The following is a 71261-nucleotide window of genomic DNA, read 5'->3' as shown; positions in this document are numbered from 1 at the left end:
GCGTACGAAGCGTTGGCTCCTCTGCATTGGGATGCAGAGGAGTTCGACTTCGGGGTCGTCTCAGAGGAGGACGAGCCCAAGACCGAGGGGGAAGACCTCCAACTACTGTTCCAGGAGGAGTTGGAGAGCAGCGATGAAGAAGAATCCTCCTCGGATGGAGCCGATTCCTCCTCGGAAGAGGATATCGGCTCCTCCTCCTGCGACAAACCGATGGGCGGAAAGTCCTTCCGCTTCCTCGGGTCCTCCGAGGAGGACAGCGAGGAACAGAGCAGTGGCGGCGACGGTCGGAGCAGCGACTTCGGGTCCGAGGGCGGCAGCAGTGCCTTCGACAGCGACGACGACGACGATAGTGACGACGGCGGAGATGCGCCGGCCCGGAGCCCCAAATGCCGTAGGTACTAGATACCTACGAGCAGTAGAAGTAGTACTGTAGGAGTAGGATTGTAAAGCCGAAGGATTAATTCCTTTGTAAAAATCGGCTTTTTTCTTGTAAAAACCTTTCCTTTTAATGAAGTTAATTTCCTTCAACTGCTGTGCGTCTGATTTGTTTTCCAAAAAGCCGATGGCAACGCATCAGGCTTCTATAAATATCTAAGAGCCGACAAAATTCAAACTAGAAGCAACCCGCACAAGAGTAGAGTATCACTTCCACCTTGAACCGAACTCGAAACAAACTCTCAAATCCGAGTGTAATTCGAAAAACCCAGCTCTACAAATTCGAGCAAGAACTTCTCCAAGCATCCAGAATTCGATTCAGGATCCATAACAATCAAACCCTAAACCAACAGATCTGAAACACGGCAGACTCTGTAGCTCAGATACAAATTATGCAATCGATGATGCGGCAATCTGCGGCCTGAAGGTAACATCCAGCCTAATCCTTTTAACTTTCTTCAGCTTATTAAGCCTCTGAACAAATTAAACTCTGAAACATGACACCACATGTGAATTTCTGAATCTCTGAACTTCAGGTGTCAGACATCCTTCTGCTGCATCCTTCCAATCCAAAATCTTTCTGTCTTGGCCCACGAGCTTACGAAAATCCCATAGATTTGATCTCTTGTGAAGCAAATAGGATCCCTTTCGTAAGTCAAAACATTGATTTGAACCTCTAGGCCGACTGCTTAAGAGCCTGGCCTAACCCCCCTGAGAGCTGGACTACATGGTACAGCAGAGTAGCAAAAGCTTTTATGCCTTTGTGGCAGGAATTGAACATAGCCGATGCACTTAGCTTGTCATTATCACCCCTTGACAAAGATGAGAATCTTCTGAAAACTATCGGCTATTTTTGGTCTGATGCCCTGAATTATTTTCTCTTTGGCCATAGTCCCATGACCCCTACTCTGCTAGATGTCACCATGATCACTGGACTAGACATTGGATCCCCTAATCCTGCTGCCCACAAAATGGCAGAAGTTCCCTTTAAACTTTCATCCAAGGTTAACTGCACAAACTGGGGCACTTACATGAACCAGCACATGAAAACAAAAGGTCCAGTGACTGAAAAGGAACACATAGCCTTCTTAAATCTTTGGTTAGAACATTTCATCTTCTGTGGTCCTTCCTTAGCTCCAACTAAGAATTATCTTCCTTTGGCCTATCACCTGGCCCATGGTAACCGCACTGGCCTAGGTAAACTTTTCCTAGGAGAAACCTACAGATATCTCCATTTGATGACATCCAACTTGCTTAACCAAAAGAAACTGAGAACTGGAGGCCCTTGGTGGTTTATTCAGTTATGGGCACAACTGTACTTTCAGCACCAGATCCCAAATTTCCAAGGCCTGACCAAGAATTCCTTTCCTGATGAGAGTGGCAAACCAATTAGATGTACTAGTTATGGCCAAGCTTTATTTAGTCTTCCTGGCAGCAGACTGAATCCGACAGATGCAGCAAAATGGTTCAAAGTCTTTTACAAAGGTCTAGACAACCCTCTCTTTTTCCCATTCACTGAATCTGAAGCCTTTGAGAACCCAACTGCCTTTAGACTAGATAGTTTTGCCGATGACGATAGCACTCGGCATCTATACTCCTTGATGATTCGACCTGGCTTTCTCCCTATTGGCATGAGTACTTCCAATAAAATTATCAAACCAGGCTATGAAACCTATCAACCAGTCATAGCAGCTCGGCAATTTGGCTTAGGACAAGTCCCTCCCCACTTACATATTCACCACTTGGTGGGGTGTAGAGCCGATCTGTCTGATGGTCTCACCAGCTCAAGATGCTACAACATGTTCGATGATCTCCACATTCCAATACCAGCCGATATGTCCTTTATTTCCTCATCAATCGGCTTTAACACTTGGTGGGACATGTGGAAAACTCACATTTTCAGAAGAGCTCTAGGTCCTCGACTGCAGCAAATTGACCCTGAATACGTAATCCCCGAAGAAGAGGTACTGAATTTATGCATTCATTCTTTCTAAGTCCTCTATTTCTTCTCTTAACTAATCCTGCTCACCCTGTTTGCAGCAACAAGATGGTCCAGAACCTATGACCAGCAACGGGGAGTCATTCCACTTTCTTACAACTGCCCCTGATGTACTCTTCTGCAAGGGATCACCATCAATGAAGAAAGTGATAATGACTATTCAGCCAGACTTACTTCAGTCGGCTTCCAAATGAAGACAAGCTTCTGCAATTGTTGCCCCCCGAGTTCCAACCAAAAAGAGGAAGATGATTACAAAAAGGATCATTAAGAAAATTGTCCAATCTTCCCCAAGTCCATCAGATACTAACTCCAACGAGGTAATTCATCTTTTCTGAAACTTCTTCCTTATGCACATATATTCTGGTTGACCGTAATTTTATTTTCAGGACATGGCTGTAGACATCCCCAATGCAGAAAGCCCAGTACAACATGAGATGACTGCAAATCCTAATGTACTGATAGAGGCAAGTGAGGGGCAAGCCGACACAGTCAATGTTCTTGATGTCGACACAAGCTCTATTAGGACGATCGCTCTTGAATCGCTCAACGTTTCTTCTTCAGAATAGGTAACATTATAAGAACCAATTCTGAACCAGCCGATAGCTTCATAAATGCACCTTGCTCTAACTTCGTATATGTCCATAGGGATTTGACATTTCAGGTTTGCTTTCCTTTGACCCGGCATCAATGGGTCTGACTGCCCCTGGAGCAAAAGCACCATCTTTGCAGCAATCGGCTAACTTGGCAAATCAGCTTCAACTCATCAAGGATCTACTATCTGCTCCGGTCATTACTATGGTTGATGATTCCAGCAAGATAAAAGAAATTCTTGAGCAGATAGAATCCCAGCTTCCAGAATCACTTCGAGTCAAACTTTGGCCGGCCGGCCATCTTTCTTTCTTTCGGGCAGAGGTGAAGGCAGCACAACAGAGAATAGAACTGCGTCATTCTCAAATCCCTCTAAAAGCCGACATCACTCAGAAGTGCAAACTACTCAACCAAAAGAAGGCAACTCTGGATGCTAAAACTGATATCTCCAAAAGCACAAGACGACTCAACCTCTTGGAAAAGGAACTGATGGAACTTGAAGAATAGGTCCGCACTACCCAAAGACTAATCCAAGAGGAGAAAGCTTCGATCGCAAACTCCAAGCAAGAAGCCCAAGAAATGACTGAACAAATACAGACAGAGTTTGCAGAGATAAGCACCTTGAGTCGACAGATAATATCAGGCGATGACAAGGACGACGAAGAAATCATTGCAAGAGCTGACGTTGTACGTGCAAAAGCCATCCATGCCATAGAAGGATTCCTGAACTAGTAGAACTATTCAGAAAACATTTGATGTCGCCTGTTAAACCTGAAACTTGTACTCATTTAAAACAACTCAAGTCGATGGTCACACATCGGCTGTCTCGCATGATTATCTTTTTTTACTAGCCAACTCAACGTGTTGGCCTCTCATGATTTTTTTTCTACTGGCCAACTCAATGTGTTGGCTTATTTCTCTTATTTTCTATTGGCCAACTCAACGTGTTGTCCTATTACACTGCAGCCAGATGGATCTCATCGGCTCTTGTTAGTCGCCCTCCCACATGCTCGGAAAATATTTCTTGAGGTGTTGGCCATTAACCGCCACAGGAAACTTGACACCATCCAACTCCTCAAGCATGTAGGCATTTCCAAGTAAAACTTGATCAACCTTGTACGGCCCGTGCCAAGTTGGAGACCATTTGTCATATTTTCTATCTTTGGTTCCCAATGGTAACACTGCTTCCCAAACTAAGTCTCCAACCTGCAATTCTTTCGGCCTGACCTTTTTATTATATGCATGAGCAACTTTAGCCTTATTTTCCTTAATCTTCTCCAGTGACCAAAGTCTTAGCTCTGTAAGATCCTCCACATTATCGCTCATCAAGGCTGCATACTGTTCAGCCGATAGATCATTCTGAAACTCAACACGCCTTGATCTGGCCGTGATCTCCCATGGTAACACAGCATCTTGACCGTAGACCAGATGGTATGGTGACATCTTGATGGATCCGTGACATGAAATACGATATGCCCACAAAGCCTCTGACAACACCTCATGCCAGCGCCTAGGATATTCATCGATCTTCCTCTTGATCAGCTTGATCAGGCTCTGGTTGGATGCTTCAGCTTGTCCATTAGCCTGGGCATAATATGGAGATGATCTAATCAGCTTGAACCCCGTGTCATCAGTGAACTTTCTGAATTCTTCCGATATAAAGACCGATCCTCCATCGGTCGTAATGGTCTGAGGGATCCCAAACCTATGGATGATGTGTTCTTTAACAAAACTGATCACATCTTTCGATGCCACCGACCTCATGGGTACTGCTTCCACCCATTTTGTGAAATAATCCGTGACAGCTAGCACCCATTGGTGACCTTTGCTAGATGGTGGGTTAATCTGGCCAATCATATCCATGGCCCAACCCCTAAACGGCCATGGCTTAATAATAGGATTCATTACTGAAGCCGGCACCATCTGAATCTTGCCAAATTTCTGACATGCCTGACATCCCTTGTAATATTTGAAGCAATCTTCAAGCATGGTAGGCCAGTAATATCTCGATTGCCTAATCAGCCACTTCATCTTATGAGCTGATTGATGAGTACCGTAGGCTCCTTCATGAACCTCATGCAAGAGCCGATTCGACTCCGAAGGCCCCAAACATTTAAGCAGCAATCCTTCCAAAGTTCTGTAGAACATGTCGTCCCCTATTAGAACATACTTCATAGCTTTGAGTCTTGTCCTTCTGGGTGCCCCCCGAGCCGAATCATTCAAATAATTGAAGATATCGGCTCTCCAGTCTCCGGGTTCCATAAGCTGAACTTCTACGTCGACTCCATCAGCTGTTTCCTTGTATCCAGAAGCCATCTGTGCCAAATCATTGGCTTCACTGTTCAAAGTCCTCCGTATCCAGTGGAAATTAATGTACCTGAATTGTGACATCAACTCACGGCATTGCATCCATATCGGAAAAAGAGCCTCGCTCTCACATTTATATTCTTCCGTGAGCTGAGAAATCACAAGCTTCGAATCCCCAAATATTTCCACTGCTTCTGCACCAGCTTCCAAGAGTAATTCCATTCCCTTGCGAATGGCCTCATATTCTACTAAATTATTGGTGCAGGGAGTAGCCATTCTGATGGAAAAAGAATATGTCGCCCCACGAGGTGATACCAACAGAATTCCCACGCCGCACCCATCATCACAAGCCGATCCGTCAAAGAACATGGCCCAGGCACATACCAAAAGTGCAGATACGTCAGTGTTGACTCTGTCTGCAATGAGATCCGCCAGTGCCTGCCCCTTGACTGCCTTTGCAGGTTGATATCGGATATCGAATTCTAACAATGCAAACATCCATTTTCCAAGTCGGCCTTTCAGAATAGGAGCCGACAACATATGCTTGATGACATCCGATTTACATATGACAATTGTTTCCACCGAGAGCAAAATATGTCGAAGCTTTGTACATGTAAAGAACAAACAAAGACAAAGCTTTTCGATCTCAGGATACCTGGTCTCGGCGTCCAACATGCGCCTGCTGAGGTAGAAGACAACCCTCTCCTGGTCGTCATGCTTCTATATCAGAAACGAGGCGATGGAAGTGTCGCCCACGGACAAGTACACGTAGAAAGGATTGTCTTGCCGTGGAGGAACTAAAACCGGAGGCTTCGACAAATATTCCTTGATTTCGTCGAAAGCTTGCTGCTGCTCTGCCCCCCAGTGAAATTCATCATCGGATTTGATCTTCACCAGTCCCATGAACGGCTCGATATGCCCAGACAGATTGGATATAAATCGTCTGACAAAGTTGATTTTGCCGATGAATTTCTGTAGTTCCTTCTTCGTAGTTGGCGGTTTCATTATTTTTACCGCTTCCTGACTCTTCATGCCGATCTCGATTCCCCGCTCATGCACCAGGAATCCTAAGAACTGACCGGCTAACACGCCAAAGGCACATTTCTTTGGGTTCATTTTGAGCCCAAACTTTCGAGTTCGCTCCAAAACCTTATGCAGATCTTCCAGATGCCCCCCAGTTGACATGGATTTGACCACGACATCATCAATGTAGATTTCTACCAGCTTGCCGATGAGATCATGAAAAATGTAATTCATGGCTCACTGATACGTTGCACCGGCATTTTTCAATCCAAAGGTCATAACCAAGTACTCGAACAAGCCGACGGCACCTGGTACTCTGAACGCAGTCTTGCTTATGTCTTCTAGGGCCATGAAGATCTAGTTGTAGACAGCATTACCATCCATGAAGCTGAGCATTTTGTGACCAGCAGCGGCGTTGATCAATGTTTCTGCTACGGGCATCGGATATTCGTCCTTTGGCGTTGCTCTGTTGAGGTCTCTGAAATCCACGCAGACTCTCCATCGGCCATCCTTCTTCTGTACAAGGGACCACACTAGAGATCCATTCTGCATATCTGCATGGCCTGAAGAACCCTGCATCCAACATCTTTTGCACCTCTTTCTTGACCTCCTCTAGGACTTCAGCCTTCATCTGCCTTGCTCGTTGTTGAAACGGCCAAAATCCTTTCTTAAGCGGGAGCCGATGCTCGACGATGCTTCTGTCCAGACCGGGCATCTCAGTATAGTCCCATGCGAAACAATCCTGGTATTCCCTCAAGAGTGCAATCATCGGCTCACGCAGACTCGGGTCTAGCTTCTTGCTGATAAATATTGGTCGCGGCTTATCCCCAGGGCCAATATCGACTTCCTCTAAATCATCAGCTGATGTAAACCCGTACCCCAAATTGTCGTCGCCTGTTAAGTCGACTGTGGACGCAGGCGACTCGTCATCATCTGCCACGTCGACAGCGAACACGGGGAGATGACAAAAGAAAATTTTCGGCCGACCGCACGGGTCGGCCGTTTCTAGATTAATCTTTGGTACTGAATGCACATTAACTAGCCAGCTAACGGAACAGGCCATTGTTTGTACATGTAACAAATTTAACTCCAAACATATAGTACTCATCATTTTTTGGGGCCGGTCGCTGGGATTTCGTAGCTTGCCAGGATGTTTTTACTCTGTGAGGCCAGTGGATAAGACCAGCCTCAGCCCGTTTTTTGTCGCTTCGATCCGATCACAATCTTCCAGCGCGATACCTGAGATCGGCTCTTGCCCTTCCGCATCCCAGGCGTTCTTGTCCGCAAGCGAAACCTCACTGGAGTCATCTGCACGGACCACCTCCACTTCATCGCCATCCCACTGGACTAAACACTGGTGCATCGTGGAAGGGACACAACAATTGGTGTGAATCCAATCCCTCCCAAGCAGCACTGTGTATGTACTCTTGCTGTTGACGATGAAGAACGAGGTTAGGATGGTCTTGCGGCCAACTGTCAACTCTACGTTGAGGACACCCTGTGCCTCCGACGGCTGAACGTTGAAATCATTGAGCATAACGTTGGTCTTGATGAGATCAGCAGTAGAACGACCCAATCGGCGCAGCACTGAGTACGGCATCAGGTTGACTGCGGCGCCAGTGTCGACCAACATCCTGTTCACAGGCTTGCCATCGATGAAGCCCTTGAGATATAATCCCTTCAGGTGCTTGTAGCTTTTCTCCTTGGGCTTCTCAAAGATGATCGACTGCGGGCCGAGATCCAGCTGCGCGATGGCCAATTCCTCGGGTTGGGGTGCCTGAAACTCTGACGGGAGCACGAACACCATGTTCACATCAGCCGATGGCTTCTCATCGGCTCTTGGCTACTTGGGGCGCCACTCTCTCCTTGGAGGACGCCTCTCCACCCTTTGCGGGCGCCTGACTTGCTCTGCGAGATCCGAACGTGCTTTCCTCAGCACGTCCAGGTACTTTGCTTCCGCCTCTTCGAGATTGCGTAGGCGCTGCACTCTGTGCTTCTGTGATCGGCTGAGCCCATCAGGACACCACCGTGGACGATGATACTTGTCTTCCTCTTCTGGCTTGAGATCATCCCTGAATGGCCGCCTCACACGAACATCGTGACGTGTTTTGGGCCCTAAGCGCTGGAACACTGATGTCTCGTCTTGCTGGCGTCCCCGAGGCCTACACTCCAAGCAATCATCTATAGTAGGCAATCGGCTCATGCCGGATTTCCAACAGTACCTGAAGAATGGGCAATGCCAGTGGTCTCGTATAGCTTGGCGTCTCCCCAGCATCCTCCCTGTGCGGTGCTCATACTCATCCTCTTCCGATTCATATTGGCAGCGCAACTTGTACTGGTACTGGTACTTTTCCAGAAGCCGATTAGAAGCTGGGAGCTGATTGCGGATGTGACGCACTTGCTCCTCAGTCACATGTTGTTGTTCCAGCTCGTCTTCATCCTGGGGCCGTTTGCCAGAAGTGGCCTCTTTCTTCTGCTCGTCACGGCGGCGCACGGGTCCCGCCATGTTGATCTGAAACGCCAAATTCTGGTCCTCAGGTCCAAGATTCGATAGCTCCACCACGTTAGCTTGTGGGAACGGTTGACTGTCCACTTTCATCGTGTGTTGGGCCAGAATTAATCGGCCCTGCTCGATAGCCGATTGGATCTGCCGACGCAGCTCCTTGCAGTCATTCGTGGCATGGGTGAATGAGTAGTGCCACTTGCAGTACAGCCTTCCCTGCAGCTCTTGTGCCGTCGGCAGCTTGTGATTCTCTGGGAGCTTCAACTGCTTTTCCTTGAGCAGTAGATCGAATATCTGCTCTGCCTTGGCCACATAAAAGTCAAAGCCCTTCACAAGCCCCTGCCGTCTGACCCACTTGCACGGGACGGGGTTTGCCCCCCTGGGTCCAATCTGCCACAGCCACTTCTTGTTCCCCGCCAGAATCATCGGAATCCTCTGCTTGGGCCATGTTTTCATGGCGCTTGAATTTTTACTGGTACAGGTCCGGATCATAGTGTTCATATGCCGTAAGCTTCTGCACCATGTGTGCCAGCAAGGAAAATTCCAACTGAAAAGTCAGATCCTTGATCGGCTTAGTGAGCCCTAGAACAGTCAAGTCAACTGCCTCCTTTTCTATGATGCGTGATGAGTAGCATCAGTTCTTGACCTCTCTGAAGCGCTGTACATACTCTGAGACAGTTTCCCCTCGCTTCTGCCTGACTTGGGCGAGGTCAGCAATCCCGACATCGGCAGCCTCTGAATGATACTGGGTGTGAAACTGATCTTCCAGCTGCCTCCAAGTCCGGATCGAATCTGGAGGTAGTGATGTGTACCATCCAAAAGCTGAACCTGTGAGAGACTGGGAAAAGAAACGGACCCTCAGAGGATCCGACACTGTGATCATCCCAAGTTGCGTCAGGAATCGGCTCACATGTTCTATGGAGCTGGCTCCTTCTGATCCGCTGAATTTGGTGAACTCTGGAAGCCAATACTTGGGTGGCAATGGGATTAAATCGTAGTCACTTGGATACGGCTTGGAATAGCCGATCGCCTTTCTCTTGGGCAGGATGCCAAATTGATACCTCAGTATTGCACTGACCTGCTCCACACTAATAACTCCTGGGGCCGAGGGTTCAGCACTCGGCCCGGTAGTGTACTTTGCCAGCCATGCCTGCTTCTCTGCGTCTGCTCCTGAAGCTGTTGTACCCACCAGCTGCCCCATGTGTGTCGGGTTGATATTGTCAGGTATGTACGCGCACGTGTGGCCATGCGGGATCTCATTAGGTGGCTCGTTTAGGAACTGGCCTTCTCCAGGGTCACCGCCGATCTTGTAGACGACATAGATCGGCGAGATTTGCTGTCCTGATGCTGCGAGTGAATATGGCAATGGCGGCCTAGACTGGAGCGAGGCCTCTACCCTATGACTCCCCAAGATTGGTCCTGACGGGGAGTACTGGTTCTTGATCACCTCCTGGACAACGCGATGTGCCACGCACTCAAGCTCGTTCACCAGGCTCTCTGAGTGCCGATGAAGCGCGTGAGCCATCATGTAGTTCATCTCCTGGCGTAAGGCTCTGGTGCGCTCCTCTGACGGCACGGACAGATCAACGTTGTCAAGAGCGCCCTCTGGTGAGAACCCCTTCCACCTGATGCCGTGGTTGCGGGTCCTCTCGAAAGAGCCGATGAGATCGGCTTCAAACTGAGCTTTGACCTCATCATATTTTTGCATGTGTTCTGGAGTCAGCTCTTCATATGTGACAGGTTTGGTGACCTGCGGAACCGGTGCTTGGTCCTGAGCTCTTGTCATCTCTGCGACGGGTGTTGTTGTTGATGAAGGCCCCACTGGGCGTGCCAAAATGTGTTGTCTGTCAAAACCCACCGGCGAGTAACGACAGGCAACACGAAGAGCCGGGAGGTCGCCGGGGCGCTGGCAGGCACTGCTCCCTCGTCAACGGCCCGCATTTCCAGCACATGCCGCTGCTTATGAAGACGCAGGGCGTGCCACCTGACCTATACCCGATCAGAAAGGTGCGAATGTTCTTGCAACGATTTGCCTGCATACACAAACACGTGGAAACATAAGTCCGAGCTGTGGTCGGCTCCCCGGGACGACTCTTGCATCGGCTTTAAAGAGCCGATCGAGTCCCGGTGTCAGATTGGATCTGCTTGCATCCGGATATTGATAAATAAAGCAAATAACTGTAAAGCTGCTTCAATTAAATCTAGTTAATCTAACCCACAACGGTAAAAGTTTCACTGCTAGATCGGAACATCCTACACGTGATTGTGCCTAACGAACGTAACAGATAACTAAACCATAACCCAAAACAGAGGCCTAAGAACTAGCAAGAGCCGATTCCCGGAACAATCCCTATCAAGGCTAAAATAAAGCATCTACTACATCACCGGATCATCCAACCCGTTTGCAAGGCCTAACCTAGCAGATATTACACCAATTTTTAAGTATAAGAACAAACCGTAACAGATTAGATCTACTAGATGGAAAAGAAGCAGGGTGTTGTTTCCGTGCAACTAATTCTATGCAACAAGAATTAGCATAAGATTGAAACGTGACTGCACAGAAACAACATGATATTCATAGATGGCATGCAATGAAAGCACGAAAGATCTACTAAGAGCCATGCTAGGAACATCAGGATAACTAGTACTACTCGCCATCAAAAACGCTTCAGTATGAGTAATACCAAGGTAAAAGCAAGAACAACGCTGCCCTAATCGCAAGAAGCGATCAGGGCAGCATGGCGCTTACTTGGATGAAACCCTAGAATTAGGGGTGGCGGTGCGCCGAGAATTGTTGTTTGCGAGACGTGATGACGTTCTCTTTTTTCTTTACGAATATCATAGGTTACATATTTATAGTCCGGAGACTTGGGAAACAATCTAATCCTATCTTGTCCCGATCAGACTCTATCTCTAATCTTGAACTAAATCTAAAGATACATGGCCCATGTGGCCCAAATGCTCACGCAGGAGCCGATTCGTAAGCCTCCTTCAATTTCTTCATTAAGCCTAACTCACTCTCGGCCCATTAATTAACCCTGTTAATTTATGGCGATAACAACATCACAGATCACACATTACAAGCACAAACAGCATGCACACTTGCACAGTCTTTGGCGCTTCAACATCACTTGTCATTGGCAGGGGTAGGCCTAGGAAAGCATATTCAAAAAAAGATAAGTTAGTAATAGCAGGAATAAAAGCTTGTGATTGAAATCTGATCCATGTACTTACTCTTTTTGAGTAGCTTGCCCTTCATCTGCATCCATGTTGTCGAATGATTGCTCCAGTTCAAGGATCTCCTTCTCAACATCATGTTGTGCCCTGGCATTCCCCAGCTCCCAGTCCTTAATGCAGCTCAACATCTCCACTGTCGTCGGCAACAATAGCTAGACAGAATGTGATATGTTAGTTTGTGCTCATGCCACCATGATAGTATGTTGAAGTCATCATCAATGCAGGTGACAGTGTCGCTGTCCAAGTAAGCAGACAATTCAGAAACAACAGGTATAGCAGGAGGTGGTGCAGATGCAAGAACAAGTGAAGAGCAAGAACCAGAACTGGTGGGAGCACCATAGATCTTACCCCATGTTGTTTTTTCTTACCAGTAATGCCCGCTGGATGTGAGGATCTTTGCCACCTAGCTACACCAAACTTGTTTTCATACTTGTTATACAGTTTATATAATTCAATTATTACCAAAGTGAAATAAGAAGAGTAGTCAACACCAATAGCTTGAGAAAGAAGTTGAAGAACATTATTAAAACTCTCATCTTAGCTCTGGATCCAAAATAAAAGCAAAGGCATACAACAGTGGGATTTTCTGCCAATACTTCAGAAACTTTAGTCTCATAGGAATTCTGCTAATACTTCAGAAACTTTAGTCTCATAGGAAAAAGAATAGGTATGAGCAATGGATCAGTATAATTGGAATGCAAATGACCAGCAATCTCAAGAATATGTTGCAACATCAGAGGACTTGTTGGATAGTAAACACCAGATAAAACCACAGTTGAATCATAAAATAGCTCAAGGAACTCAAAAAATTTCTCAGCAACAGCCCAATGGCCATCACTCAGTAATGGATCACTATCAACCAAACCATAATGAGCTGTAATAAAGACTGAAAAGGTGCTCTTATATGGTATGAGATGCTTGAGCATGATATAGGTAGAGTTTCAGCGCACATCCATATCCAAATTAAATTTATGAGGGTTAACCCCCTTAGCAATGCAAAAGTTATGGTAAACTTTGATCCTAAAAGCATCAAGATAAACTTTGATCCTCTTCAAACCAGACTTGACAATGAGATTTATAATATGACAAGCACACCGGCTATGTAATAGACCACATAGTGCTCTGCCAATGTCTCTATCGGGAGCATTGTCAAGTGGTTCAGGGTCAGGACCAAGGTAACCAGCAAATTTTGGAATGAGATTTGACATGGCACTAGTGTTAGAAGAAGCATTATCAAGTGTGACAAAAAAGATCTTGTCCTTCAAACCAAATTTAGAAACAATAGATTCAATGCATTCAGCAATATTAATACCAGAATGAGAAACATCAATAAGTCTTAGCCCAATGACTCTCTTTTCTAATTCCCAATCAGCAGAAACATAATGAGCAATAACAGAAAGATAGTCTTCCTTAGCATTGCCAGACCAAATATCAGAAGTAATCAAGTAAGGCAAAATGAAGAAATAGATTTCAAACTTTCAATCAGAGCAGACGACGCTCCAAGAAGTACTTTTGCAGATCTCTAGTGTTGGTTTGCCTAGAGACTCTACTAAACCGAGGATTGTGAGCACACTGAATGTACTCCTCAAATGCCTCAGACTCACCAATGCCAAGAGGTAGATCAAGTTTAGCACTTAAACGACACAATTCAATACGAGCAACATCAGGTTTATACTCCCAGTTATGGATAGAGCCATCATGATTTAATGCAAGTCAGGACTGAACTAGATTAGCATGATTAACTTTACCCAAGCAAACCTTTTGATGCCGGAGCAAATGCCCAGTGCCATGGGAGGAGAGACTAGTAAGAACATGAGAGTAGTGAACACACTTAGCTGAGACTCTCACCTTCTTACCGTTAGGGCCATCCTCAAAGATCTCCTCGAAGTCATTCCAGACAGCAGATCTGCGCTTTGTCACGTGGGAGCTGGTGCAAGTAGAGGGACTCGGCATCGAGGATGGCGTCGAGCTTGGAGTCGTAATAGCAGAGGCGGCGACTCTAGGAATAGCAGCAGCACCGGCATCGACATCAACGATGATCGGAGCAATACATCATCAATGCCGGCAGCCAGGTTGTCCTCGTCATCACCATGCAGCCTATAGGCCTTGAGGTTGTCGTTGATGGTGTAGTTCTCGTCCATCAAGACGACGACCTCCCGCCTCTTCGGCTCCGTCCCTCAACAGCGCGCGGCCCCGCGCCGCACCAGCGTTCAGCGGCACATGCACCAGACCTCCAAGAAAAGAAGAAGAAGGAGATCAGGACCTCACATGTCAGATCTACAAGAACTTAAACCCTAGTAGCTAGATCTAGACCTAGGGTTAGGGTTATGGTTTACCTGCGTGGCTGGAGCCCGGAGCCGGAGAAGACGACTTCCAACAGCCCGAGAGGAGGACAGCCAATGGTGGCGAGAGGGCGAGCCATAGGCTCGCAGTGCGGAGGTCGGACCATCTGAGCCTCAGAGGAGGAGAGGAGGACTGGAGGTCATGGCGGAGAAGAGGACCAGGGAGAAGTCAGGGTGCAGAGGAGTCAAGAGCAGCAGCGCCGGCATCGGAGAGTGGGGGGAGCCGGTCAGGGTCACGCTCGCCGTTCGTCGTGGGGAGGCGACGAATTGAAGAGGAGTTGAGGCGGGAGCAGGGCTGCGAGCGGAGGGGAAATGAGCTAGGGTTTAGGGGGTAGGGGGCGAGCCGGCCGCGGTTATATGGGGCCACCGGGGTAACGGGCTGGACCGGGCCGACCGTTGATTCATGGGTCGGGACGTGCCGCCCGACGTGCCGGGGTAGCAGCCCAAGCCCAACACGGGTTATTGGGCCGTGCCGGCCCGAGCACGATGAGCCACGGGCCGGGCTGGATTTGGACCGGGCCATAAAACCGGGCTCCATGCCGGGCTTGCGGGCTGCGGGCCAATTGGAAATCTATAGCCCCAGACCGCCATCCGAGCAAGTCGCCATCAGGCCTCCTGCAAACTCCTGGCTGCCTCACCGCAGAGGTCGCCATGCAGTTCAGGCTGCGCATAGAGCCCGCATTAGCTCTCAGGCGGAGCTTCATCGGGTGGCGCACCCCAGACCACCATCCGAGCAAGTCGCCATCGGGCCTCCTGCAAACTCCCGGCTGCCTCGCCGCATAGCTCGCCAGCCTGCCTCGCCGCATAGTTCGCCATGCAGTTCAGGCTGCACGTAGATCCCGCAGCAGCTCCCAGGTGGAGCTTCACCGGGTGGGCAAGCCGCCATCAGGGGCGCCCGCCCCTTCGCTGGATCTGAGGACAAAGGAATCGAGTTGAGCAAAGAGAAAAGAGAATGGGGAGAGAAACTGAGAGAGAGAGAGCAGTGATTTAGTGAACCGTGAAAAGAAGTGCGGGCGACCGTAGAAACAACATTGGGCTTCATGTCATCAGAGAGCACGAGGGTGAAGACTACAGCCATATTTTTTAGGGCAAAACTGTGGCGGTGTTCCCCACAGCACAAGCAAAAACTATATTAAAGAAAGAGCAGGGAGTTCAAAACTTACAGAAATGAGAGAGAGAGAGAGAGAGAGAGAGAGAGAGAGAGAGAGAGAGAGAGAGAGAGAGAGAGAGAGAGAGAGAGCCAAAACACTCGCAACTGGGATTACAAAATGAAGTCAAGCCATTGGCTAAGATTCAATCTGTGGTCTTTGAAGCGAATAAGCTGGAGGAGAAGCCATTGGACTACAGCCATATTGTGCGCAGTCTTTCAGAAGAGGAGGATATGGATCTGTGCACTGAAGGGGAGATGAATGATGTTCATACGGTGACAACTACTGGCAGGACTACTGCTCGCCCCCATCGTCCCCTGATGAGTCCTCCCGCCCTGATTTGAGCAAAGTGACCTCTGTGATTTCCATGACTACTATTCTCTGTGATCATCTCGATCAGTGCCTTGTTTGGACCATCATGCTGTGTGTTTTGAACTGTGTCATGGACTCATGGTGTGTTCTTTAAGTTTAAGTAGCTGGCTCTTTGGAAAGTTGGATTCTTCATCAGTTTCCTTTGGAAAATTGAACTGATTCATGTTTAACTTAATTAAGCAGGAGTACTATGTATGTGCACAGGTGACTAGCTTGTGTCACTTGATGGCCTATTAACATTCTGTTTTGGTCGTTTGGGCCTTTGTGGCCATTCATGGAGGAATATAAGCAATGGTTGCTACATTTTCCTTTGATCGGCATGGCCTTCAAAAATCAATAATACATAGTTTTTTTGGGAAGAGCTTAGTGACATGACATGTTTTTTCTTTGGATTCCGACATGACTTGTTGCTAATATTCAATGATTCTCCATTTGAAAATTCAAACAGCATTCTGGCCAGCCTTTGTAGAGTTTTAGCGTTTAAAAACATTAAAACTGGCAACAATATGTTTGACCTTTTGGACCTCCTGTGCAATTTCACGGATACCATGTTATGTTTGAACAATATTTCTGGTATGATAAAATTTAAAATAAGCAATGAATATCGAGTCAAGAAATATACTTATGTGGTATTGCGATACAAGACTATATTTTTAAGTTCAGCATTCCGTAATTAAGTTTGCCTTTATTTGTATTATAGCAAATATGCCCGTGTTGCACTGTGTTTGGGATTTGGGAAAACACAGTGAAATCCCAAATTGCGGTTGATTTTTTCTTTCTGCTACGGATGAGCTTATGCTAGAGACAGTTCAGATCAACCCTAGATTGAAATATCAAAGCCACCCTTGAGAGCACTATGTTGACAACGAAAATTAGCAAATACCGAGGCCGACCGGTCTGACCGATTGGGCTGACCGGTCAGACCGGTCTGCTCCTGTGTAACCCGAATCAGGATAGATTTTTACTTTAGAGTCTTTTTGTAACCCGATTTAGAAAAAAGTACATCCTCCCCGGCCTATAAATATAAAGGCCACGGCCAATTGAGGTCCATCTACCCAATCGAACAAATCAATCTACTATATTCTTCAAACTCTAGTTTTTTCAACCTCGTGATGTCTTTGTTTGTCCCTACGGCGTTCAAGGGCGCGTCTTGGGTGGCCTGCCGACTCCAAGACAATTCTAGATCTGCCGACTCCAAGACAACTCCAAGATTCCCTCCTGAGCTCGCGGTTTTCGGTCTTCGCGAAGCTCTCTGCATCCGACCGGTCTGACCGGTTGGTGTGACCGGTCTGACCGTTCGCCGGGGTTCTTTGCTAGTGATGTGATCGTTGCGATCCGCGCGTTCTAGCGCTTGTTTGTTGGTCAATTCTGCGTCAACACACTATGTTTGCAATAATCTATCATAGTAGATTGGTCCGTCCAACATATATTTTTAGACAAAGGATGAGTTTCTGCCTTTAAAATCACAAGTGATGCATACGAACACATATATGCCCTTTTTCATTTTTGAACACAAGATCGGAAAACTTACTCAGAAAAAACTAGGAGGACATAGAATAATGTATGATGTATGATCTGCAGGAGGACTTTTGGTGTACTACTGGCAAGCCAGTGTAGCTTAATGTGGCTTCTGTTATGATGTTTTGGCCTTGTGGTTTGTACTGGTCCTACTGGCGTACTGTATTATAATTTAATAGGTTACTGCATGTACATCAGTGCATCTGCTGGTGGAAACATGTATGGAACTGTAGCGGCATGTACTATACTCTGGTAATGAAAAAGTGTTAGTTTGGATATCGGCATTGCCTCCATGATGTAGTTTTGATGTGCAATTCGGTATTTTAATATGGTTTTAAAAGTAATAAGACTGTGGTACTGTGAAAGTATTTTTTTTTGTTTGAGAAAGAACACTAAACATATGGATAACACAATTTACGTTGATGGAGGAAATAGTGTGCTCATATAATTGCAATGCTCATAAATCCATGCCTGATTTGAAAACCGTTTGCCAGGAATTAGTATGCATTGCAGTTAACTGAATAAGCTAAGATAATATCTATAAATATTGAACCTTTTAGTCCATATTCGTTTCAGTTGCGTGTCGATTCAGAAAAGCTATATGCTAGCATTTTCTTAAAAAAAAAGATAAGAACTTGTGTGTATGGCTTCACATAGCTAGAACAATCAGAAAAAGGCAATTATTTGAATGCATCATAAAATATAAAAGAAAAGGAGCGGTCAACCGAGGAGCCGTTGTTCCTAGCATCGGCTAGATCACGCAGCCTCTCTACGTAGTTGTTCTCAAGTAAAGCATATCTGTCACATTTACCAGACAGTGTTATCTACATCTTCCATCACAGCAGTCAGAAAATGTTTTTCTTTCCTGGCACACTTGTTAGAAGGCTTCTGCATTTTACTCGGTGAGTGATGAGTGGTCCTCGACGTCCCACCAAACTTACCTACAAATCTCTAGTGCAAATTTATCCTATGATCCTTGATTTCCTTAGCATGATTTTGAAATGTGAAAAAAAACTTGGAAATCTTTAGTGCAAATTCCCTTGGGATATGATGCCCTCGTTCTTAGGTACTACTTTGCACAGTGGATGTTTACAGCAATTGGTCTGAAACTACCACTTGACGCTTTCTCTTGGCGATCTTCATGAAGAAAAGGATCATCGTGGACATGGACCAAGGAGAAGCTGTAAAGCGGTTTTTTCTTTTTTATATTTAAAAAAAAATAAAATTTCAAAAATATATGTCCGTTTTGTAAAAATTTCAAAAATATACCCCGGTCGCCCTATGGGGGGCGACAGGGCTCAAATGTAATTTTTTTCTTCAAATTTGCAACGAAGTCCCTGGAGAAAAAAAAAGAGGGGGCCTGTCGCCCCCCCCCCCCCCACGGGCGACAGGCCCCTGTCGCCCACCACAGGGGCGACAGGGGCCTGTCGCCCGTTGGGGGGGCGACAGGGTCCCTTCCCCCTATTTTAAACCCTGGCCACCATTCCCTTTGTCATTTGAGCCTAAAAATTCAGGAAAAAAGATAGGGGTGAGGAGAAGAAAAGCGGCGAAGCTCTGCCGAATTGCGTACTCCTGATCTACAAATAACTTCCGTATGAATCCATTGATATTGTATAACAATTTAATTTAACTAGTGGATTAGCTGTATTAGATTTGGTGCTTTAGAACACTCGTTTAGTGTTACAATTTCAGTACTATTACAGACTTTTTAAAAAAATTAATTATGAATTAGAATAGAATTATGAAAGTGCCTTATTGATATTGCAGCATAAGGCAATGGCTGCCTCAAATTGTGGAGGATTTTCATGGACCGAAGAAAAATCTAGTATAATACTTGATATCATGACTCATCTTGTAATCAGTAAGAAGTTGAATCCGTTAGCGGATGGTACGATAGAGATGGTGTTGTCCAAAGTAGTAGAGTTTAAAGATTTCACATTATTTCGAGATATTACGACGCAAGATGTAAAGGGACACCTGATAGAACGTCGGAAGATATACATGAGAGTATGTGAACTAGCGAATCATCCTAATATCATTGGATTCTTACAAAGTTCTTGTAAGATATGGATGCGGCCAGAGGTGTATGAGATGCACATTAAGGTAACTCTCATTCAGTTGTAATACCGTCCGTCATTTCGAATCCTTATTTATGAAACAGTAACATTGTTTTTTAATTATATGCTAGGATTACCCCGAGGACACGGAGTTGATTAACAAAACGATACCAAATTTCCGTAAATTGGTATGTATCTTCGGTGGTGGACTTATGCCGCAAACTAGACGAAGGAGGCGGATAAGATCTTCGGGTGATAGTACTTGGCCTGCGCAAGAACAGATGCCCGGAAGTTCGTCAAGTCATGTTGCACCACCTGCAGCACAAACTTGTGTTAACTGGGATGATGACATGGATGACTTCATGCCCCCCAAACCATGGCCTCCAACACATGATGTTCATCCCCCTGTACATGAACCTAGAATCAGAAAAGAGAGAAAGGGAAAGCCAAGAGATTCGTCAAGTCATGTTGCACCACCTGTAGCACAAACTTGTGTTAACTGGGATGATGACATGGATGACTTCATGCCCCCCAAACCATGGCCTCCAACACATGATGTTCCTCCCCTGTACATGAACCTAGAATCAGAAAGGAGACAAAGGGAAAGGCAAGAGATTCGTCAAGTCATGTTGCACCACCTGCAGCACAAACTTGTGTTAACTGGGATGATGACATGGATGACTTCATGCCCCCCAAACCATGGCCTCCAACACATGATGTTCATCCCGCTGTACATGAACCTAGAATCAGAAAAGAGAGAAAGGGAAAGCCAAGAGGTTCGTCGAGCCATACTACACCATCTGCAGCACCACCATCTGTCAACTGGGATGACGACCTAAATGATTTCATGCCATGAACTATAACATATGATGTTCATCGGTTTAAGATGTATTCGCATTTAGTATTGTTAATGTTGTATTATGCTTGTATGTATGTCTCATACCAAACTTGCATTCACTTGACATGTACATAATGTCGAGTTTGAATCGTACTTAGTCGTAATAGAGCATCGAAGTATAAACATACCATCTATTGATTGTAATGGAAAATACGAGAGTGATCAGAGGCGAACGTTGAAGTGTATAAATAAGCGGTCCACAGCTATCTCATTACAAATAAACATCAGAGATACAAACATCAGATATATCTAACCACCCCTATGGCGTCGGACCCTCTTAGCCCTCTGCTGGGCACGGACATGGCCCTCGGAGCTTTTAATGTCACTAGAATATTAAAAAGCACACATGTAATTAATATAACGATAAGAAATAAGAACTGAGAAATGCATTACGTAATGTGAACCACCAAATTTTACATCATAATACAACGATAATGAAACACACATCACACATGCAGTGGCATGTCAGAACCTGTTGCAAACTACGGTAAACAGATTCCGGACTAACCTAACATGCCTTAGGTAATTTAAAAAAAACAGAACAAACACAATGATGCAGCATGTCACTAGCACTAGGGTAGTCCTAGTAGCCGTACCCCCACGTAGCAAACTGCGTTGAGCCTTCTCCGCAGTATCCACCCATTGCAGGTGGTGCAGGCGGTGGTGCTGGAGGCGCATGGCCCTTCTTCTTGTGACAAGGGCAGTTGCAGTAAAGAATAGTGCATGGTTCATCCTGTGAACCGGCTGCATTGCTGGTATCATCAACTTCGTCGTCTTTGTTACCCTCGCTCACTTCCTCATAATGGTTCACCTTGCATTACAGATCAAAGATCTTTATCTGGAGGTACTCGATGAACTCCTGAACAGAATCAATTGGTGCAGGATCTACCCACCTAGTAAAACCACAGTTTTCTGGAGCATCGGAAGACTGCAAAACAAATTTCATGTAAGGTGTCTTATTGAAGATAAAGAAATGAAGCAATCGAGTATTACCCATGCGTGTGGACATTTAAAGAAACGCCGACCGCCATCCATCCCGTCGGTGCACATCTGCACAAAGCAGTCCTCACCATGTCTGCATTTTGGCCACGGTTCTCTACGGTTATCGTATTGTCGAAGAGGAGTTTCATTGGTAAATTCACTCTTGTGATGTGGCAGAAACTCAAACACTGGTTCCGAAAAGGAATCAGGTCCAAGAGGCCCCTCCCATATTATGGGGTCTCCCTTTCTTCCCCCTTTTCCTTTCCCAAAACCATAGTAATTCTTCCCGCTAAACCCACCTCCAGACATTGGGTATACAATGAGGTTTGATGTTTGAGTTGTGCTGGGAGTTCACAAACTTGGGAGTATTTATAGGCGCACAAAGGTCTGATACCCGGAGTGTGGAGTGTAAATGCAACTAAAAAACCTACATGACAACACAGTGAAGAGGCTAGCTGACCTAACACTGAAAAGGCTAGATTCGATTCTCGAAATGACTACTCGATGCATCTCTGTGCATGCAGACTCACAGCACTACATTACTGCCGCTCGGTCGATCGCGCCTAGATGCCGCCTTCCCCACTACACGCCACAGACCTTCGCTGTAGAATGACAGGTCCGTCGTACTCGCCAGAGAGACTGCTTTGAATGTGAGCTGGTGTGGTTGCCGTGTTGTCACATCTTTTTGAAATGTTGGAAGAGCACTGCTATTGCGTTGTCGTCTTTTGTCACGTATGTCTGGGCAAAGAATGCAACATTTGGGAAACCCGTGATCGCCGTGCTGAGCAGTGGCAACCTGTGATCTCGTACTCGCAGCTAGAAACACTACGGTTCCTATTTTGAGCTATTCGAGCTTTTTAGCAGCAGACCCTGATGTATTTCTTAGTTCTTAATTCTTATCGTTATATTAATAAAATGTGTGCTTTTATATTAATAAAAAGCTCCGAAAATGTTAAGGAAAAGTTCAAAGATTTCATAGACTCTCGGCTACAACTGCAAATTAATGGTAAAGGCTACAACACACAGAGTTAAGCTCTCAACTTAAAACATAAACAACTAATTGCAGTGACATGTGCACGCGACAAGATAATTTCTTGTTGCATCTAAACCTACCATGCCTTAAGGAATGTAAAATGCCGGGATTACATGGTACTACTCTACTGAGTGCACCTAGGATATTTGCCCTTCCTAATTGCTTCAGGCCCGGCTTCCTTCGCACGGCGTGCCCTCTCTCGCTTTCTCTCCCTGTCAGCTTCACGTTCGGCCGCCGCCTTACGATCCACCTCCTCCATCCTCTTGCGGATCTCTTCTTGCTCTTTGTTGCGCTTCTCCTCTTGCTGTTCCTCGTGCTTCATTCGGCGCCAACGTTCTACAGCCCATCTTGCTTTTTGTTCCACAATGTCCTTTGCCTGCTGCGACTGCACGGTGTCGAACCACTGCATAAAATCACAAAGAGGCGGAGGAGACTTTGTCCAACACAAGTTAGAATCATAACTCAATGTTAGGTCATAGAGAAAAATAGCGTATGTTGTCCTGCTACCTTGGCCCGGTCTTTGCCATATCGCTTAGGTGGATCATATTCGTAGTTCTCACACATAAAGAACCCCATGCCGTAGTCATCTCCTAAAACCTCAGATTGCATGAACTTGCATAACGAACCGCAGAAGCACATTGGCACATCAATTCCTTTGGGTACGATGGCTTTACACTTGCTCCACGGAATGTAGGTTGATCCTGACGAAGACATTGGCGCTATAGTGTGGTGCGCCAAATAACAAACAATGATTTAAGCAATGCACATATCGTATACCAAATCGATGCGTGAAAATATAGGTACTGTTAAAATTCTATTGTCTTATACTGTAATATCAATAAGGTACTATCATAATTCTATTCTAATGTATAATTATTTTATTTGAAAAAATCTGTAATAGTACTCAAATTGTAATACTAAAACAGTGTTCTAAAGCACCAAATCTAATTCAGCTAATCTGCTAATTAAATTAAATTGTTATACAATATCAACGAATTTATACGGAAGTTACCGGTAGATCACAAGTGCGGAATTCGGCAGAGCTTCGCCGCTTTCCTTCTTCTCACCCCTCTCTTTTTTCTGGATTTTTTTTCGATTTTTTGAGGTCAAATGAGAGGAGGGAATGAGGGGGAGGCCTTATATAGGCGGCCTGACCCGGTCGCCCGCGGGGGGGGGGGGGGGGGCGACAGGCCCCCCCTATCGCCCGCAGGAGGGGCGACCGGCCCCCTGGCGCCTGTAGGCTAGGCCCACTGGTTGGTCGCCCGAGGGGTGGGCGACGGGGCCTGTCGCCCTTTGGGGGGCGACAACCCCCTCTTTTTTTTCCAGGGACTTCGTTGCAAATTTGAAGAAAAAAAATTACATTTGAGCCCTGTCGTCCCCCCATAGGGCGACCGGGGTATATTTTTGAAATTTTCCAAAACGGACATATATTTTTGAAATTTTAATTTTTTTTAAATATAAAAAAGAAAAAACCGCAGCTGTAAAGCCCGTTTGCTGAGCCACAGCCCAAGAGAAGCCCAAGGTCGAGACTACACAAAAGGAGACCTGTGATGACACAATCTTTTTTGTTTTTATTACTTCCATCTCTGATCAATTCATCCCAAGTCCTACTGAACGATGTTGATTAAAAAAAAAGTCCTACAGAACGATGAGGGGTTTGCTGAAGTCATAAGTCTCTGTCCTAGTCTGGAAGTTTGCAATTTGCACGTCTGGGCTATGTCATTTTCCTGCAGGGATGACTCCGGTGTGCTATTGACAAACTGATGTGGCTTAACGTTAACGGTCGGCATTCAGTTAGTACAGCAACATCGAATTGGCGTTCTAGTTTTTAGTTTGCGAGGTTAGGCTAGGTCTTTGAATACTGAATGATCTTTCCTACAGTTTGTGTGGTTTCTGTAGTAATTTTTGGCAGATGAATGGGTCTGCAAGTTATGTTTATCTGAATGTTTTACTCCAATTATTCACAGAGAAATGTTTTTTCGGTATCTACATGCTCTTAAGGCAACTCTGCTATTATCATCATGCAATCTGCAATAATATAGATGAATGGTTTCATCAAGGTTGGACAGTTTTGCTGCTGAGAAAAATGGAGGGAAAAGAGAGGTAAAACTCCTGTCCCAAACCTCGTGAAATTCATCAGTCACCATAACAAACTGTTCAGCAACAAAAACATGCACGATGCGTAATTCTACTGCCTGCAGGCATGTTTGACCGATTTTACACTTTCTGCTTCACCAATTCACTTTGCATGTTTAACCAATTTTACACTTTCTGCTTCACCAATTCACTTTGTTCTTCTCATGAACTTTTGAGTAAGATCTTTGAGCGCTTGCCTCGAGTTAAGGATGACTTGGTCCTCACTCTCAGGAAGACCATCAATAGCGTCCGCAGCCAGTTTTGCATGTTCAGCAGCAAGTAACCTTGTCTTCTCGATTCCCTGACTTTTCGAAAGGTATTTGAGGGCCTACAGGACAAGTTATGAACATTTCACAACCCAAATATTTGAAAGCATAGTACTGGGAACAAAGAAATGTACACTTTCAATACAAACCATCTCAACATTTGCAGGGTCATCGAATCCCTGCTCAACAATCTCATGCAGTTCGGGGAACTCTTCCATCGCAAACAGCATGGGAGCTGTCACAATTCCCTGTCCATACAGGGCAAATATAATTCCCTACATGTTATTTATATCTGAAAAGGTAAAATACTATACTGTTAAGGAAATATTGAGTGAATAACTGTATTACTTGATGGATATCAGACAAGGAGGCTTTGCCTAGTGAAGCTGTTGTGCCTGTGAAATCAAGGATGTCATCGATCAACTGATATGCTATGCCCTGGCAGAGGGAATGTAGGCCATTTATCAGTTCATGGTTAGCAAAAAATAGCAACAGCTTCTTGGTAAGGAAAAATACAACACACCAAGTGTCTGCCATACTGATAAGCAAGAGCTTGTACTTCTGTCGTTTGACCAGCGAGGACAGCAATAGCTTTGCAACTGTTTGAAATCAAAGCAGCTGTCTTGTAGTATGTCTTCTGCAAATAATAGTCCATGCTGTACAAGCATAAATGAACAGGTGTCACTAAAGTAAAATATCAGAAAGTGTTGGGTTGTTTATTATGGCTTGATGAACCCATCTAGCATTCCTATTGTTTCTTTAATCTGCTTGATCCCAGAATGAGGTTATCCCAAGTTTTTGTAGATAGTTAGCACCAGTGATCTATTTAATTGTGATGGGCATCATCATAATAGTGAACATTTTTCTTGGACTTTGAATCATTGATGATAATTGATGAAAAGTAATACTGGTACATATCCACTGCAAGCTAAACAGCTACTTGCACACATATCCCAACCAAAAATGAAGACTTTAAGAATCAACTGAGGGTAGTAGCATATTCATGGCACTAATCTGATACCACCTCATTGGTACCCAACATCACACCTCAACCTTATCGAAGTTTATGAGTAAAACTCCAGCACTCGAGAATAGCTTGATGCAAGAAAAATAAGAAAATGAATTGGATACCTGCAGCGCTGTGCTGGAGTTATTGACATCTGCATAAGCTCACCAGTAACAAGATTATTTACAGCAGTTGCTAGTAATGATACAACCTGCAGCATTAAAAATAATTTCAGTACCTTGATGATATAAGCATGTAAAAGATACAGACTGGAAAGGAACTGACAAATCTGATGTTGGAAGAAATGGATAAAGATGCAGAGTGTCATGGCACCTCACATGCTAAAAACTAAAGCAGTTTTGTTATTTGTGTGCCAATTTTTCAGCATCCACTAAATCTATTTTATCCTAGACAGCAACATTCCCAACAGAACTGAACAAAGATAACGGTCAATAATATAATTGGGAATTTGGTGTTCTTGCCCCTGTATGGAACTCAAATGGTGATTTTGCCGTCATTATTTGAGTTGTGCAATTTTACCCCCGCTTTTTTGAAATGAAGGCTCCGTTTACCCCTACTTTTAACACCGTTAGTTGTATGCCCACTAAAATAATTAAAATAAATTGGAGAAAAACTCAGAGCAATGGGAAAAGACCTTGGTACCCTCAACCCTGTCCACATCTCTCTCCTTTCTCATCCCGGTTCCAGACCCACCATTCTCATCCCGTACACTAACCCTAGCAGGGAGGACGCCGCGGGCGCAGGGGAGAGTGCAGGCCGGGCCCGGTTCATGCGCGCGGCGACCCTGGCGCGGGGAGCCAGCGCGGGCGGGCGAGCTGGTGCGGACCGGTTGCAGCAGGCTGGGCAGTAGTGTCCAACGCATGTGAGAGGTGGGCGTGCGTGTAAAGGCCACCATGGGCCGAGGTGCATGAGGACCCACTGGGGCAGCACATATGGCCCCAGCCCATAAGGGGCACGTGGTCGTGCTGCAGGGGAGGGATTGCAGTGGCGACGGATTTCAGGGTGGTGGAGGAGCAGCCGGCGGTAGCAGGGGAGGAGCAGGCGTGGTCAGCATAATAGTAGGGGCAAACCTGCAAAGGCAAATTGGTCTTTTCATAGCAATTTTAACACCGTTAACTGGCTTTCACAGAATAGGGGCAAACGCTTCCTTCGTTTCCAAAAAGCAAGGGTACATTCGCAAAGTTCAAAAAATAGGGGCAAAATCACCATTTCACTTCAAAACAGGGGCAAGAACGCCAAGGCCCCAATATAATTTGATATAATTTGTTGGCCTTTACAAAGGAGAAATGTCACACCTCAGTATTGTCAAGAGATGCAGCAGCAGAAAATGCCCTGGAAAGTAGAAAATCACCAGCCAACACTGCAAGCTGCAAGTAAGCATCAGCTTTACTAACTGTTTTGAAGGTATTGTGAATATGATACAAGGTATAGTTTTGACTTGCATTTTGCAAAGTTTACAGCATGGCTTGGTGTTGCTCCATTTTATTTCTTTTAGAAGAATATGGTCGATACTTATGAGATGTAGATGTGGTGAATAAACAGATACAACCATTGTGATTATTTGTTTTCAGAGGTAAGAAACAGAAAACTAGGTTTGCTTGCGCATTAAATAAGAAATTGTTGATATCTTGGTCCCTAAGAACTACAAAATGTCTAAAATAAAATACATCAATGGAGCTACTGAACAGCAATTGATTTCCACATGATTATCTGTCCACATTTAACAAGACAAATTTAAAATGAGATCCTTTGGATTTCCTTTTCCATTATTTTTATGTTTACAATAAGTACTAACCTTTTTTCCTGTTCTAAATATACAAGTGGGCCACAACAACAACAACAACAACAACAACATAGCCTTTTTTCCCAAACAAGTTGGAGTAGGCTAGAGATGAAACCCGAAAGAAATAAGTTCAAAGTTCAAGCACATTGATAGCTAGTCTCCAAGCGCTCCTATCCAAAACTATCTCTTTAGAGATATTCCAATCCTTAAGGTCTCTCTTAACCGACTCATCCCAAGTCAGTTTAGGTCTACCTCTACCCCTCTTTACATTATCGACCCGCTCAAGAACTCCACTACGCACCGGCGTCTCAGGAGGCCTTCGTTGGACATGTCCAAACCATCTCAGCCGATGCTGGGTAAGTTTCTCCTCAATTAGTGCCACCCCGACCCTATCCCAAATAACTTTGTTCCGGACTCTATTCCTCCTTGTGTGCCCGCAAAACCACCGCAACATCCGCATCTCTGCTACACTCAGTTGCTGGACATGTCACCTTTTTGTAGGCCAACATTCAACATAGTATAACATCGCCGGACGAATTGTTGTCCTATAGAACTTGCCTTTTACCTTTTGTGGCACCCTCTTGTCACAAAGGATGCCAGAAGCTTGCCGCCATTTCAACCAGCCAGCTGAAATTCTATGCCTAACATCTTCATCAATGTCGCCATCCTTTTGTAGCACCGATCCTAAATACCGAAAAGTATCCTTCTACACCACCACTTGCCCATCTAGACTAACGTCTCCCCCCTCATGCCTAGTCGCGCTGAAATCGCACATCATGTACTCGGTCTTGGTCCTACTAAGTCTGAACCCTTTCGACTCTAACGTGCGTCTCCACAGCTCTAACTTTCTATTAACCCCTGCCCTACTCTCGTCAACTAACACCACATCATCAGCAAAGAGCATACACCAAGTGATCTCACCTTGTATATCCCTTGTGACCTCATCCATCACTAAACCAAATAAATAAAGGCTCAATGCTGACCCCTGGTGTAGGCCTATGTTAATAGGAAAGTCAGTGGTGTAGCCATCACATGTCCGGACAAACATCGCCGCATCCTTATACATATTTTTAATGAGGATAATGTACTTAGTTGGGACTTTGTGCTTCTCCAAGGCCCACCACATGACATTTCTCGGTACTTTGTCATATGCCTTCTCGAGGTCAATGAAGACTGTGCAAGTCCTTCTTCTGCTCCCTATATCTCTCCATCAATTGTCGTATTAAGAAAATCGTCTCCATAGTTGACCTTCCAGGCATGAACCCAAATTGATTTTGGGTCACACTTGTCACTCTTCTTAGGCGATGCTCGATAACCCTCTCCCAAAGCTTCATCGTATGGCTCATCAGCTTAATCCCACGGTAGTTAGTACAATTTTGAACACCGCCCTTGTTTTTTAAGATAGGTACTAATATACTTCTCCTCCATTCTTCCGGCATCTTATTTGACCGAAAAATGAGATTAAAAAACTTAGTTAACCATACTATTGCTCTGTCTCCTAGGCATCTCCACACCTCAATGGGGATACCATCAGGGCCCATCGGTTTACCTCCCTTCATCCTCTTCAAAGCCTCCCCGATCTCTACCTCCTGAATTCTCCTCACAAAATGTCTGTTGGTATCGTCAAAAGAGTCATCTAACTCAAGGGTAGGGCCCTCACTCTCCCCATTAAACAACTTGTCGAAGTATTCTCTCCATCTATCCATGATCTCCTCATCCTTCACTAGTAGTCGATCTGTCCCATCCTTGATGCATTTGATTTGGTTGATGTCCCTTGTCTTCCGCTCGCGGATCCTAGCCATCCTATAAATGTCCTTCTCCCCTTCTTTCGTGTCTAGCCGCTGATACAGGTCATCATACGCCTTACCCTTTGCTACACTCACAGCTCGCTTTGCAACCCTCTTCGCTAATTTATAGCCCTCGATGTTGGCTGCACTCTTGTCAAGGTGGAGACGCTTGAAACACTCCTTCTTCTCCTTAATAGCCCTTTGCACCTCGTCATTCCACCACCAGGTGTCTTTCCCCTCCTGTTTGCCTCCCCTACTCATGCCAAACATCTCTGAGGCCACCTTCCGAACACATGTTGCCATCTTTAGCCACATGTTATCTGTGTCTTCTCCTTCTTCCCAAGGCCCCTCACCTAGCATCCTTTCCTTAAACGCTTGTGCCGCTTCCCCTCTAAGCTTCCACCACTTTGTTCTCACAATCTTGGCACGTTTGTCCCGGTGGACACGTACCCGAAGACGAAAGTCCGCCACCATAAGCTTGTGTTGAGGGACAACACACTCCCCAAGTATCGCCTTACAATCTAAGCAATCACGTCTATCCTCCCTCCTAGCAAGGATAAAGTCGATCTGGCTCGAGTGTTGTCCACTACAAAACGTCACAAGATGGGATTCCCTCTTCTTAAACAAGTGAGCCATTATAGAAAAAATATATGATATTACCTTCTTCCCCACTGTGAAGTTCAATGAGTCCATGCCACGCCTAGTATCAGCATCATCCAAAACATCATCATGAATAAGGCTTGATATCTAAGATGCAAGGGAGAAGAAAAGTCATCAAAATAAATTTTTTCTGAAGGTTTTAGAGAGTCCAATGAAATAATATGTCTAGGATGTGTACATGAATCATTTCAGTTATCTCAGCAACACGCATTTGCCTTGCACGAGGTCTATTCTCTAAGTCATCAGTCATTTCCATAGCTGAAGCCATCAATAGTAGAACCTGAAATATAATGATCAGGAACTTACAATGATGAAACTGAATGAGTAGGTTACGTATACTCATGCGTATGAAAAAAAAAACAGTAGGTATATATGGTATAATGATAAGAAAAAAAACACATTATGAAGTCTGGTCTTACGGTAGGACAAGTTCTTTTCCCTTCAGCTCCAGCTTTGAAGAAGTATCCAGCTGCTGATGTCAGTTCAGGAACCTGTGGCAATAACACATGTACTGCCTACTGAGTTTAATGTGTCGAATAGTTCACCTAAAAGTTTAAGCTATTGCGAAGAGGTGGATGATGTAGTTTAACAGTACTTCATGATATAGAAAAAAAAAGGGGTGAAAGTGTCATTGTACAACATAATTCAAGTGAAGATTGCAATTTAACTATGCACCTCAGCAACCACCATTGAACGCAATCGATCTGTTACTTCAGAGACTTCATCTTTAATCAGCGCTAAGGGGTCTAGCTGCTCCTACTACACAGAAAAAGGAATGGTTTCATTAGGAGGCCAGAATTATGGTACATATACAGTAAGCAATTGCCGTTTTGTGGGTCCCAAACTTTGCATAGTTCAGACAAGAGCAACATGACTATTCAGCAACAGAAACTATCCAGTTGTTTGCCTTAATATGAACTCAATAGGATTACCGCCTCTAATTCATGCATAAGTATCATCTTGATGTAATGGACTAAGATCAATAGACTCCCTTATCGAAAAAAGAAAGAAGAAACATCATGCTTAATAAGAATAAAACAATTGACATAGCATCATGAGAAAGGAGTCCATATGACCATATCTACCTTAGCTGTCAGCCTTGCTTTACTGGAAGTATTGTTGCTGTGAGAATAACATGAACTCCCAGTAAATTTATCCCAACAGCCCATATTCTGTGAAGCAAGAAGTGAAGAACATAGTGTCAAAGCATTGCACAGTAAATTTAGGATACTGGAAACATTTGACTTGCGTGCATACATGTGGATTTAATTTGAATGGCAATTGAACTGCATTGTAAACATAACCAAACTTGTGTTAACTGCAGGGTGTTGGTGCAGCATGTGGGTATGGATTTCCAGTTTTCTGGTAGCTGTGTTGTTGTAGCAAGTGGATAAGGATTTCCAGTTTTTCACTTCTCTGGTAGCTAATCTATAAAACCTATATAGGTGATCCCCACTACAAGTCATTAATTATGATTTCTCTGTAACCACGTTAAGCCACATCATCGATTTTGTTTCAGCCGTCTGATCTTAAGCACACAATTAGATCATGGCCATACGATCTGCCTAGCAATTATGAGAAGTGGAAAGTGCCTCCACCACTAAACTAACAATTATGCCTCCACCACTAAACTAGCACTCATGAGCAGTAGGAACACTCATGAGCAGTAGGAATTAACTGTCTCCACCACTAAATCTTAAAGGTCTGTCCATTTATCTTCTTTTCATTCACTGGAGTGTATATATATATATTCTCCCAGGCAGCCCACTTCAACTCGGTAACTCCCTTCGCATTTCTCTTCTTAGATGATCTCTTCCTCCCGATAAAAAGGCGACGGCTGCGACAACACCAGCTGCCGCCGGAGGCCTCTGGGGCAAGGACCGGCGCGGAGACTGCCCCTACTGCTGCTGGGAAGACCAGTAACAGTGATGGCCTCCTGTTGTTGCATGCACCGTCCACAAATTAACTAATTTACTCAGCTGTTTTGTGTCGGCACACGCCGCTCTCCTGGGTAGCACGACTACGCGAGCAAGGGCCCGCGACAGCGGCAAGGGGCTGCCGCTGGGCAGCAGCGAGTGTGGCGGTGGCACTGGACTGGTGGAGCAAGCCGGTGGTCGATGGTTGCTGCTCGAGGCAGGACGACCGAGGTGGGACGGACCTGGGAAGCCTGGCCTTGGTGGAGACGTGCAACGCGGCATCTGTTCTGCTCGACGTAACCCAAAGCGGTAGAGTGCTTCGATGCTTGAGCACAAAATATTTGTAATCCAAAACATGACTCACATAGTTTTAATGTAATATCTACATATGTATCATTTATATCAAATTATTTTCATCCAAGCACTACATATTTGGTTGATTCGCAGAGTTTTACAATCTTAATTTCATCACTTTCTTGCTCTACCGGTACTAATATATTTCTCGATCTATATGTATCTTTACTCAACTAATATTGTTTCTCTCTATTTGTTAGCAGATGGTGACATGTAGCTATTAATATACATATAATTTTATTTATTTGTACCTTCATTATATATATATATACATTAATGTGAATTTTGTTATTTTATTTGATTAGTAAAAGGTCTATTTTATAATATGAATGGGTTGTTAGATGTTGACGCATATGTACCGCTACCAAGATTACATCTCTAAACCAAGATTATCACTGTGTTAAAGCAATATTTTATCTATTTTTATATGAATATTAGTTCTATTTTATAAATTTCATTTATGTGTTCATTAGCTCTATGATAAGTTTCTTTTATTCATCATATTTTCGGCAAACTCGAACTAAGTACTATATTGCAATGTTGCATATTCTCCTTACTCTTTTATTTAAAAATATTTTATATTATTTAGTTATAATTTATCAAAAAGTTTCCTCAAATCCCGCAACAATGTGCGGAAAAATCACCTAGTATATGTCAAAGAAATGAACACTTTTAGAGGCCTAAATCTGTCAATATTCCTTCGAGCCTGAAAGAAATAGTCTTCCTTGTAAGTTGCTTAGTTGTTACAGGGAGGAAGTCAACACATTGCTTTGGTGCACTAGCAAAAGGAATGCAAACTGCACAGACGATATTAACAGGATCTAACATAGAAGGATAATCCAACAGCTAAACTGCTTATACTGACAAATCAGTGAAATCGAACGAAAACCAAGAATTGATAACTAAATACGATACCTCCTCATGCTAAAATGCTCATATCAATGAAACAGGACCACTAACTATTAAGAGTAGAACACGGTGAAGTATCAGTGATGCTGCAAAGGTGAAAGAGAACATCTCAAAATTTAGGGTAGTCCAAGGCATATAGCCTAGCTGGTTCCGCCACTGCTTGCTACTGGAGCAGATAAATGAACCAATTTGTGTTGCAGTTTCGAACAATGGAACAGCATTTGTCAGGCCCCATTCGGAGCAAGCATTTTATTGCAATGACTCTGCAATTGAGGAAAGATATGCTTCGTTTCTACTAGGGCACTTAAGCTGCGGTGTACATTCCAGGACCTGGTGCAACTCTGCAGGGTGGAGATGCAAAATGCTCCCGTTAGCTTTTTTTTAATATTTCCCATTAGCTATTTACATCGCAGATTCGCAGTTACTGTAGGCATGTTGGCGGATCAAGATTGGCCATTTTGGCAAGTCTCTCCCTCGAAAGCGCAGATCCAGATTCGTTCTCACTCTCAGCTATCGGGCAGCACCGCATCGACGCGACAAAGGGAAACCTTTGCAAAATCACACAGGGGCAAAGAAAAAGATGCGGAAACCATAGAAGAAGAAGGTCTCACCTTTGGCATTCGTGGAGCGGAGGAAGCGGTGGAGGCTGAGCGCAGGAGCCCAGCGAGAAGAAGGCGTCCCGACAGCATCATGGCCGAGCGCCGTCGGGGGGAGACCGGCTGCAAGATGCGTTGAATACCGCCTCAGCCTCGGGCCTCGGCAGTTGCGGCCGGAATTTTTCACGCTTCCTGAACCTTGGTTCGCAGCAGCGGCAATACTTGTACTACGAATTAGGAAAAAGTCGTTTTCAGCTGCTGAACTTTGAGCCGAGTCCATGTTTCCTTCCTATAAAAAAACTCAGACTCACAGTACCAGGCCAATGACCTCCTTTTCTTTTGATAGTTTTTCTATTTTTCTTTCATATTTATTTTTAGATGAAGCTTTAAAATTATAGTAAGTAACAAAAAAATCATAAAATAAAAATATAATTTTATTGGACTCCAAACGAGTAGCTTTATACAGTGAATATATGATATTTATTAAAAAAATTGTTATACTTTTATATATATATATTATTTTTGTAATTAATTCATAGCTATAGTTTCGGTGATCCAATTAAGTTGAAATTTTTATGGTGGGCTAATCATTATATGCTTGAGCTATGTCCCAAAAAAACAAGTCATCCTACGAATTCTAGGACAAATTAATAAGAAGGTAAATGATCATGTTTGCTCTTATTTATTATCCATATTTGACACTAATTGATTATTGCATGCACATGCACTTTCTAAATAGAGTAAGATGACTTATTTTTTGGGACAAATTTTGAATCCTAGGACTTGTTTTTTTGGGGCGGAGGGAGTAGTAAAAAATTCGATCCTCATTGGATCATATATGCTTGAGAAACTGAAGAGTTTCTAATATACTCCCTCCTTCCCCGTTTATAAGGCATGGTGGAACATGACACGGTCTTCTAAACAACACTTTGACTATTTATTTATCATATATTATATCACTTTTGATTATAAACTTATAATCATTGTAAAATATATTTGATTATGAATCCAATCATATGAAATTTGCATTATAAAAATAAAAATTTAATAGTCAAATTATTGGTCAAAGATGACAAGGTTTGAATCTTGATATACGTGTATGCCTTATAAATAGGGAAGGAGGGAGTACCTTGGAATTAAACTTCTGAATCTATAATTCAAGCATATATGATTCAATGAGTATGAAATTTTTACTACAACTCAAAACATATAATGATTAGTCCATCATCATAATTGGATCACGAAAACTATAGCTATAAATTAATTATAGAAAAATATGTATTTAAAAGTACAAGAATTTTTTACTAAATTATATTATATCATATGTTCACTCCATAGATCTACTCATGTAGAGTAAAAAAATGGATTTTCTATTTTATGATTTTTGTTGTTATTTAATATAAGTTTTCAAATATTTAGCCAAATTAAACATAAAATAAAAAAGAGAAAAACTGCCGAAAGAAGGTCACGTGCCCAGTATCATGATTCCGAGGATTCCAGTCGGACGGTTTTATTGTCTAGAGAGAAAACGTGGACTCAGCCTAAATTCTAGGAGATAAAACGGACTTTTTCCTATCAATAACTCAATAGCTTGAGTTTCCGTCTCTTAGTTGGGCCAAAATACAAAGCCTCCTAGGATTTGAACATGCTGATATTTCAGTGCACACAATCATCTTGTTTCTTTTCCTGATTCTAAATTACAAGTTCCTGATTGCACGATTCATATTCTCTTTCCATAATTTATATGCAACAAAAAAATAGTTTGATGCTTGACTACTTTATGATCGACAAACGACAGTAGTGTGTGCTGTATTTTTCAATTTGAGAAACACATAATCTTTAATGGGCAGGGCAGATCACGATCTCACTGCATCAGAATTGTGCAAATGTGCTGGTGATTCAGCATATTAAGTAGAGTAGAGAGTTGGTGACATGGTGTGCATTGGGCATTGGGCATTGACAGTGTAGTCACATACAGGACTAGGACGACGCAGAAGCACCATGCCAGAACCATGATTGGGATTCTATCTTCATTCTGAAATCATCAGGTACAGACTGCAGAGGATATAAAATCGAGAAATTCCCAGTCAAATAAAGTTTACATGTACAAACTGTACAGGATGCGATTATCAGCTATAAAGAGAGGTATATACAAGTCACAATAGATTGCTATCCTTATATTTTGCTCTAAAATGGTGATATTACATGGTAACATATCCACCCACTTAAAATTCTCAAGGAAAAAATAACTACACTACAGACGCTGAAAGATAAATTACATTTTGATAAATGAGATCAGATAGCGAGAAACAAGCGACACCACACGAAAACTAAAAATGATTGATGGGCTATACATGCACAAGTCCCTAGTGTACAACTTAGTACCTCTAATTGTAACTTTATTAGGCAACAGAAAAGAGTGCTGAGATGTAACTTCACAACCTTCTTGCAAAGATTTTGCTCTCACGACATAGGACTTTTATGTTTCTGGCATAGTTGTGCCCAGCATGAATAGTAACTGCAAATATTGATGTGTTCCCTAGAACATCCCATTTCCAGTCTTGTATTTCTGATTTCCCTTATCCATCCATGCTAGATGGTTTAGAATTTCAGATGTAGTTGCGATGCTGCTAACTGACTTTCCTTTTCTTTCTGAATCCAGTCCACAATCGAGCCTTGCAGCTGGACAGGCGCATGTGCAACCCACAGGTTGAGAAATTGAAAGATCGTGTTTGTCTGTCTCCCTATCTCTTGATCATGCCATTGCAACATCTTTCCTTTCCTAGGTCCCCGGAAATTTCCCCATGTTCTCATGCTTGTTCTTCGTGAGTTCATGCTTGCCTTCTCAACCTGAATGTATGCAGCGCCATGTTTTGGTTTCCAAAGCATTTGGTAGACTGTCGCTTCGTCATTCTTGCAGAAGTAATCTATTGCCTTTGGCAGTATGATCTCTCCAAGTTGGCCAAAGGTGAAGTCTGTATGCAAGCAATGCTGCTCCTTGCTGTAGAATGCTGGTATTGCAGGACTTTTATCCACAAGTAGGATGTCTTCTAAATATCCATGGGGCGTCAAAAGGAGCCCAAATTTCAGATATGGAGAATCTTGTAGAGAATTTTTTGTATCGAACAGTAAGGACCTATGCTGGCTGCTCTCTGAGAGCGAGATATGGCACTGCAGATGTACTTCAATGACTGGTTCTAAAGAGACGTCTGGTAAACTTGATGTGTTTAACTTTCTACCATGAATCCATGATAGAACTTGTGCTGATCATTCTGCTTGCAACACAATGGGTTCAGGCGAAACCAATCAGTGCCAAAGCTGTGAACATTATCCCAATGTTCTTTGTGATGCGTATCGACATGTGGCACCCATGAGAAGTCTTCTGTAGCTTGTTGTATAAGTTCTTTTCTAACAGTTTCAACTGTAGACTTGAAAAGAGGGGCATACGGTTGTAGGCACTTAATTGCAGTCCCTACTATGTCTGTACTCTCTGAAAGCTGTAGCATTATAGAAAGGAAAAAGTCATCCTCCGATACATTACCATCTGTCTGAATAAAGATGAGTCTAGCCTCTATTCGATGCTCTGCAGTAATAAAGGGAACCAACTGTAGAAACAAAGGGCACTTGTTTGCTCGAATGATTCTGTGCTGCAGTTTCTTGCCTGTAAGAAGGTGCCTGATAAGAGGGTCAAAGGGCATGTGACAATTGGGTGTGCCACCAAGCTCTACTAATCTCAGAAACTCACTACCACCATCTGCAAACCACTCAAATCTTCGAACAACGGAAATGTTTGACTCGTCTTTGTTGGGGCTAAAGATGGAGAAAACAAATGACTTAGTAGTATGTGCTATACGTACAGGAAATGGGGAATCTCTCACCCTCTTTTCTATCTCTTCGTCATCTAGGATCCTCTGTTTGCATTTATGCAGAGTGTCATCACACTCTTGGGCAGCACGCTTTAGCTTCCTGCGCCAACGCAACAAGGACGCATCAGTGATCTGCCACTTTTCTGAAGTCTCAAGAGCAGCCTCCAGCCTGATGTGTGCCATCTCTAGCCTCTCCAAGTTTCTGTTCGCATTTGATTCCTCTTTCTCCTCATAACTTTGAACCAGATTAGTGATGATTTGGCTTACTGTCTCCTGGACAACTGCAGACCTGACAATCTCCGCCATCAGGATTCAAGGATCTGTTGTATGACAGTTTAGAAGCAGAAAAGCTTACTTCATTGCTAGCCCAAAGAGGCATATTTATAGTGCTACAAGTATGTAGACTTACTACTTGCTTGAAGTGGAAAAAACTAAGTTGACTACTGCTACCACACAGCAGATATACTTGCTAGTTAAGGAAACTATATGTCACTGCTGACCTCATACACTAATATAGGTCATGGGTGACATCACAGGATTCTATGTGCAGCTTATACAATGCTGCTAGCTTTGGAGAGTGCCTTAAGCTAAGACTTATTCATCAATCACCCCCTAAGTCTTGGTTTCTTCTAGTTTTGCAATCTTGATCATGCCAATTTTGCTGCGCAGCTCTTCAAATTGGATCCTTCCCAATGCCTTGGTTAGGATGTCAGCTAGCTGATCTTTAGTGTTGATGTAGCTCACCCTTGTCTTCCCTTGATCAACACAGTCCCTGATGAAGTGGTATCTTGTGTCGATGTGTTTGCTGCGCTCATGGAAGACAGGATTCTTGCACAGCTCGATTGCTGCTTTGTTGTCCATCCTTAGCTCAAAGGGAGCAGGTTCTTCATCTTGGAGCTCCCCGAGCAGCCTTGACAGCCAAATGCCTTGGCAGGCAGCAGATGTGGCTGCAATGTACTCTGCCTCACATGAGGAGAGTGCCACAACTCGCTGTTTTAGCGAGTACCAGCTGATAGGACAGCTGCCGAGGAAGAAGATGCAGCCACTCGTGCTCTTGCGAGTGTCAATGTCACCAGCCATATCACTATCAGTGTAGCCGACCAGCTTCATGTTCTCCTTTTCTTCTTCCTTCTTGTACTGGAGCCCATAGGACAGAGTTCCTGCTAGGTAGCGCAGAATGCGCTTTACAGCAGCAAGGTGTTCTGCTGTTGGGACTTCCATGAAGCGACTGACATAGCCCACAGCAAAGCTGATGTCAGGTCGAGTGTGTGTGAGATAGCGCAGGCTCCCCACAATGCTTCTGTACAAGGTTGCATCTGCTGTAGGTGCTGAGCTAACCTTGCTCAGTTTGAACCGTGGCTCCATGGGCACTATGCAGGGATTGCAGCCTTGCATTCCACCAGCAGTGAGGATCTTGGCAGCATAGGCAGACTGAGATAGGGTGATCTTGTCCTTCTCCTGTTTCACTTCAATGCCAAGGTAGAAGGAGAGCAGTCCCAAGTCACTCATCTTGAATTTTGCCTTCATCTCTGCCTTGAATCTTTCAATCTCCTTTGGATTGCTGCCGGTAATGATGAGATCATCCACATAGACCCCAATTAGGAGCCTTTGATCTCTGCAGCCACGTGTGTATATGCCATGTTCAGAGGCACACTGCTTGAAACCAAGTTCCAGCAGGCTGGCATCGAGTTTGATGTTCCATGCGCGTGGTGCTTGGTGTAGGCCATACAAGGCCTTGTCCAGCCGATAGACAAGGTGTTCCTTGCCTTTGATGGTGAATCCCGGCGGCTGCTCGACATAGACCTCTTCTCGGAGCTCACCATTGAGGAAAGCCGACTTGATGTCGAGGTGGTGGAGTGACCAGCCGGCGTGTGCAGCTGTAGCGACCAAGAGCCGAACAGACTCAAGTCGGGCTACCGGCGCAAACACTTCATCGAAGTCAATGCCGGCGCGCTGCACATATCCCTTGGCGACGAGCCGGGCCTTGTGGCGAACAATGTTGCCAGCAGCGTCCTTCTTCACCTTGTAAACCCACCGGAGCCCAATTGGCCGATGTCCTGGTGGGATTTCAACAAGCCGCCATGTCTTGTTCTCCTCGACTGCCCTGATTTCTTCATTCATTGCTTGCTGCCACTCCAACTTCTTCTCTGCTTCAGCAAAGGATGCAGGTTCCAGTGATGAAACCATGTGCAGCTCACCTTCAGCCAGCTCACGCTCCGCCATGCCGGGCAGTGGTGCGTCATCGCCAAGGACATTGTCCAGGCGGCGGAAGCGCACAGGCGTGTCGCTGTGCTCTGCATCAAGCTGGTCTTCAGCATCAGGTGGTGGTGTGGCGAATTCCACCGGAGCTTGTTCTGCAATAGGTGCTGCAGATGGCGCTGGTGGTGGTGTATGAGCTGTTTGCTCTGCACCCCCATCAGTTGGAGTCGGTGATGCTGCTGTTATTGGTGTTGGAGCAGCAGGTGCTGGAGCATTATACATCATGGTGGTTGACTCGACAGTGAACTCCTGGGTCCGCCACTCGCCATCTGCTGATTCTTCCATCTTGCTCCAGTCCCAGCCCCTCTTCTCGTCGAACACCACGTCTCTCGTGATGTGGACGCGCTGGGACACAGGGTCAAACACCCTGTATGCCTTGGTTCCAGCTTCATAGCCGATGAAGACAACAGCAGTGCTGCGATCTTCTAGCTTGGACTGATGAGGCCGCGTCTTCTTCATGAACGCCAAGCACCCGAAGGTGCGGAGAAAGCTTACGGCCGGCTTCTTGCCGTACCATGCCTCATATGGCGTTTTGCCATTGAGCGCCTTGGTTGGCGCTCGGTTCAAGAGGAACACAGCAGTTGACACGGCTTCTCCCCAAAACTTGGCGGGCATGCTGCGTTGTTTGAGCAGGCTGCGCGCCGTCGCCATGACGGTCTGATTGCGCCGCTCCACAACGCCATTCTGCTGCGGCGAGTATGGCGCCGAGTGATGGCGCTGCACCCCCTTCGCCGCGCAGTAGTCACCAAACTCGAGGGAGGTGAACTCCCCACCATAGTCAGTGCGTAGGATCTTCAATTTCCTCCCGCTTTCAAGTTCTGCTGCAGCCTGGAACCTTTTTATGGCTGCTGGTGCGTCGCTCTTCGCTTCCAGTAGAAGCAGCCACATGAAACGGCTATAATCGTCGACTAGCAGCAAGAAATACTTCTTGCCGCCGGGAGTTGGAGGCGTGACGGGGCCACAGATGTCGCCATGAACCAAGTCGAGGGCGTGCTCAGCGCGGAACTTCGCCTGAGCCGGGAATGGTGTCCGCTTTTGCTTGGTGAGGACGCAAGTGTCGCAGAACTGATCTGCGTGCTCGATTGCTGGCAGGCCGTAGACCATCTGCTTCTTCGCCAACTGCTGCAGGGCGTTGAAGTTGATGTGGCCGAAGCGTTCGTGCCACTTCCAGGCGTTGTCGTCGGCGCGGGCAGCAAGGGATAGAGGCCTGTCGATGTCGAGGTGCAGGGTGTAGAGCCGATTGCAGCCCCGCTCGATCCTGGCCAATAGCCGCTCATGCTGATCCCAAATGCGCATGACCCCACGCTTGATCTCCACCGTGGCATCACTCTCATCAAGCTGCCCAACACTGATGAGGTTGCTCTTCAGGCGCGGGATGAAGTAGACGCCTGTCAGAGCTTGCTGCTCGCCGCTGGAGGTGGAGAAGACGACCGTGCCTTGGCCCTCAATGGTCACCAGCGAACCATCGCCAAAGCGGACCGTGCCGGTGATGCTTTGGTCGAGCTCGGAGAAGACATCTCGCCGGCCAGTCATGTGGTTCGTTGCGCCGGTATCAAGGTACCACCTATCAGCATGGCGGTCGCCATCAGAGTTGAGGTGGAGTTGGGCGCGAGGTTCCTCCAGATGGATTTTGAACAGAGCAGGGGTGCTCTGTTTTGGTGAAGAAGCGTCCGCCTCCTCTGTTTTGGAACAGCAGAGCAAAGTGCTCTGCTCCGGCGGTGCGCAGACCTCCACCATGAGCAGCGCTGGGCCATCATCTTCCTCTTCGGCAAGATTGGCCCGATCCCTGCGAGGCTTGCGGCAATCCTTGGCCCAATGGCCGTATTTGCCGCAGTTGAGGCACCGATAGGACTGCCTCTGATCGCGAGGTGAATCGCGAGAGGAATCGTGGCGGGGCGGCCTGTATCCTCCTGAGCCACTTTGCTTCTTTTGCTTGCGTGGCGGTCGGTGATGGCCGGTGTGGGTGGTCCTCCAGCCTCCAGCAGAAGACCCCTCACCGGAGTTGCGTTCCTTCCAGCGTGCCTCCCACTGCTCCTCAGTAAGGTACAGCTTGCCTCCCGCTTGAGGTTGTTCCGCCGAGGAAGAGGTTGCTGCAGGGCGCTCATCCACCATCTTCAAGCGCCCGGTCACCTCCTCAATGGTGAGTGTGTCGGTGTCAAGTAGCGTAACGATAGACAGAGCTATCTGCGCATACTTGTCTGGAACCACTCGGAGCAGCTTCTCGACGGCGTTCTGCTCCGAGACTTGCTCACCATAAATGGAGAGCGAGCTCATCATCCCGGAGAGGCGTAGGGCGAAGTCGTCAACCTGCTCGCCGTCGCGGAAGGAGAGCAGCTCCCAGTCGCGGCGGAGGCGCTGCAAGGTCATTTTCCTTGCACGGTCAGAGCCAACATGGATTGACTTGATCGCCTCCCAAGCTTCCTTCGCTGTGCGCTTGCTGGCCAGCGGCCGAATCATTTCCGCCGGCACAGCAGAGAGGATGGCGTCTACAGCCATCCGGTCTTCCTGCCGGTCAGCATCGCCGTGCTCCACTGCATCCCATAACCCTCTGGCCTCCAGCTTCACCCGCATCAAGAGGCTCCAGTCCTCATAGTTTGTGCGAGTGAGCTGCGGGTAAGGGGTGCTGCTGGCTTCCTTCACGACGCGCTGGACAACCACCTCTTTGGTATGTCTCTGCGTTCTGCCACGCCGGTGTGGTGGAGAAGGGGAACGGCGGCGATAGGTGCGGAACCGGACATCGCCTGGAGCTGAAGTCATGGCGCCTCACTCTCTCAGCAGCAAGACAGGGAAGAAGACAAGACGGCAAGGAGCACAGGTCTCAGAATTTTTTAGCTCTGGTACCAAATGACAGTTTAGAAGCAGAAAAGCTTACTTCATTGCTAGCCCAAAGAGGCATATTTATAGTGCTACAAGTATGTAGACTTACTACTTGCTTGAAGTGGAAAAAACTAAGTTGACTACTGCTACCACACAGCAGATATACTTGCTAGTTAAGGAAACTATATGTCACTGCTGACCTCATACACTAATATAGGTCATGGGTGACATCACAGGATTCTATGTGCAGCTTATACAATGCTGCTAGCTTTGGAGAGTGCCTTAAGCTAAGACTTATTCATCATTGTATCCCTTCCCTGTTGAGGAGATTCAACACATAACAGCATACATGAATGGCAAAAAAAAAAGGAACTTTATTTGGATCACAAGCAAAGACTTAGCTTAGCAGCTGTAAAGGACCTACCTTAGAACACATGGACATTTATCCCTTGTATGCAGCGATATCTCGAGGGTAAAGTCATACAATGAGGCAACATGAGAACTTAAAGAGAGTTCAATGATATCGAAGACTGAGACAGCGAAAAAGAGGTATGCAATGCAGGTCTAGGATGTGGAGGATTTGGTCCTATACAAGGGAAAACGAGGTAGGCAAGTCGCTCAAGAAGATTTATTTGACTCTAGTCAAGAATGAGAGCCTTCAGTTACATGTTGGAATAAATAGGCCGAAAGGCACTGAGTGGAGAGAGTAGGAGAGGTGCGTTCAAGCTGGTGTGGAAAACCAAATGTAGATTGGTTTGAACGCATGTGTGATCACTAGCGACAGGGAAAGAAAGTGAGACGCAACTTGAGAATATTGGTCTTGCAGATAAAACAATACTAGTACAAAACTTGAAGCTCCTGTACGCATCTTGGTCAGCAGTGGCTAAGGAACTTGGAAAAGCCTTGGCCGCTTATCAGTGCCAATTTCTAGTATATATGAATGGAGGCAATCACCTGCGGCGGAAGGAGGTCGGCCGACGAGCGGGAATGGGTGGATCCGGCGAAGGCGCACCTGATCCAGCGGCACTAGCGCCCCTCGCACCGCGCGGCATGGCGTTCGTTCCCCATGTCCGCCGCCGCCGCTCTCGCCGATGGTGCCCTCTGGTTGCCGCTGCGGCGGCTGGGAAGGTGCGCCCCAGCACCGCGGTGCCGCTGCGACGACGAGGCTCTCCTCGGCCGAGCGCGTGGCCTTCCGCTTCGCCGGCTCTGCGCCGTTGCCGCGCCGTCGTGTTTCCACCGCCGCCGCCAACCCGGCGCTCCCGCACACCAGTTTCCATCGCAGACGAACTCCACGTACCACAGGAGGACGATTCCGCCACGTCGCGGTCTCCTCCCCTTGCTCCTGCTCCGCTGGCCTGAGCTCCAGCTTCCAGGAGCTCGACCATGGCCGGCCAGCGGCAAGTGGCGGAGCCCAAGGAGAGGCCTCTCTCCCCACTGTTTTTTAGGCCTAAAGGCCCATGATTCCCTTGTAAAACCCACTAAACAGCGCGGCTGGACATGCTGTCTATATGGACCCAAATCTCAGCCCAAAAACTACCGTGGATATGTGACCTCGTGCATCCATTCGTGAAAAAAAAATTAGAAAACGCCAATTCTCCCAAATGATCGTTTTTCAAAGAAAAAAACTTAACAAAAAAACTGCTACAAGATAATCCAAACTCAGGAGACGGAGCCCTAACAAACCCTCTATCATTACAGCCACTGAAACAATAGAAGCAAAGCATGTAGGCATTGCGAGATTTTTTTTTGAACAGTTTTTGCTTAACTTTCAAGGCTTAACTTTCAATGAGGTAGAGGCAGACACCGAACTGCACAGGGCTCTGTGGACTGTTGGGCAAGGAGGGCTGCAAATGCAGAGGGTAACCTGGCGGCGAGGGCAGCCGCGCCGCGACGGGAGGCGGTTGTTTTCTTGCACCTTTTGGCAATGGAGCCGGATCACGATAGATCCTGAGGTGATCTGGTGTTGATGTGTCCCTTCAACAACTCGGCTGGAATGCAAGCATGGGAATTGTTCCGAAAAGAACACCGTGCTGTATCTCAGGTCATGTTTGGAATGCAGGAATTTCGTCCAGAAACGAAACGATCGATCCACGCGTAAACCGGGAGAGAACAAAAATCATAAGGTTACCGAGCTTGCTCGGTTAACCTTAAACCTTTTGGATAAACATTTTCTTGATGGTGAGAATCATAGAAACAAATGAAAAGAAAAGAAAAGCAGCCATTCGACCTCAGATAAATGGCACAGCGACGCTCTCAATGCCAAATCCGCAACAGCACGGGCGCCGGCGACGTGCCACCATTCATTGCGCCAGCTCGCTACCGGCCGGCATCAGTCGCCTGCCAGTCGCCGCAAGACCAACACTCGCTCGACAGCGAGACCGCCGTCCAGGCTGCAACGCCGCTGTGGTCCCTAGGGACCTCTTCAGTTACAAATACATCCTAAATTCCTAATAAAAACATAGCAAAAGTAGCCTCTTTTTTCCCTGAACGCAAACAAAAAAATGGTAAAACAGCTTGTTGAGATGACTCTGCATGTGCCATTTTTGGGTATTCAAACCAAATTTCAAACTGACATATGCCCGAAATTCGAAAAGTTCGACTGCGAGCAACCCAAAACGACATCTTTTCCTTGACCGGATGTAGTGGTACAGCTACAGCATCTGCTTTTCTGTGTCAATGACTACTAGTGCCAGGAGAAGCAAGATTTTGATCTGAAATCAGAGCCGAATGATGGGTCACTCTTGTCCCAAACAGGATCCAAGCCACATGCAGGGTGTTGCTGCATGTTGCTGTCAGGCAGATCAGCAAGATCTAGCATGAGATCCAGCACCAGCAGGTTACCTGAGGATCAGAGAGGAGAGTGTCAACAGAAACCGACTTGCGTTTTTTTTCTTGGTTTTGTGGGAGATTTGTTCATGAAAGCATGCGGATGACAAATGTCGAGTATCCGCAGAGTGTTTAAACAGGAATGCATGAAAAACTAAAATGGAAATATCATCAGAGATGAAAAAGAAATCAGGGAAGGAGCTCCAGATTGGGCGGCAGAAAATTCCAATTGTGTCAGCATATAATTTCTTCTTGAGATCCTGATATTTCCTTTTCACCATGAATAACAAAATCACCGTACAAAATACGCAGTGAATAGTTTTCGCAACAGTGCATCTCAGTTTCATAAACAGTAGAGCAAAATCAAGAAATATCAGGATGGTAATATTGGGTCACCATGCACTATGCAGTGCAGATGTGAGGAACAACCGACAGCCATAGTTCAGTTTTATGAATAAGTGCTAGGGCAAGCAAAAGAGGGGGCAAAAAAAGAATGCTCACGTAAAAAAAATTAGGAAAACAAGTCAATGATTACTCTAGTTTCTTCTTGTCATATTTGACTTAGTTTGAAACATTCTACTTTATGTTCATTGGTAAACCAGAACCGACCAAAAAACAGGTCTTCAGAAAATCCACCAACTTCCTATAGTTGTCAGAAGCGAAACAAATTAAATTTTAACAAATTGTAACAACTCATTTAAGTTTCCTTTTTATCAGGCTGACCCAAATTGTGTAGAAGTTGCATTCCATATACAAATAACATCGATGTGTCCACTACTACTACTAAATAAAACACCACATTATCAACAAAGTAAATGACTAAGAAATACAGAAGCACTTGATGTACAAGTTCAAAAAAAATTCTCCCTTGTCATGAGATATAGCAAGAATTAATGAAACTTCAGTTGTCCCGTGTAACAGTTACTAACACTGTAACACATCAAGGATGGGCAGAGTCACAAGGTGTTACTGTCTACATTTACCTCAGCAAGATTCTTTGCCTTCTGCTGGCAGAAACTAGTCCTTGATATATAACAGTGGACATGCTTATGTTTATCTCATCTTTCAAAGTTCTAGTATGTGAAGTTATGTCCTAAACAGCATGTTCAAATTTATGTATCAAAAGCATAGACATAATCGAACACAGATTCAATCACGTGTAACCAAGTAGCAATAAGTTTACAAACAAGTTGAACAATCGAGAGAAGTTCTAGTATACTCAATTCTGATGTAGTTCCTACACAGCAGGTGGAACTGACCAGTTGGGGTCATTGGTATTTGGTCTGTATCCTGATGTGGCTGCAATCAATCAGAAATACAGGTACAACTTACCTGATGACACATCAGATCTGAGGAATCACTTTTTGTCCTGTCTTACCTTATTTCCTTTGAAAGACACGGCTAGATAGAAACATCACTCAGGATTTGAGACAGGCTGTATTAACATTTCAAGTTAGTTCTTCTGAGTTTGTGGAAAAAAAATATACACCAAGGTTTATGACATCAACTAGCAAAATTTACTTCTCTCTTATCTTTGAAAGAAACAAAATTGAATTCTTCACCATCCTCTTCCTCATAATCATCGTCATCATCCTCATCCTCATCAAAAGTATAATTACCAGTCCTGATCCTACCATTTACATGGTTTCTTGCAAGCGTGTCATCTAACAAACGGTGATTTCCAGAATCAGTTTGTGTAATTTCATGCTCATCAGCATCATCAACCTCTTCATTATAGGGTTTCACTTCCAGCTGGACTGCACCATTCCTTACCAATTCATTTGCTTCTTGTTGTTCTTCGGGTGTTTTGGCAAGTGAAAGTAGGATGTTTTTTGCTTTCTGGTCTGGTGGGTATCCACGAGCTTCCATTTCTTTGAACCAAATCACGGCATTTCCAAAATCTGAGTTCCTGCCATGTACATCCATGATAGTAGTATAGATGGTCTGGTTGGGTTCAACACCCTGGATCCTCATTCTCTCATACACCCGCATAACTTTCTCAACATTATTTAACTTTGAATAGCCTTTCATCAGAGTTCCATAAACCACAACATTGGGCTTCAAACCATCCTCTTTAATCCTACGGAAGAATTTCTCAGCTCCATTCATGTCAGAAGCATTTACATAAGCTAATACCATAGTTGTATAAGAGCAAAGATCAGGCTCAACCCTGCAACAGCAAATGGTGTGATAAGGTGAGAAATGAACAGTCCAATTTATTTCTGAAAGGTAGGTACAATGACGTGAGTTGTACCTGTGTCTTCTCATTGCCTTGAAAACTGTATTAGCCTCATCGACCAATCCAGATATTGCAAATGCATCAAGCAAGATGTTATATGATTTGCGTGTCGGCCTGCAAAATAGCATACTTCAATACTACTCACAAGAACATTTCAATCTTAAGCAGATATTCTCCACTGAACATTTGTTTTAACTCCAAGCATAGTTATCAGCTTATTCATGGAATACATCGACTTGAACTGATGAAAGAAAGTCTCCAACTTGACTTCCTTCTATTTTAAAGTAAGGCCGTGCTTGACCACGTGGCTCAAAATGAACAGTACCAAGACTGACAATCACACATGGTCATGGGCCAACTCTTCAATACACTTAAGATTTGCACACATTCAACACTCATACTGAGAAATTTTACAGGAAATTAGTGGTACAAGTTTAACTAGATCAAACATCTTGGGTTCTATACCCCATTCAAAAACTCTTTCGTCTCTCAAGTTTTTCACTAACCATGCCACTGGGGCTAGAAGTCCTTAGTAAGGAAGATCTCCAAACACCCTTACTTGCACTAGCAAAACTATGTCCGAAATTTCTCAAGTAGCCTCAAACTGTATTTAAGACAATAAAAATAGTGATAGAGAAGGACCTGACTCCAGCATCAAGCATCTCTTCAAAAACCGCCAATGCTTCTTCTTCCCTCCTGGCTTTCCCATAAGCTTTGATGAGCAGGGAATAGCTCACAACATCTGGTTTCAGCCCTGCTCTTTGCATCTAAAATTTGTGGCATTTATTAGGGAAAAGAAAATTGATGATTGTCTGATTGGGCAATTTAATGGTGAAGTACCTGATCATAAATACTTGAAACTTCCTTGTAGTCTGTTTCAAATGACATCAAACTGTTAAAAGTAACTGTAGATAGTGGAATTCCTCTCTCGGATATCTGTGCAAATAGCTTTCGAGCCTGGGCATAGTCACCAGATTTCTTGTACATGTAAATCATCATATGAAACATCTTCTGGTCTGGCTTAAATGAAGCTCTTTTTTCATTAAGGAGGTCCTCAAATATAGCTTCAGCTTCCTTATATTTGTCACCCTGCCAAATATTACCAATAAATTTGTTACAAACAAAAGTATGAGTTCAGAGAATCAGGAATCATCATAACTAGTTTTCTGAAGGGATTTGATAGAGAAAATTGCAAACAGCCTACTAAAAGTCACTAATAGTTGCACATACCACACTACAATTTAAATACTATCCACATGTCTTCTATTGTTTCAGATGCACACGTGGTGGTTTTTGATGGAGAGTGAAGCTATGCCTTGCGTTTCAGGTACAAGAGTGTCTCACTTAGCTCCCCCTACCTAAGTGGAACCCTTGAGTTAGGGTCTCAATGGAGCTAGGTGAGCTCCATGCTGAGGCAATTCCTGATAATTTTATGATATTAAGGTGCAATTCTGGTGGTTTGGGATTTCAATTCGTGTATGCTTCATGTAAGCCATATTTTGTTTAAATTTCAATGTTGCAGCATATGTGTCCCATCCAACATGAGTTTGCAATAGGAGAGATGTGGGGAGCTAAACGCAACTCCATGATGACTGTTCAAACATTGTTATTATAAAAAAGGATAAAGTCCATTTTTGGCCTCGAAATATTTACTGGAACATTTACTGCATCCGGATTTGACAATGCAACTCTAAAACCAGACATCCGTAGCCACCCAACTATCAAAACCGTTTATATTTGGCCATCAGATGGTTTTGCTGGGTGGTATTGGTGAAGTGGATGCCACGTGGCGATGAGCCCACCTGTCAGCCCTCCCTTCTCTTTCTTCTATCCTCTCCTCTCTCTCTCTTTCTCCTCCTGCTGCTCCGCCGCACCGGCTCCGGGCCAAATTAACCGCCTTTCTCACCGGTCTCCCTGCTCCCGCACTCCTCCAAGCACCCCCACCCCAAGCTCCTCCTCGGGCTCCATCTCCCGCGCACGCCTCGGGGCTCACCCCGCAACGGAGCCACTCCAGCGAGATCCAGCTCCCCTTCGACGCACCCCCGCGCGTGGCGTGCCCAAGCCATAGCCACACCGGTTCTGGGCCCCTCATCTTCATCTTCGGCGCCAGCGCATGCTCCAGCTCCGCCACTTTCCCGCTCACCAACGCACTCCCGACCGGCAACATCTGCCCCTCCGCCACCTCGCCAAGCCGTTGCCGCCCTCTTGCTCCGCCGCTACACCGCCACCCCCACCCCCACTGTGGGCCGCCCTTAGGCCCTACGACTGCCTGCCAGGAGCTCTGCCGCGGGCCAGCACCATCCGGCCGGGTGAGCTCGAACTCCACCACGGGTAAGCAAGCGGCAGCTCCGCCACGGGCCAGCGCAGCCTGTCGGGCGAGCTGCAGCTCCACCGCGGGCCAGCACCGCTCAAGCTCCGCTACAGGCCAGTGCCACCGGTCGGTGGAGGGGGCGCGGGGGAGGGCGGCGGCAGGCGTAGGGTGAGAGGAGTGGGATAGGAGAGGAGAGAGGGAGAGGAGAGGAGAGGAGAGAGAGAGAGAGAGAGGAGGGCTGACATATAGGCCCCAGCCATGTGGTGTCCACGTCACCAAGACCACCTAGGAAAATTGTTGGATGACCAAATATGAACGGTTTTTGAGAGTTGAGTGGCTGTGGATGTCTAGTTTAGTGTTGTATTGTCAAATCCGGACTCAGTTGATAGTTTGATAGCCAAAAATGAACTTTGTTCTATAAAAAAAGGACACACAAATGACAGATCTGTAAACATTTACAGTGGAAAAGATCATCCAGATTGTAGAATACATAAATGTATAGTGTAAAACGAGGAATAAAAGAAGCAGAGTGGCTTGTTCTAATTGGAATTGACAGTGGCCACTAAATATCAAACAGATTTTCATCCATTTTTAGTGGCTAAATCATTACAGTAATAGTGTATACTGTATAGATAGTATAAAGCAGCAAAATACTGACCTCCACTAAAGATTTCAAAATGATTTGATATGTCACAGGTGATGGTTCAGGGCCTGATGTCTGCATCCTACGGAATACTGCTTCCGCCTTACGGTACTGCTTGCCTCTTCCATACGCCTCCATTAGACCAGTCTGAGATATCACGCTGGGGTGGTAACCTTTCTTGTTCATGTATTTTAGGACTCTTTCTGCCCTGCTAAAATCTCCCAACTTTCCATAAGCTGTCACAAGCATAAGGAAGTCCATCTCAGTGAAGTCCCACCAATGCTGTGTCCTGAGCCATTCGAGAATCTGAAAAGAAAAAGGTATAGGAACTGAAATAGCTTAGAATCCTGAAAGTGGATTGTTTTGATATTGAAGAATTGCATCTAGCTGTTTAGTCACTAAGCCAGTTTCTATATGGGTCATCTGCAAGTGAATATACCTCGCTGACAATATTCCATTTTTTCAGTTGTTTGAACCGCACAAGAGTTCCAAGAATAACATCCCTTGGTAGTGGCTCTTTCCCACTTCGCTGAGTCTTCAGAATGGATACGGCTGATCCTCTCTCCTCTATCTCCCTCATCATTCTCCTCCAATTCTTCTGCTCAGCCTCATCAGCAGCATCCTTGAAGACTTCCTCTTTCCTTTTCCGTTGCATAAACTTTCTGGTTGCCAACATCCCATGGCAAACCACCTCAAGCCTGCGATTGCTGCTGATCTTCACATTGCATATTGGTAAACCGGAGGACACTTTTGCTTTGCTGAAACAGTCAAACATGTTCCAAACAGAGTTTACCGAAGGAGAAAAACGTTGTCATAGGAAAAAAACAAAATGTAACACATTCAAATGCATTTCAATTCATTGATTATACAGAAAATTACAACTGGTATAATGCTGCAAAACAGCATTTCCTTTTTTTTTTCACCGTAAAGCTAGGGGCGCATCTGGACTGAACACCTTAGGCCTAACAGCGACACCAGCCCCAAATGCTACAACAATCAACAATCATTCATCACGCAGGCAAAAGGAAGTAGCCCATCGATGAAAACCCCGTCCAAGATCACATTTTTACACTGAAATTGACGTGCACCCGCCGCGCAAACCGTTCACCACCGGCCGAATAACGCGCAGGCAGCCGCAAATTGGAGACCTGTCTGTGGCTGGCTCTACACTTCCCCCCCATAACTACCTACACAGCTGTATGAACACCCACTGGCGACAAGCTCAAAGTGTCCAGCCTCGCATCCGACTGCGAACTACAGAACAGAACAGCAAACCACCGCGTGGATTGCATCCAAGAACGGCCACCGGGTCCCCGCGGTTCTTGGCAGGAAATCGCCGGGAGGAAGAGGAACGGGAGCGACCGGAGGAAGGAGGGGAAAGGAACGGCGGGGGAGCACGCACCAGAGGCTGGAGGGGAAGGAGAGCGGGGACTGGGACCCAATCGCCGCCGCCTCCATTGGAGCGGGGAGCCTTATCGGCTACAGGGGGGGGGGGCGGGGGAGTGGGAGCGAGCTGAGGCTGAGCTGCGGAGAACCTCTCCTTCCTCGGTCGCTTAAACCCCTTCTCTCCCCATTTCGGCTCTGGATGACGATGAATCGATGATGATGATGACGACGACGGCGAGCAAGCAGAGCAGGATCTTTTCCACCGGGAGAGAAGAGGATAAGCATGGGCCAGCTCCGGTGGACCCGTCTCTTTTTAAGCCCGTTTCGGGATTAGGCCCATCAGGCTCAAGCAACGCGAGGCCACTATAAACTCAGGCCGTTTTTATTTTTGCTCTACTCTCTCTAACGTTTTTTTAGAAAGACACCAGAAACGTGTGTCATCTCCTATCTGACTCCCTCCATGACGTAAATTGATTTGCTCTACTCCCTTCATTTTCATTTCAGGAGGCTCTATTCTAAAATGTAACGTATTTTGGTTTATCGTAAGTCAAACTATTCTAAGCTTGATCAAGTTTATAAAAAAATAATAATTTAAATATCAAATAAGAAAAATTAGATTTTTTATTAAATATATTTTCTTAATAAATTTATTTGATGTGTTTGATATCAAGGGTTTTTATGTTCGTGCCCTTGTTTTGATGGCTAATGGTGACTTTGCTTTCGTTTTTCTAACTTTGCGAATTTGCTCTTGTTTTTTGAAAATGAAGAAATATTTTACCCCTGTTCTGTGAAGAGCACTTAACGGTGTCAAAATTACAATAAAAAGATGAGATTGCCCTTGTAGTTTTGCCCCTACTATTCAAAGTACTTTTGGAACTTTAGCCTTGTTTCAGCCAAAAAACTAGATAGCACTTTGACATGTTTTAAAAAAAATTGTCAGTCAAACTCGATCAATTTTTTATACTTTTCAAATCTGGAATGAAAATTGACAAAATTTGTTAAAATGTTGAGAGCAACATGGCAAACTTTGTAAGTGAAAAGTTACCATATCACATATATGTCCTACAAGACCACTAGGTCACATATATATTGGAAAGTAATAACACACACATATGTCCAATAAAAGCACCAACCACATCCTATCATGTCCAGATGTCATCTTATCCTGTCCAGATCACATATTAGCATACATGTCCAACAAAAAGCACCTACTAGTATAGCCAAGCACCAACAAAATAGAAGACATCAGATTCAAGCATCTATACCTAACAATGCAGCAAAGCTCCTTGATCTTCGTGTCCCTCTAGCTCCTCCCCTTCCCTTTCCTCTTCTCCCCCTATTCCACTTGCCCTTCCTCCTCCCCTTCCCCCTTCATATTCCACTTGCACTTCCACTCCCCCTTCCCCTTCCTGTTCCACTTTCACTTGCACTTGCACTTTCCCTTCATATGACAGGAATAAAATTGTGTTAATCGACAATTTCTATCCCAATCTATAGCATACAAGAGCAGTCAAAAAAACACATTACCTAGTCTCTTCCATGTTTTGCTCAGTATACTGCAGTGCTCGGAGGGCGCCTCACGCCGAAGCTAGCAGCACCGAGGGTGCCACGCGCGCACTGCTCCCTGGCCGCGCAGGGTGCCGCCACCGCCTGCCCGTGCAGGCTGCGCAAGGGGCCGCACACACCGCGCTCGCGTTGGGTCCCTCGTGCCGGCCGCTCATGGGACGGGCGCCTCGCACCGGCGCCTATGCCCACGTGAAGCCTACTCCACCTATCACCGACGTCGGGGTCGCCTGTTCGCCCCACCGCCGCCTGGGGGCTGATAGCCCTAGGCACAATTACCCAAACTTGATACTGAAAGTGATCTAGGCCCCTAAGTGGGTTTTGGTAAATAATGACAAAACACATGCATATTTAATTGTGTAATTAAGCATGTGTGCAGGTGATGAATATGTATAGATGAATCAATTGATGGCGTATGGCCCCTCAAAAAGGAAATGAAAAAGGCGGTGTTCAAGCATAATCATGGAATTAGTTTTTACTTTTGAAATTTGAGTATAGGGACGCCGTACTATCAAGAGGAACTTAATTCAAAGGTGTTGACTTGAAACTAGTGCTCAAGAGAACCTAGACAAATACTTGTGAGCCACAAAACAATTCAAGAGAGCAAAAATCGAAGTTTCCCTACCTAACCCGGATACTCCGGGTATAGGGCCGGATACTCCGGACCTCTTTACCCGGAGTGTCCGGGTGCTATTTCTGGGCTGAAGACTATAAATACCCCCACCATACCCCTTCAGCCCTCTCTCTTGCCACTTTGACGAGCTGAACTCAAACCTAAGCCAAGAAAGAGCTCTCTCACTCCCTTTTCTCCATTCTTGAGTGCTTCCATTGAGGGATTTAAGTGAGAAGCAAGCAAGAGCAAGGATTCGAGCAAGTGAGCCTCATTCCCATCTCTTGAGCACTTGGTTTTGGTCAAGCCCGCAGATTCAAGTTTGTTACTCTTGGAGCCTTGTGCTCCTAGACGGCTAGGAGTGCTTGTGATTGCTCAATCAAGATTGTGAGCTGCACAAGAAGTTTGTAAGCTCCATTCCTCGCCGAGGAATCCATAGTAAGTAACCTTGGGCTTGAGAGGTGATCTCGCCCTTGGAAGAGGAGCATAGGGGTTCTTGAGCACCGTCTCTCGAATCCTTCCTCAACGGAGACGTAGCACCTTCGGGAAACAAATCCTTGTCTCCTTCGTGTTAGTTTACTTGATTTCTTTGCTATTTGCTTGTGAGACTTCTTTTCTAGGGTTTGAGCTCGATCTACTCACTCACGAGTTTCTAGTAAGTTTTGTTTGTTGGATATCAACCTTAAGGAACCCCTGGTACTCTTACTTAAGCTCGATCTACTTTTCATACATAGATTCTTGCAGTTTTCTTTCAGGTCGTTCATACCCGGAGACTCCGGATATATCTCCGGATACTCCGGATCACAAAACCCGGAGTATCCGGGCTCTTACCCGGAGTATCCGGGCTGGTCTGTGTCTGACATTTTTGTTAAGTGTTTTAAATTGCAGATTGCCTATTCACCCCCCTCTAGGCATCTTAAGATCCTTTCAATTGTTATCAGAGCAAGGCTCTCCATTCAAGGGGCTTAACCGTCCGGAGAGGTCAAGATGTCAGATGATGAGAAGAATCTAGAGAATCCGGTTAATGAAGGTGAAAAAGGTGATCCAAGTGATAAAAGAGACAAAGACAAGAATGTAGAGCCATCCAACAACAACAAGAAGGGAAAGTATAAGAATGGTGGAGAAGAAAGTGAAGAAGAGACATCCGATGATGAGATGTCTTATGAGGAGTGGAAGGCATGGAGGAAAAAGAAGAAGGAGCAAAGGAAGAAAAAGTCTAGCTCCCGAGTTATCATAGATTCTAGTGATGACTCTAATACCGATCCCAAGAGAAGAGCCTCACGCTCTTCAAACAAGGGCAGCTCATCAAGGTCAAAAGGCAAAGGTGACTATCGAAGAGTTGCTCATGACTACACATTTTCACTACCTAGTGAGCACAATGCATCAATTCATATGGGCAAGCCACCTTTCTTTGGTGGCACCGGATATAACCAATGGAAGACTAAGATGTTCGGTTACATGAATGCAATTCACAAGGATCTTTGGAAAGTTGTGGAGGTTGGATGTGAAATTCCGGATGAAGATGAAACTCCAACACCGATTCAAGCATATGTGCTACAAATGAACTTTCAAGCATTGAACATCCTGCACACATCCATGAGTCCCGAAGAGTTTGACAAGATAGAGGATGCACCAACCGCCAAAGATGCTTGGGACACTCTCCTAGTGAATTATCAAGGGTCAAGAAAAGTACATGAATCAAGAATCAAAACTTTGGAAGATGAATTGAGCTTATTCTCCATGAAGAAGGATGAAGGTGTAAAAGAGATGTATAACCGCATGAAGAAGATCACAAATCAAATCAAATCTCTTGGTGGTGACAATTGGGGTGACCGTGAGATCGTGGACAAGCTCTTGACCGTGTATATGGCTAGGGATGTTACTCTACCTAGCTTGATTAGAGCCGAAAGAGGATTCAAGCACTTAACCGCCGAGAATGTTCTTGGGAGAATTGAGGCTCACCATGATCAATTGAAGAGAGTCAAGATTAACCAAGATCTAGCCGAGCTTCAAGAACAAGCAGCCAAGAATAGTGGCTTAGCACTTCAAGCTAAGTCAAAAGGCAAAGGAAAGGCAAACCAATCCTCAAAAAATGAAGGCACTAGTAGTGATGATGATAATGAGCTTGATGATGAGCAAATGGCTTTCTTTATCAAGAACTTCACAAGAGTAATGAAGAAGAATAACTTTAGAAACTTTGGGAAGAACAAGAAGTATGAGCCAAGAAGAAGATCTAATAGGCCATGTTTCGGGTGTAACAAAGTTGGGCATTTCATTGCCGATTGCCCGGAAGAAAAGAAAAAGAACAAAGACACCAAAGAAAGCTCATCCAAGAGAGATAGATCAAGATACAAGAAGCAATCCGGAGAAGCTCATCTTGGCCAAGAATGGGATTCACAACAAGAAAGTGAGTCCGAGAAAGAAGATGTTGCAACCATGGCTTTCAAGGCATCATCTCCACATCCTACAAGATTGTTTGAAGATCTCACCGACGATGAGGATGAAGATCCTATCATGTGCCTCATGGCTAAAAACTCCAATGTAACATCTCCAAACTCATCGGATGATGAAATGGATAATGGTGTAGAAATTGCTAAACTAGTCAATAAATATGGTAAAGGGGCCGCAACTAAAATGATGAAATTAGTTATGAAACTAGACGAAGCGGATGAGACTCTTGAAACACAAGAAGAATTGCTTAGACTTGAGAGAGAAAAATTCAAAGCTCTTGAAAAGGACCTCGCCTATGAAAGGGAGGAAAACAAGATGCTTGTGAACTCAATCAAAGTCAAGGATGGCACTCTTCTTGAGTTAAAAGAGTCACTCTCTAGCGAAAAAGAAATAGTGGATGATTTGGCTAGAAAATTTTCTTTTGTCAATGACACTAACACTTTCCTAAGGAAGGATAATGAGAAACTTCAAGAGAGCATGACAAGCTTACAAGCTAATCACACGGCACTTGAAGTTCAATTTAATACTCTTTGGGAAAGTACTTCTAAGACTAGAGAGACATCTAATTCATCTAGTCCTTCTACGAGTAATGGATGTGCACAATGCTTTAATATCGATATTCAAACTTATGCTACTAACCATGTTGAGATGAATGCAATGAAGAAAGAAATTTCTAGACTCACTTATTTGTTGCAAGAAGAAGCTTCATCACACACTCAAGTCCCAAAGAAAAATCCCTCAACAAGGGTAGGTGAGTTTGAGAAACACACCAAGGGATTTGGGTCAAGATACATGAGCAAGTTTGGGTTCGAAAAAGGTAAGGGACTTGGTAGGAATGGGCAAGGTACTCCACATGCCATTTCATTTACCAAGAACAAGGACAAGACCGCCTTGGGTGCTCAAGGAGGTCTAGTGAACATGACCACTCCCGTTCACAAGACAAATGATGTGATTCAAGAAAGTGGTCATGTCAAATTCATCAAGAGAGGCACAACATGTGATGAGGGTGCTAAGATTGTTGCATCTTCACTCAAAGAAGATAAGTTCAAGGCCTCTAACTCAACCAAGATCATGGCACAAGAATCATCTCATGTATCATTTTACGCCGATTACGTTTTGACAAGGAACCCCCGTGGTAAAGTGGTTGCCAAGTTTGCAGGATGTCGTACATGGAACACAAAAGTAAAAAGTCATGTTTGGGTGCCCAAAATTCTTGTGACTAACATTAAAGGACCCAAGTATTGTTGGGTACCTAAAAGAAAAGAGTAACTTTGTTTTGTAGGGATACTCCTCCGATGGATCAACTTGGGTGATTAATAGTGGATGCACTAATCATATGACCAGAGAAAGGAGTATGCTCAAAACTATAACCGCATCAAGTGGAGATCATTTCATTACCTTTGCGGGAAATCAAAAGGGAAGAGTGCTTGGTACTGGTAACATTAATTTAAACTCAAAGTTCACTCTCTCAAAAGTTCTTTTAGTTGAGTCATTTGGTTATAATTTGTTGTCCATCTCACAACTTTGTGATTCGGGCTTCAATTGTTTGTTCACTAATGAGGGTGTAACCGTCATTAGAAGAAGCGATGACTCCGTTGCTTTCAAGGGGGTGCTCAAGGGAAAGCTCTATCTTGTGGATTTCTCTCAAGAGAGGGCTCAACTTGACGCTTGCTTGATAGCAAAGTCTAGCTTGGGTTGGTTATGGCATCGCCGACTAGCTCATGTTGGGATGAGAAATCTCAACAAACTTCTAAAGGGGGATCACATCCTAGGACTAACAAATGTTTCTTTTGAGAAAGATCGTGTTTGTAGTGCTTGTCAAGCCGAGAAGCAAGTTGGTGTTCCACATCCATCGAAGAGTATTGTCACCACCGTCAAGCCATTTGAACTTCTACATATGGATCTCTTTGGTCCCGTGGCGTACATTAGCATTGGTGGTAACAAATATGGTCTTGTCATTGTTGATGATTATTCTTGTTTCACTTGGGTATTCTTTTTTGCATGACAAAAGTGTAGTGCAAGAGACCTTGAAGAAGTTTGCAAAAAGAGCTCAAAATGAATTTGAGACTAAGATCAAGAAAGTGAGAAGTGACAACGGCACCGAATTCAAGAACACTAATGTAGAGGAGTTTTTAGATGAAGAGGGCATTGGTCATGAGTTCTCGGTTCCATACACCCCTCAACAAAATGGAATTGTTGAGAGGAAAAATAGAACTCTCATTGAGGCCGCAAGAACAATGCTTGATGAGTACAAGATCTCGGATCAATTTTGGGCGGAATCAATCAACACGGCATGTTATGCCATCAACCGTCTATATCTTCACAAGATCTTGAACAAGACGGCATACGAGCTTCTACTTGGTAAAAAGCCTAATGTGTCTTACTTTAGAGTTTTTGGAAGTAAGTGCTTCATTCTTAACAAGAAGCCCAAGAACTCTAAGTTTGCACCTAAAGTTGATGAAGGATTTCTTCTTGGTTATGCCTCAAATGCTCATGGCTATAGTGTTTTCAACAAAACCTCCGGTTGTGTTGAAATAGCGTGTGACGTGACATTTGATGAATCTAATGGCTCTCAAGGGGAGCAAGTTGATAATATTGTAGGAATGGAAGAATCATCAAGTCAAGCCATCAAGAAGTTGGCGATTGGTGAAATAAAGCCTCAAGAACAAGTGGATAATGATGATGATGATGAGATGATGTTTCAAGGACCATCTACCTCTACATCCGCTGCAAAACCCGGAAACTCCGGATATGAAGCCGGAGACTCCGAACATCCTGACCGGAGTATCCGGACTCCAAACCGGAGTATCCGGGCTACTCAAGCCGAGGCATCAACTCAACGTCAAGATCAATTTCAAGATGTTAGAGAAGCTGAATCAATCCAACATCAATCTTCCATTCCATATCCAAGAGTTCATCACATAATTCAAAAGGATCATCCCGTGGATAATACCCTTGGAAGCATAAGTAAAGAGGTAACCACTCGATCTCGTTTGGCTATTTTTTGTGAACATTACTCGTTTGTTTCTTCCTTGGAATCTCTTAAGGTGGAGGAAGTATTGGATGATCCGGATTGGGTGATGGCTATGCAAGAGGAATTGAACAAATTCACTCGGAATGAAGTCTGGTCCTTAGTAGAAAGACCCAAGCAAAATATAATTGGAACCAAGTGGGTTTTTCGAAACAAACAAGATGAACATGGCGTGGTGATAAGAAACAAAGCAAGGTTGGTTGCTCAAGACTACACACAAATCGAAGGTTTGGATTTTGGTGAGACTTATGCACCCGTAACTAGGCTTGAATCAATTCGTATTTTGCTTGCCTATGCTACTCACCATGATTTCAAGCTATATCAAATGGACGTGAAGAGTGCTTTCCTTAATGGTCCAATCTCCGAATTAGTATATGTTGAGCAACCACCGGGTTTTGAAGATCCCAAATTCCCAAACCACATCTACTTGCTCCATAAGGCGCTCTATGGGCTCAAGCAAGGCGCTCTATGGGCTCAAGCAAGCCCCTATAGCATGGTATGAATGACTTAAGGACTTTCTCTTAAGGAAAGGCTTTGAAATAGGCAAAGCCGATCCCACTCTTTTCACTCGCAAAGTTGATAGAGATATCTTTGTGTGCCAAATATATGTCGATGACATTATATTTGGTTCTACTAACAAAACTTGGTGCGATGATTTTAGTAGGATTATAACAAAGAGATTTGAGATGTCTATGATGGGTGAGTTGACATTCTTCCTCGGATTTCAAATCAAGCAACTCAAAGATGGCACTTTCATTAGTCAAACCAAATACATCAAGGATATGCTCAAGAAGTTCGACATGGAAAATGCCAAGCTCATCAAAACTCCCATGCCAACCAATGGGCATCTCGACCTCAATGAAGATGGAAAGGCCGTGGATCAAAAGGTATATCGCTCCATGATTGAATCCCTTCTTTACCTTTGTGCATCTAGGCCCGATATTATGCTTAGTGTGTGCATGTGTGCAAGATTTCAAGCTAATCCGAAAGAATGTCATTTGATGGCGGTTAAGAGAATCCTAAGATATTTGGTCTTCACTCCTAACCTTAGTTTATGGTATCCCAAGGGCTCATCTTTCGACTTACTTGGCTATTTCGATTCGGATTATGCCGGTTGCAAAGTGGATCAAAAGAGCACTATGGGGACTTGCCAATTTCTTGGCCGGTCCTTAGTAGCTTGGAGCTCTAAGAAGCAAAATTCGGTTGCCTTGTCCACGGCGGAGGCCGAGTATGTCGCCGCCGGTGCGTGTTGTGCACAACTCTTGTGGATGAGACAAATGTTGAGTGACTTTGGTTGTCATTTTGATGCAATTCCTCTATTTTGTAACAATGAGAGTGCAATCAAGTTAGCAAACAACCCGGTATAACACTCCCGAACAAAGCACATAGATATTCGTCATCACTTCTTAAGGGATCATGAGGCCAAGGGAGATATTGCTTTACAACATGTAAGCACCGACGGGCAACTTGCCGATATCTTCACTAAGCCTCTAGATGAGTCAAGGTTTTGTGCTTTGAGAAGTGAACTAAATATCTTGGATTCTCGTAACCTAGCTTGAATGACTGCATACACTTGAGTGATCATAGATTAAGTGGTTATCAAAATGAAAAGATCTTAAAAACTTTCAAAAATGTGTGACTTTTGTTTTATAAATTTTTTTGGTTATTCACTTTACTCACTTGAGATCATTGTTCTCCTTGATTGACTGTTGGCTGATCTCGAGTTGAGTAATTTCTCTCACACCATTAGATCTTCAAAATTTATCTTTACCAAATCCATCTAGATCAAAGTCTTTTGAACATCTTTTTGCTCAGTCTCAGGGGGAGCCGGAGTCTCCGGCTCAGGGCCCGGATACTCCGGACTGTTCGGATACTCCGGCCCAGAGGCCGGATACTCCGGGTAGTAAAATGTTCCTATATATACCGCGGGGGGGGGGGGGGGGGGTCGGGGTAAACGGTTCCTCACTTCTTTTTCACTGCCGACGCCACCCTTTCCCTTCTTCTCTCCCTCTCTCTCACCCTAGGGGCGATTTCTACCTTCCAAGCTTCACGAACTCGTCAATCTTTGAAGGAAGGCTCTCCTCCCCTCCGGATACTCCAGGGAGGCTTTGGATTTGAAGTTCCCGCGCTCTCAACAATCTCAAAGGTATTTTGAACTTCGGATCGCCCGATCTCCCAATGCCATTGGTTTCTTTGAAATATCTTTAGGGCATCTCTTCCTAGCATGTGTAGGAACCTCTGGCTCAAGTTTCATTCAAATCCCATGGTCAAATCCTTAGATTTTTGAAACTTAGGGTTTCAAGTGCTCAAGTCCGGATACTCCGGATATACACCCGGATACTCCGGACCCTCTGGCCCGGAGTTTCTAGGGATATACCCGGAGTCTCTGGACAAGGTCACCACTGGCACATCTTCTTCTTCCTGATCCTATCCATCTTGGTCTTGATCTCAGTTATCTGTTCTTTAGGCATGGTGAGGCCACGTGCTGGTGAGTCTTTGGAGGACGCGGAACAAAGAAGGCAAAAGCGGCGTCATGATCCTCACACTCAAAGGGAGGATCCCTCTCGAAATCCTCCAAGGGAGTTGCGTCCACGTCATCGTGAGGGCAAGGAACCCGCTGGCAGCAGTTCAGGAAAGGAGCCAAGGAAAGCTCCTTCCATTATGCAAAGCTGACCCGCAGCTCCTCCATCCCGTCCAACTCCAACAAGCAAGGGTATTGCTCATGACATTTGTCCTAAAACCCCTCCTCGCTTGCGAGTTGAATACTCCTCTGAGCAGCGCAACTATCCAAGAGTTCCAAGGTTTCATCGTCCTGGAATTGTTCCTGGCTTTGCGGTTGAGATGGAAAGGAATTACTACAAGCAAGATGTGGCACTTAGGGAGGCACGCAAGGAGGAAGTCTACAAATATGACAAGTGTGAAGGTCTTGAGAGGCGCTTTTGGTGCAAGCTTCATGAAGACTTCTATTCCTCAGTAGTGATGCCTAAGTCTCGTGCTCCCATTGTCCCATGCAAGTACGTGGATTGGAAATATTATGAAAATATGAAGGATCCATTCTTTAACGAGGCTATGGAAAAATGCAAAGAGATGGGTCTTTATGATATGGGTCAATTCCCTATATGCCACTGAAAATTATAATCATCCCTTATATGCCATTGGCCCCACATGTCATAGACACAAAAAAAATCCCCCACATGCCATTCAGTGGCATACAAGGGATGAGTTATATTTTTCAATGGCATTCAGGGAATTAACTCTTATGATATTATGGGTTTTCGCTATGATTGGAATGAGGAGATCCTAGCTCAATTTCACTCCTCTTTGTACTATGATGAAAGGGAGATTACATTCTATTGGACCACCGAGGGAGCCAAATATGGAGTGGATTACATGACCTTCTCTAGGTTACTTGGACTTGGCACTGAGGATGAGAAAAGTGATCCCATTCATGTTGAGGAACAACTAAAGCCATATCAAGTACCTACCTTGTTCTACAATCCTATTTGTGCTCAAGAAGGAAAGGCCAACCATCTTCTACCGGTATACTATGCAACGAATTAATTCTTCAGAGCCACCATTGATGCAAAGGATGGTGATTCTGTGGCACTGAGATACTATGCAGTAAACCTTCTAGCCTGTACTTTGCCCAGTGGAAGACCTTTTTGCATCATGGACTTCATTTGGAATGAGCTAAGAAGGACTATGATTGAGGCCAAGAAGTCACTTCCTGCAGCACCATACATCATGTACATGATAGAGAGGGTGACAAAGGTCACATTTCCAAAGACAGTCAAGCATGAACCTCTTCACCTGCTTGCCCGCTCTGGTGATGCACCACCTCTTCCTCCATCTCATGCCGGTGCAACAAGAAACCCAAGGCATGATCCTACTCCATCTTCTGTGTGTGCCTCTTCATTGTCTCGTCACCGTCACCATGACTCTTTTGTGAAGAGGGCCCTCCGCAGCTTTTTTGGAATGTGCAGGAACATTGCACAAGATGTTCATGAGAACACAAGGTCGATCAATGAAATTCGGGGTCACTTGGGGCTTCCTTTGGATTCTCACCGCGAGCTCCCAGACTTTAATGATCCTTTTGCTGAGTGGGATGCCGCCAATGAGGATGCTGTTGCTGGTGCTCATGCCCCACTTCCTCGTGCTCGTCGCCAAGCCCGTTCTCCTCGTCGTCGTACTTCTACTTCCTCTCGCCGTGCTCCTCCAAGTGGCCAACAAATCTTTGATGAGGAAGAGGAGACCGAGGAAGACGCGCCCATAGACTACCGTGAGCACCCCAACTCCGATGAAGATGAGGATACCTCCGAGGATGCCGCCCAAGATGAAGATGATGAGTAGATGCACTTCATCCCTCTTTTCATTCCCTTTTTGGCACTTGATGACAAAGGGGGAGTGAAACTGCCATTTATGTACTCATTTGGGCATGTGTCGCCTTTGTATCGAACTTATGTAGTTTCCTTTCCATTTCGAACTTCCTCGATCGTGCGTAAGGACTATGTGGTGTGAGAACATTTGTAATGTGTGCTACTTTGTGCCTAGATGTGTTGTTTATCTCTATTTTAAGGAAGTTGTGCTAGGGTGAAAATTCTTTCCCTGATTGGTGACTGTTTTTCTGTGTTCTGGTTCAGAAGGTCCGGATACTCCGGGATACATTCCGGATTCTCCGGCTTCCCTGACCGGAGTCTCCGGGCTCCTACCCGGAGTCTCCGGGTCTTGCTGGCAAACACACTTTTTATTGAAGTGGATTGAGTGGATAACATGTCTTATGCATCACACTTGTTTTGCACTCACCTTGTCACCCCACTGTAAAACATATAAGAGCTTTTGTGGTTCTCTTGATATATATGCCAAAATTGTTGACATGTCAAGTCAAAATTGAAATTCAAAGTTCATGGCATACATTAAGGGGGAGCTCTTATATGCTAGATGTTTATCATTTTATGTTAATCAAATGAGCTACATGTGGGTTGTCATCGATCACCAAAAAGGGGGAGATTGAAAGTGATCTAGGCCCCTAAGTGGGTTTTGGTGAATAATGACAAAACACATGTATATTTAATTGTGTAATTAAGCATGTGTGCAGGTGATGAATATGTATAGATGAATCAAGTGATGGCGTATGGCCCCTCAAAAAGGAAATGAAAAAGGCGGTGTTCAAGCATAATCATGGAATTAGTTTTTACTTTTGAAATTTGAGTATAGGGACGCCGTACTATCAAGTGGGACTTAATTCAAAGGTGTTGACTTGAAACTAGTGCTCAAGAGAACCTAGCCAAATACTTGTGAGCCACAAAACAATTCAAGAGAGCAAAAATCGAAGTTTCCCTGCCTAACCCGGATACTCCGGGTATAGGGCCGAATACTCCGTACCTCTTTACCCGGAGTGTCCGGGTGCTGTTTCCAGGCTGAAAAAACTTGTGTTGCCCGGAGTCTCCGGGCATATACCCGGAGTCTCCGGGTACCCTTTCACCCAACGGCTATTTCTGGGCTGAAGACTATAAATACCCCCACCATACCCCTTCAGCCCTCTCTCTTGCCACTTTGACGAGCTGAACTCAAACCTAAGCCAAGAAAGAGCTCTCTCACTCCCTTTTCTCCATTCTTGAGTGATTCCATTGTGGGATTTAAGTGAGAAGCAAGCAAGAGCAAGGATCGAGCAAGTGAGCCTCATTCCTATCTCTTGAGCACTTGGTTTTGGTCAAGCCCGCGGATTCAAGTTTGTTACTCTTGGAGCCTTGTGCTCCTAGACAGCTAGGCGTGCTTGTGATTGCTCAATCAAGATTGTGAGCTGCACAAGAAGTTTGTAAGCTCCATTCCTCGCCGAGGAATCCATAGTAAGTAACCTTGGGCTTGAGAGGTGATCTCGCCCTTGGAAGAGGAGCATAGGGGTTCTTGAGCACCGTCTCTCGAATCCTTCCTCAACGGAGACGTAGCACCTTCGGGTGTGAACTTCGGAAAACAAATCCTTGTCTCCTTCGTGTTAGTTTACTTGATTTCTTTGCTATTTGCTTGTGAGACTTCTTTTCTAGGGTTTGAGCTCGATCTACTCACTCACGAGTTTCTAGTAAGTTTTGTTTGTTGGATATCAACCTTAAGGAACCCCTGGTACTCTTACTTAAGCTCGATCTACTTTTCATACATAGATTCTTGCAGTTTTCTTTCAGGTCGTTCATACCCGGAGACTCCGGATACTCCGGATCACAAAACCCGGAGTATCCGGGCTCTTACCCGGAGTATCCGGGCTGGTCTGTGTCTAACATTTTTGTTAAGTGTTTTAAATTGCAGATTGCCTATTCACCCCCCCTCTAGGCATCTTAAGATCCTTTCAGATACCTGAACCTAAATCCAAACCTGAACTACTCGAACCCGAAATACCCGAACTTCATTTCGGATATGACTTCGAGAAACCCAAATTTATTTCGGGTAATTCGGGTACGACACCCGAATTACTCGAACTACCTAAAATAAACAAGCAGCCCGTTTATACCCATTCAGATTGGCAGCCCAATAGCCCACAACTAACCCTACCTTCCCCTGATTCCCTTGAGCCCATGATCCCCTTCCAGCCTGCCCTACCCCCGACTCCTTGTCCTCTCGGCGAGGTGCCCGTGCGGCCGTACCCCCATCCCCACCCAATGCACCGCGTCGCTGGCCTCTAGCCGCGTCACTCTCCTCGCCGGCCAAAGCCAGGCCCGCCCCCACTGGCTGCTTCACGCCCCCCCCCCCCCCCGCAACCCGTTTCGCGCCCCACGCCGGCAGTGTCGCCCCCTCACCCGCCGCCACCGGGCACGCCCTCCACCGACCGCGTCGCACCCCTCGATTGCCGCCACCTAGAGCCCGCTAGCGCCGGCCTGTCCCATACCCCAGGTACAGCCTCCATGCTTGACCCTGCCTAGCAATCTTAAATCAGGTAATCATGATTACACAATACCCGAACCCGAATTTTCGTGTACCCAAAATTTCAGTTAATCCTTATTTCGGGTGAATTTTGGGTAGCAATATTTATTACCCAATCCGAATTATCTGTATTACCCGAATGCCCAGGCCTAGGGACCGATCTAGGTTTGGGGATGAGGTGTGCTGTGTGGGTGTGCGGCAGGAGCCAGGAAGGAGGAGAAGAAGCGAGGGTAGTTCAGTTCCTTTCCATTGATTTAATGAGGTTTCTTATTTCTTTTAAATTTTTAATGCATCTTCAACTAATAGAGTTGGAAGCAGGGGCAAATGGAAACTTCATTTTCAAAAAAGAAGGGTAAAATCACAAAGTTTAAAATGCGAGGGCAAAATTACCATTAGCATCCATAAGGAGGGCAGGATCACTAATCTCTGTGGATATCAATATTCTTTATAAATTTGGTCAAACTTAGACTTCAAAAAAATACATTTGAAGACAAAGGGAGTACGGCTCAAGTATTTGCAGACAGAAACATGGAGGGTTTTTTTTCAAAAATTATTTGTAGCGTTCATTTCACAAACTTACTAATATTTCGAACAAATGGTCGGAGACCCCACCAGCCATTGTGGTTATTTAAGAGGTCCTAGGGTTGTTATCGCACATAGCCATTATTTTTTAGCTAGTTAACATTGGACATGGCCTTTCTCATGTATATCCAACTGCTCAATATTTGTACAAGTTTGGGCTACGTGGTGCAACTCTCACGAAGGAGTGTCCCGTGACACTTTATTCCCGCAAGCGTGGCATGCTTTTCTCCAGTAGAACAGCATGTGGTTGTTCCCGGTTGTCTGCAAAAGTGCACAACTTTATTACTGTTGCCGTCACAGTGGCTGCACGGTGACCTATCGAGAAGCGCATCCGCTGACATGATCAGCACGCTGCAGTTTTCTTCTCTGTTTTTTTTTAAGACCATAGTGGATCCTGCCGTCCTGTGTCGTATCACCAGTTTTCTAGTGAGATCATGTTTAATTTTCAAAAAAATTTCTACAGTATCCATTACATCAAATTTTCAGACACATGCATGAAGTATTAAATATAAATAAAAAAAACTAATTACATAGTTTAACTGTTTCATACGAGATGAATTTTACAAACCTAATTAGTTTATAATTGAATATTGATTGTCAAATAACAACGAAACATACTACAACATCAAAATCCAAACTTTTTTGCGAACTAAACACAGACGCAACCTGGGTTGCTACATTTTTTAGGCAAAATAAGCACTTTGATCCTTCAACTTTGCTCAAAGGATCAATTTGGTCCCTCAATTTTCAAAAAGACCAGTTTGGTCCCTCAACTTTTGTTTTTAGGTCAAATTTATTCCTATACTGGTGTAATGCTCCATAATACCATGAGACTAATGCTAAAAAGTCATCGTTACCCTTGGCTATTTCCTCTCCTTCACAATTTGCATATTTAGCAATGGTGCAACAAGTTAATCAAATATGTGCATCATATTCTTATGTGATCTAGACTAAATTAAATATTAAAGGGCATTTTAATAAATACGGGAGACATCAAATCAGCCGACAGAATAATAGATATATTGTGACCTATTATTGATTGACTATAACTAACAATAAATGAAAATTGAGTATGAGAAGGAGCTAAGGGTAAAGATGACTTTTCACATCTATCTCATGGTACTATGAAGCATCACATTAATATAGGGATAAGTTTGGCCTAAAAACAAAAGTTGAGGAATTAAATTGATCTTTTTGAAAGTAGAGGGACTAATTTGATCCTTGGTGCAAAGTTGAAGGAGCAAAGTGGCTATTTTGCCTTTTTTTAATAAAAAAAGTGAGTTGCTACATTGACGGGTAGCAGCAATCATTACCTTTCCTGAAAAAGACGAGCAGAAAAGCTACGTACAAAACTTTGTCCCGAAGTACTCTAGGAGTAGGTGAAGCTTGTGGACAAGATCGGCAGATATGTGCAGCACGATGCAGACCGCAGGACTTCAATATTGAGCAAATTCATTGAACGTGGACTCATTTTAGTCCGTCCATCCACAAATGAACTAGTGCATGACGCACGCTTTCGCGCGCAGACTTGGAAAACGGGCATCACTTTGTGGAAGACATCAACCCGATTATTAGAAGCGTGTTTAAGAGGTCAAGCAGGTAACGATGGTAGGAGACATGTCATGTGCAAAGAGAATTGGAAGAGTATAGTACATAAGAAATTAAGCATGAAGTACAGAATCATTCTAAGGTAGTTTTATCTGTAACATATTTTACAATACTAAGAGAACAGCGAAAATAAAGGGATTAGCTGGCCGCATTGGATGTACAGAGAACAGCTATAATGAACACTAATGGTGGCAAAAGGAGAAGATGGATAATAGAGCAACCGTTGTGGTGCAGTTCAAAATCCAGGGATTCTTCAGGTGCTATAATGAACACCGATGTGGCAAAAGGAAAAATGCAGGTTGCCATACTACCTGTCCAGCATGGGAAAAATAGTTCTCGCCAGACAACTTCGTGGGAGTGGTTTGGTAGAAATTATAGCAGGCCCTAGCAAGCTATGACATGAATGGAAAGGGGAAAAAAGGGAAGTTCGATCAGCAAGCAGAAAAGCATATTTGATCTCAAAGTAAAATGCAAAGACTTGAAAACTTCAATATCAAACGAGGATTGCCTAGGGTGTTTACCTCTTTTTCAAGATTCATAATTTGCTCAGATTTTTCCAGACCATAACCAGAGGCTCCTAATGCCAGCATACCAGGAGCAAAGCAAGCAAGTTCATCCATCTGTGTTAGCCGCAAATTAAACAGAACTTGTCAGAACCTTTGAGAGAATGCGAGATAAGCTTTAGCAAGCGGCCTGCCAAGTCATTTGGTAGGGATATTTTACCTTGTCAGACAATGAGCCACCATTCTTTTCACAAATATAATGGTAATTAGATGGGGTAGTTTTCTTGGTTAAACTTATTAGACCTTCCATTGATGTCTCCCTCATTTGTCTGAATTAAAAAATATGAATGGAATTGGTATCCATGTTAGAATGAAGAGACTGCAGATGTTATTTGACAAACTGTGGTATGGGGTACTAAATAAGACGTCATTAACCTTGGGGCAATGATTGCTTAGTGGATGTATATATACAATCTCGCCTTTTCAGGTAAGTGTGAGGTGGAACAGGTAGGTAAAATGGGTGGCCTATATAGGTGCGAGAGGCTTATGTGGCTAACCTGATCCAGATGGATGATTCAGTAGACAAATCTCCTCTTCAGGTACAGCCTACTGCGTGATCCCTGGAAGAGAAAGAAAACTTTTAGATTTTTTTTTTGGTTTCAAAATCTTTTGAGTGAACATGGTCATCAGGAAAGTGTACATTCAATGCTGCATTGTTCAAGAATATGAGCCATAGTTACATGCACCTCATGTTTCATGGAGTAGCACATAAATCTTTTCCTATTTGGAAATCAAAGTTCCATACAAAGGTACAGGTGATATCTAAGTAGTCATTATATTACCACACGGTGGAGTACTGGCTATTCTTGTCGCACCCAATGAAAGGTCGCCAGTTAGGATTGAGTTATGAGATGAATCAGCATCATGGACCTAACAAAGCAGGAGGACCGTTATTTTCATGGGTATGGTTAGGAATCATTTCTTCTTTGACTGAGTGAAGTGAAGGATGGCTAATCTGCATTTTAATGCTGCAAACCGAATCAATGGGGAAAAATGAAGATAGGAGGGAGAGCTGAGGAGAACTTACCTCTGTGCATATGGGTTCTTCGATTCTTGTAATCTGTTCAGATGGCCTGTCGATGGCACTCGAATTTAGCTGACGAGGAGGAGGCAGGATCCGGACCTTCCCTAGCTTGCGCCGACCTGCCGACAAAGAGTCGCCGTCCTCAGTTACCATTGTAGGTGGAAATGGTCACCGACAGGGGAAGAATTCTTTTGGGTTTCTGGGCGGAGGCGGTTGACTGACCTTGGAGTCCGATGGAAGGGGTCAGAGGGAGAGGAGGAGGAGGAGGAGGAGGAGGAAGAGGAGGAGGAGGCAGAGGAGGAGGGGCGCCGCCGTCGCGCCCGCTCGCCCCAGCCGCTGCCGCCGACGAAGAGGCTGTCATACCAAACTGCCTGGCCGTGCGACCGTGGCACCAGATCTGGATACACCACGGCCGGATCTGGCGCCTGGCAGCCCCCATGGCCGGGAATCGAAGGAGTAGGGAGGTGGAATGCGGTGAGCCGGAGCCGGAGGAGTAGGGAGCTTCCCGGTGGCGAGGAAGTTGGCGCCCTCGACGGCGGCCGTCGTGCTGAACGTCCAGCACGACCTGCAAGCGCCCTGCATCTTGACGCCAGTGACGGCGCCCTTCTCACGCCAGTCGAAGCTGGCCGGCAGGCACGCCACCTCCTCCTCCGATGCCGGCACGGCGGCGAGCATGCTCCCCGCACGAGCCGCTGGAC

The 71261-nt window shown here is 45.0% G+C and overlaps 3 protein-coding genes and 1 long non-coding RNA gene across 7 annotated transcripts; all 4 read right to left on the bottom strand.

The window, feature by feature from the left end:
* Positions 1–24454: 24454 nt before the first annotated feature.
* On the bottom strand, positions 24455–34127 carry LOC120677824 (solanesyl-diphosphate synthase 1, mitochondrial-like). Of its 2 annotated transcripts, none has more exons than XM_039959026.1 (12): positions 33891–34127; positions 31186–31272; positions 30776–30856; positions 30520–30591; positions 30279–30380; positions 30101–30187; positions 27166–27237; positions 25975–26060; positions 25367–25499; positions 25192–25281; positions 24993–25091; positions 24455–24905 (listed from the first exon to the last, which is right to left on the bottom strand). In XM_039959026.1, the coding sequence occupies exons 1-12, from the start codon at positions 33969–33971 to the stop codon at positions 24726–24728; spliced, it is 1170 nt and encodes a 389-aa protein (XP_039814960.1). In that variant the 5' UTR covers positions 33972–34127; the 3' UTR covers positions 24455–24725. The 2 variants fall into 2 exon arrangements, with proteins under 2 accessions (XP_039814960.1, XP_039814961.1); XM_039959027.1 differs by having other exon boundaries at positions 30776–30859; positions 33891–34120.
* A 1815-nt stretch (positions 34128–35942) lies between these two features.
* Positions 35943–44244, bottom strand: LOC120677825. 3 transcript variants are annotated; one of them, XM_039959031.1, is made up of 3 exons: positions 43772–44244; positions 43128–43134; positions 35943–38070 (listed from the first exon to the last, which is right to left on the bottom strand). In XM_039959031.1, the coding sequence occupies exon 3, from the start codon at positions 38045–38047 to the stop codon at positions 37103–37105; it is 945 nt and encodes a 314-aa protein (XP_039814965.1). In that variant the 5' UTR covers positions 38048–38070; positions 43128–43134; positions 43772–44244; the 3' UTR covers positions 35943–37102. The 3 variants fall into 3 exon arrangements, with proteins under 3 accessions (XP_039814965.1, XP_039814962.1, XP_039814964.1); XM_039959028.1 differs by having other exon boundaries at positions 43242–44243; XM_039959030.1 differs by having other exon boundaries at positions 35943–38064; positions 43122–44244.
* A 2589-nt stretch (positions 44245–46833) lies between these two features.
* LOC120677822 (pentatricopeptide repeat-containing protein At3g59040-like) lies at positions 46834–52453 on the bottom strand. The gene is made up of 7 exons (XM_039959025.1): positions 52239–52453; positions 51276–51594; positions 50852–51142; positions 48723–48971; positions 48525–48649; positions 47898–47996; positions 46834–47813 (listed from the first exon to the last, which is right to left on the bottom strand). The coding sequence occupies exons 1-7, from the start codon at positions 52292–52294 to the stop codon at positions 47147–47149; spliced, it is 1806 nt and encodes a 601-aa protein (XP_039814959.1). The 5' UTR covers positions 52295–52453; the 3' UTR covers positions 46834–47146.
* Positions 52454–68950: 16497 nt separating this feature from the next.
* Positions 68951–69986, bottom strand: LOC120677821. The gene is made up of 3 exons (XR_005676461.1): positions 69700–69986; positions 69498–69596; positions 68951–69368 (listed from the first exon to the last, which is right to left on the bottom strand). It is a non-coding gene; the product is annotated as an uncharacterized LOC120677821 (long non-coding RNA).
* Between the last annotated feature and the right edge of the window lie 1275 nt (positions 69987–71261).

The sequence above is a fragment of the Panicum virgatum genome, chromosome 6N (genome assembly GCF_016808335.1).
Source record: "Panicum virgatum strain AP13 chromosome 6N, P.virgatum_v5, whole genome shotgun sequence".
NCBI classification, from domain to species: Eukaryota; Viridiplantae; Streptophyta; class Magnoliopsida; order Poales; family Poaceae; genus Panicum; species Panicum virgatum.
This window is presented reverse-complemented; position numbering and strand designations above follow the sequence as displayed.

Excerpts from the sequence above, each read along its gene's own strand:
- LOC120677825 (XM_039959030.1), bottom strand. The coding sequence starts at position 38,047 with ATGGCGGAGATTGTCAGGTCTGCAGTTGTCCAGGAGACAGTAAGCCAA.
- LOC120677824 (XM_039959026.1), bottom strand. The coding sequence starts at position 33,971 with ATGATGCTGTCGGGACGCCTTCTTCTCGCTGGGCTCCTGCGCTCAGCC. Across the intron at positions 27,238-30,100 it reads ACTTCACAGTGGGGAAGAAG|CTTGCAGTGTTGGCTGGTGA; the intron begins GTAATATCATAT and ends GCTTACTTGCAG. Across the intron at positions 25,092-25,191 it reads CCTTGTCTGATATCCATCAA|GGAATTGTGACAGCTCCCAT; the intron begins GTAATACAGTTA and ends CTGTATGGACAG.
- LOC120677822 (XM_039959025.1), bottom strand. The coding sequence starts at position 52,294 with ATGGAGGCGGCGGCGATTGGGTCCCAGTCCCCGCTCTCCTTCCCCTCC. Across the intron at positions 48,972-50,851 it reads TTTTGAAATCTTTAGTGGAG|GGTGACAAATATAAGGAAGC; the intron begins GTCAGTATTTTG and ends AATATTTGGCAG. Across the intron at positions 47,814-47,897 it reads AAGGCAATGAGAAGACACAG|GGTTGAGCCTGATCTTTGCT; the intron begins GTACAACTCACG and ends TTGCTGTTGCAG.